The sequence below is a fragment of the Bos mutus genome, unplaced genomic scaffold, assembly GCF_027580195.1.
Source record: "Bos mutus isolate GX-2022 unplaced genomic scaffold, NWIPB_WYAK_1.1 CTG220, whole genome shotgun sequence".
NCBI classification, from domain to species: domain Eukaryota; kingdom Metazoa; phylum Chordata; class Mammalia; order Artiodactyla; family Bovidae; genus Bos; species Bos mutus.
In genome coordinates this window covers 96,261-168,349 of record NW_027219657.1, presented here as the reverse complement: position 1 = coordinate 168,349, position 72,089 = coordinate 96,261, and positions in this window count along the sequence as shown.

Here is a 72,089-nt window from a genome sequence, read left to right as displayed (position 1 = left end):
ACATAGAAATAGGTTGCATGATACTTGGTAAAGGCCTTTCAAATCTATGATTAAACATGGCTTAACTGGTTGCTTCTCTGTGCAGGGCCCAGACACACGAAAATGAGGAAGTCTTGACATCTCTCCTTAAAGGGGTTGAAGAGACAGGCTTGTCTACAGCAAACAACCATCCTGTGGGATTTACTTTGGGATAGAGTTATGAAAAAGTGCCCTGGGGACCCAAAAAAGGGAGAGAAGGATTCTAAGTGGGAAAGGAGGGCCAGGATGTTTCTCTCAGAGATCCTTGAACTGATTCTTCATGGATGAGAACATTTCATTGAGCAGAGAGAACAAATAGGGAGAACAGCCTGAACAGAAATAAAGGGACGGATAAGAGTGTAAAATCTTTGGTGATTGATTAAGAGCCTGGTTTTATCTAAGGGTGACTGGGGAGCTAGGAGTGGCCTCGGTTCTTAAAGGACTTCATTGATAGGCAGAAGAATTTAGATTTCATTCCAGGGTCTTAAGGAACCATTCATGTGTGTGGATTAGGAAATGGTATTTTCAGCTCTGTTTTAGGAAAAATTGCTCCTGTAAAGTCTATGGAAGGTATGTTGGAGGGGAGAGGATGGTAAACAATCTGCCTGCAATGCAGAAGACCCGGGTTGGAACCCTGGGTTGGGAAGATCTCCTGGAGAAGGGAATGGCTACCCACTCCAGTATTCTTGCTGGCAGAATTCTATGGACAGAGGAGCCTGCTGGGCTTCAGCCCATGGAGTCCCAAGGAGTTGGATAAGACTAAGTGACTAACACTTTCACTTTCCACAAGCCTCTATGCAGAGAGGCTCCCCAGGAGGTTCCTGCTATAATTCAGACAGGAGAGGAGTGTCTCGGCTAGAGTGACAGCAGCGGTAACAGCAGAGAAGGGACAGAGTCAGAGCCATTTAGGACTTGGAATTGTGAGGACCTGGTGGCTGGAGTAAGAAGGAAGAATGACTGAGTCTCTGTACTTGGGAGATTAGCTGATGTGATGGGTTCACTGGTAAAAGAACCCTGGGAGAAGAAGTGAAAATCATTTGGATGATCTTGAGTTTGAAGTGCTCCTGGATGATGTTTAGCAGGCAGTTGGAAATGTGGGGCTGAGTGGACTTTTGGATGCCTAAGTGGGGATTAGTGTCTGATGATTGGTACTTCCCTCTGATCAAATAATCATTACTATGATGATACAGTGTAAGTGTTGAATAGGGACTTGCCACTATACCAAAGCTTTCATAGTTATTACCTCATAGGGGAGAGTTCTGGGCTATCTATGTAATTGTGGGAGTCACTGATAATAAAAAACAATCACCGAGTGCTTTTTATAGGAAAGGCCTGGGCTTGATGCTTTTGAGGGCATTATCTTGTTGTGAGGCCTCATCCAAATGTTTGAGGAAGATTCTATTATTACATTCATAATAAAGGAGAAGAAACTGAGGTTTGCAGAAATTAAGACATTTGCCAGAATTAGAAAGGAGGCATTTCAAAGTGAACTCTCTTGATTGTACTGAGACCTGAAATAAGTTTTCCATACTGCCATGCCGGTCCTGGACACACCATATAGGGTAAAATCTCTCTCTCCTTCACGTAGGAGGAGTTTGTGATGGAAGACTCAAAGAATAAAGAAGGTGGTCTTCTTCCCTCCTTTGATTATAAAAATGTCACCCATTAAGTACTTGGTGCAGCACAACACTCATCTGTCAGCTTATGAGTCTCACAAGCGTCCTATTCTTATAAATCACTTCTGATTTATCCCTTTCCCGCCTTTGGCTGAATTCTTTCTGTGCTATTTAGGGAACTGGAGCTCCTCAGAGCTCCCAGATCGCCACCTAGTGGTTTCAACTGGCAACCACATCTGACAGTAGATAAGGAGGTCGATGATGGGTCCTAGTAGGGCCAAGGGACTGCTGCTGCTGCTAAGTCACGTCAGTCGTATCCAACTCTGTGTGACCCCATAGACGGCAGCCCACCAGGCTCCCATCCCTGGGATTCTCCAAGCAAGAACACTGGAGTGGGTTGCCATTTCCTTCTCCGATGCATGAAAGTGAAAAGTGAAAGGGAAGTCGCTCAGTTGTGTCCGACTCTTCGCGACCCCATGGACTGTAGCCTACCAGGCTCCTCCGTCCATGGGATTTTCCAGGCAAGAGTACTGGAGTGGGGTGCCATTCCGGAGTCCAAAAGTTCTGGGAAGGACACTCTACCCTTGCTGCCAGTATTAAGCAGGGCGATCATCCCTGAATGATTTGGGACTCTGGGTACCTAGGTACAGACTATAGAAATGATTACTGGATGTGTAAAGACAGGGAACCAGGGGAACGGTGGCAATCAACGTGGGTTTCCACAGAAAGGTAGTATGGATATTTGGAGATGTAAAAGGGATCTTATGGTTGGCACATGTGACAAGGAGTGTGATATGTTAAAAGGAAGAAATTTTACCTTTTGGGCTGCTTCTGACAGGATTTGGCAATCTATACTCATCTTCCTAATTCTGAGAGTTTTCTTCTACATTTTGTGTGTATCCCTGTTAAAACTCAAGTCTGTAAACTTACATTTTTTAATTAATGCAGACATATTTTTAGCATCATCAACCTTAAGCATAATACTTTATCGTACCTGGGTTTTCTAAAAGTTAGTAAGTTAACTTTATATTTGTTGTAAAATTTGTCAGCAAGAAAATTAACCCCTTATTGTCAGACTTTTGCCAGTCTGATGTCCTTGAAGCATGACTATTGTCTGCTCCTAAATGGGAAAAACTAAGATAGATTTTTAAAAAGCTATAAATTAAACAGTCAGGAATATGGGAAATCCAAGACGACCACTTGGCTTTTCCTGGCTCCCTGGCAAACCCCATTCTTCATTTAATGGGTTAAAGCCTTTTTTTGTCTACAAGACTGGTATCCTCACAGTGAAAAGAGAATGATTAAAAATGTGTTTTTCACTTGAGGTATACTTTTGTATTTTTAGTAACCAAGGTACCTACCTTATTGGAAAAATTATACAGGCCTATGTGATTGGTCTGGCAGTCTTATTTTGTGAACAGATTAATCTTAATTTGGCTATATTTGATAAAAATGAGAGTAATTTTAGAGAAAAAGATTGTTTTAATAGGTATAAAATTTTAGTTTTGCTACTTGAGGTATGTACCTACTGTCTAAAACTTACTTTTCAAATAGTTCTTTGTTACTATGTTATATTATTATAAAGCTTAAATGAGTTACTAAGAAGGTACTCTAAGCTTGTTTCTGAAGCTGGTCACTGATTCTAAGCTTGTTTCTGAAGCTGGTCTTTGGATTGTGACTAGATGCCCATAATCTATTCCCGGGATTATACATACTAGAGGACTATGGCCAACCTAGATGAAAGGCCTCTTATCAGTTTTCTTAAGTATATGATATACAAGGAAACTGATGGGAATCATCTTCCAAGACTTACAGTCCTGCCTGCCTGCTAAGTCGCTTCAGTCATGTCCAAATCTGTGCGATTGTGGGGACCATAGCCCAACAGGCTCCTCTGTCCATGGGGATTCTCCAGGCAAGAATACTGGTGTGGATTGCCATGCCTTCCAGAGGATCTTCCCAACCCAGGGATCGAAACCAGGTCTCCCACATTGCAGGCAGATGCTTTACCAGCTGACCTACCAGGGAAGCTCAAGACTTAAGGTACTTCCTCCTAAGTACTTGAAGTGCCCAGCAGAGGATTTCCCAGTCTTCCCCTCCCTCCAACCCTTATAATTGCTGATCCTTTATTTTCAATTTTCAGCAAGACCAGTGTCTACTCACTGTCAACACCACTGGAACACCTTCTCTACTATTCCTTTGCAGCAATTTCTCAGGCAGTAACACCTGCTTGGGAGACCACTTTGGAAGGAACAACATCTAAAGTTGTAAGTACAAATCTTGATTAAATTACACAGGGGATTTTGACATGGGAAGGAAACTTGGATAGTTAACTACTGCTCGAGTGCACCCTGCTGCTGCAACAGGAGCTATCTTACAGGCGGAGCCCTTGCTCTAGCAGAGGCTATTATCCCAGGGGAAAACACACCCAAGGCTGAGGAACGACCTCCACTATCAGGAGGTCCTAGGTACCCCAAGTTACCCAAGGGACCCAATCCCAGCCTAGCTGGCTGAGAGCATACCAGAGTATGTTACCAACCAAGTGCTCCTATGGTTCTTCCTCTGAGAGGACTTTCTCATAAAAATCAAGAAACAAATGTGTTTTCTTTGATGTCTGATCTAAGTCTGGCAGAGGATAAATTGAGAGGTTTTTCTGAGGACTCTGAAATTTTCACAAAGAAGCTTACCTGGGGGGAATCTCACCTGGGGGTATTTACAGATTTTATCCCACCGCTACCCTCCTAAGAAAGAACAGCACTCAGTACTGGCAGCCAGAGCCCATGCTGACCGAGTAGCAGCCCAAGCCCAAGAAGGCCATGCAGTGCATCAGGTGGAAAACAATGCTTTCCCTGAGGCAGATCCGCATTGGAGTCTCCAGATGAATTGTAATGATAGAAATAAGTAGGACCATAGGAGTAATTATTTATTAGCGGGTATGAAAAATCTTATAGTGAAACCCATCAATTATGAAAAAAGTGAAAGAAGTCCAACAGGAACCAGAGGGAAATCCTGCAGTCTTTCAAGAGAGATTAGTGGAAGCTTTTAAATAGCACCCAAATGTGGATCCCTCCTCTCCTGAGGGACAGATCCTTTTGGCTATACATTTCATAACCCAGTCTGCCCCAGACTTCAGACGCAAAATTCAAAAAGCAACTGCTGGAAGGAGGAGGTCCTCAGACCTTTTGAGTGATTTGTTCCAGTTCTTATTTGGTTTTCAATAATAGGGATATGGCTGAAAAGGCTGAATGCATCCAGAGAAATACACAAAAGGCCCAAATGATGGCGGTGGCCCTGTCCACTCACAGACCATGAAAGGGAGGCCAGACTTCCTGGGTCATTTGACTGTGCAAGACCCATTGGGTATCCAAAATCAGTGTGCCAGGTGTGAACAGAAGGGACACTCGAAGGAAGATTGTGATCAATGAGCTTTTAGAAAACATCCGGGACATTGAAAGAGAGAATGCCCCAGATGCCAGTGAGTGACAGGGGGCCCTTGGCTATTGACAGTTTCATAATCAGAAGACTGAGGTGGCCTGAAGCCAAAGGTGACTTTGCCTAGAGAGGCCATCTACATAACTAATGCCAAACTTCAGGTGGTCATTGATGTGGAAGGCCACTTAGTAGAATTTCTTAGAGATATTGGTGCCAACCTCTTTCTTAACCCAGAAGGTTAGAAATCTTAACAAACATAAGAAATATGTAATGGAAGTTTTCCTGAAACCCCTTTTGTACAACATCAATGGCCAGTTGTTTTTATATTCCTTTCTGTTTGCGCCTAATTGTCCTCTCTTTAATGGAAGGTGGTATGCTGGTTTAATTGCTAAGTTGTGTTTTACTCTTGCAACCCCATGACCCTTGCCAGATTCCTCTGTCCATGGGGTTTCCCAGGCAAGAATACTGGAGTGGGATGCCATTTCCTTCTCCAGGGGATCTTCCCAACCCAGGGATCAAACTCAGGTCTGCATTACAGGCGGATTCCTTAATGTCTGAGCCACCAGGCAAGTCCTATCTCTGTAGTGGAAGGGACTTAACTAAATTAGGGGCCACTCTGTTTCCTGAGGGACAAGGAAGCAACTCTATCACCAATTGATATTCATAGAAAATAAAGAACAGATTAACAGAGATAGAAGACTTAATAAACCCTGAAGTATAAAATATTAAGATAATGGGCCTAATCAAAAACAAACAGATTAAGGACTTAAATGACCCTTTTCCAGATTTAGAAATTTTTTTGGAAAAATGTTTTGGATCGCCAAATCATGGTTATAATCTCTTTTAATGCTAATTTCTTTTCATTTTTGTCTTTTGTAAATCCATCCTCCAAAGCTTAACATCTAAGAGAGCTAAAAGGATGATACTAATTGGTTTATAATTCTTACCGCAGAAAAGAGACAGCCAGCCAGACATTTCACTCCTTTCTCAGGCAGGCCTACATCCCATCTCAGACAGAAGCAGTTAAAGACTCACTGTTACTTCTTACCCACTTTTAAGCATAAAATGGTAAACACTTGGAGTAGGAAATGATAGGGACAAAGTAAAGGGACATGATAGTGATTTAATAGTTAATCCCATGAGGTAATTATATGTAAAGAAAAAAGTAAGAGAGATCCCTATAAGTTGATGATCATCCAAGAACAAAATGGAAAAATCCTGAAACAATGTGGGCTTGCTTGTCTCATAAAGCAGAGCAAGTCACTTAGCATCAAAGCCAGATCTGCTTGCCAAACAACAAATCCAAGCTAACTTGCTTAGCCATAAAACCATTTAACAGAAGCATGAGACATGCCCTCAAACTGTAAAACAATAGTGGAAAATAGGGTCTAAAACCTGCCCAGTGACATGAACAAGGTAATGACCCCTAGGACATGCTCTCTGCACACACACACACACACACACACAAATAATTTATGGAAGGGTACATTTCAAAGTGAATGACCCTCACTGTTCTGAGACCTGAAATAATTTCTCCATAGTTCCATGACAGTCCCAGATGCACCATATAGGGCCAAAAACTCCCCTACCCAACTTGTAGGAGGAGTTAGTGATGGAAGACTCAAAGAAAGACAAAGAAGGTGGTTTTCTCCCCTCCTCTATCCTCCTTTGATGATAAAAATGTAACTCACTGAGTACTTGGGGTAGCACAACACTCACCTGCTGGATCTGATGTCTCACAAGCATTCTATTCTAATAAATCTCTTCTTTATCACTTTGCCTCTGGCTAATCCTTTCTTGGCAGAGAAGGCAATGGCACCCCACGCCAGTACTCCTGCCTGGAAGATCCCATGGACCGAGGATCGTGGTAGGCTGCAGTCCATGGGGTTGCTGAGGGTCGGATACGACTGAGCGACTTCACTTTCACTTTTCACTTTCATGCATTGGAGAAGGAAATGGCAACCCACTCCAGTGTTCTTGCCTGGAGAATCCCAGGGATGGGGGAGCCTGGTGGGCTGCCGTCTATGTGGTCACACAGAGTCGGACACAGCTGAAGTGACTTAGCAGCAGCAGCAGCAATCCTTTCTTGGAGCCCCCAAAACATCACCTAACTCTTTTGATTCTGATACGATATGGTTGGAAGACACACTAACCACTTTGCTTTCTCTTTCCTTCAGGACAACAGCACCATGCATCCTTGGGTAGCCATCCTGGGCTTCCTACTCCTTCTGGCAGGTAAGTGAACAGGTGGGCTGTGCTTTGGAAGCCTGAGGATGGGGAGTGTAGGGGCTGTGTGAGTGATGAGGCAGAGTAGGTGTGCTAGGGCTTTGTCAGAAGGTAATGGGGTCAACAAATGAGCAAAGAACCAGGCTGAAGGCTAAAGCCAAAGAAAGTGCTTAAATGCTAAGAATTACAAAATCTGTGAGTGGGTTACAAGGCATGATGCTGTACAGTGTGGTTTATGCATTGCTTGTATTTAAACAACAACAACAAAATAAATGGAGGGGTGGGTAGGTAGATGGTTGTATATGCATGAACTGCTCATGTGTAGGTAGGAAACAGTAACAGCTGTTATCAGCGTGTAGAAGGGGATGAGAAGAAGAAATGGGTGTGAGTGGGGAAGGAAAGAGTCCTTTACTGTACCATTCTGTGCTTTTTGATTCCTTCAACTGTGGGCAACTATTTCTGTTAAAAAGAAAATATTTTAATTTCCCTGCTTTTCCAGTTGTTAAGACTTTGTGTTTCCAATTCAGGGTTCCATCCCTGAATGGGTAACTAAGGTCCCACAGACCATGCCGTGTGGCCAAAATTTTTTTAATAAATAAAATATTTTAATTAAAAATATTCTATGAGACGGGAAATTTAGGAATATGCATATCCTAAATTTTAAAACAATCTCTAGAATTGGGAATCTGAAGAAAAGTATGTTTTAAAATTATACTTCTAGAACAAATTTTTATAGTGATACTGTATTACCTTTGTAATCCAAAAATGATACTAAGCAAAATTAAATATTACCAGAATTCCAATGAAAAAACTAGACTCTTATTTTATGTATTAATGAGTGTTTTATTCCCAGAGCATTTCCCAGACTTACAGCCCAGCCGCATGATTAGTCACTGAGTCTCAGATTCTTTTACAGACCACTCGGACTGCATTTGACAATGTAGGGATTTTTAAGTCGCTGACTCAGGAGAGAGGTGTTTTTGTTTGTTTGTTTTTTAAGAGGCAACATTTAGTATTTGACTGAATATTCTCCAATTTTTTGGTTTCACCTAGGTAAGTGAACTGTGCTCCATTGTTCATTGCTCAAGAAGGGATCCTAGCTTGAATTTATCTGGTTGATCCTTAAGCCCATGATAAGCCTCAGTTTCTCCTGAATGTATTATAAACTCATTTTCCTAAGAACTGATTTCTAAACAGCTTACAAGGCTTTGGCCTTCTAACCAATGATGCTTTAAGTAAAACTTTAACTCTGCTTTTTTTTAAAAATTTAATTAAGAGCAGGGTTATGAGGTGATTTAATTTGAAAGAGGTATTTAAAAACTTGAAGTAAAGACTTAAAATCAAAACTAAAAATGCAAAAGAGTTTTTAAAAGAGATTTCAACTGAAACAGTGACAATCAGGGGAGAAGAAAAGCTACATGTATGTATTACCTATTTAATAAGCAGATACATGTCAAGAATAGAAAGAAATACACACATATTCATGTATTACTGTAATACCATTTATTTCAAACCTTTTGGAGAGAAATTTGGTCTTATTACCAAGAGATTGAACATATTTCTGCCCTTTATAATGAAACTTCCTCTCAGAAATCTATCCTATTAGGAAGTAATTCTGAATACGGGAAAACATTTATATGATGTTTCATCTAGAAATATATCTAGTAAATGATAATGCTGCTAAAGAATATGTGAATGTAAAAAAATGCTCATACTAAGTTTTAAAAACTCAAGATGTTAGTCAGATGATTTCAAACCAAATAAGCTATATAAAGAAAAAAATGAAAGTAAAGTTAAAATATTGAGACCTCATGCTCTGGTTTCCCTTTATTTACAGATGGTGTAACATCTTACCGAGAAGTGATTGGAGTGGTGGGCCAGTCAGTCACGCTACCCTGCTTCTATGAAGGAAAAGTCACATCCACGTGCTGGGGCCAAGGAAAATGTTCTTGGATAGACTGCAGAAATACCATTATTAGTACTGATGGATACAAAATCACTAAACAGAAGAATGAACGTTATAAGCTCAAGGGAGATATTGGTAAAAGGGATGTTTCTTTGACCATAGAGAATGCAGTCCCTTCTGACAGTGGCTTGTATTGTTGCCATATTCAGAAATGGCTTTTCAATGATAAACAAAGCATCATAAAGTTGACTATAAAGCCAGGTGAGCTTGTCTTCCTACTTACTTTGATCACTTGCTGTGAGTTTCCCTAGATAAAGAGGTTTCTATTTGATATTAACCTCTTTTTCCTTGATTAGGGAAGAAGAGGCTCCTATAATCTTGTTTTCTAATAACTCTTCATAGGATAACTTGTATTTGTGTAGAATGAAGTGTTAACATTAACCTTGATTTAAGACCATAGGCTAGAGGAACTTCCCAGTCAGCAAAATATGACTTCTAAGGCATGCTTTAGGAGTGCTAATTGATTAATGAAAAAGCATTCACTGTTCCACACTGAGATATAGTGAACATTTTTATGGAGCTGAATTTATTCCAATTAAAAAACTTCCCTTTCCTCTGAGATTATTTCTTAGAAGAATTTTTAAATGTCCTTTCCTAACATTTTAGGAGTTATTGAGAATTTCACACGTATAAAATAGGTAATATAACGTCTGGTCAAGTATTTGTATGATTTGGCTTTCAGTTCAGTTCAGTTCAGTCGCTCAGTCGTGTCCGACTCTTTGCGACCCCAGGAATCGCAGCACGCCAGACCTCCCTGTCCATCACCAACTCCCGGACTTCACCCAAACTCATAAGCATCGAGTCGGTGATGCCATCCAGCCATCTCATCCTCAGTCGTCCCCTTCTCCTCCTGCCCCCAATCCCTCCCAGCATCAGGGTCTTTTCCAATGAGTCAACTCTTCTCATCAGGTGGCCAAAGTATTGGAGTTTCAGCCTCAGCATCAGTCCTTCCAATGAACACCCAGGACTGGTCTCCTTTAGGATGGACTGGCTGGATCTCCTTGCAGTCCAAGGGACTTGCAAGAGTCTTCTCCAGCACCACAGTTCAAAAGCATCAATTCTTCAGCGCTCAGCTTTCTTCACCGTCCAACTCTCACATCCATACATGACCACTGGAAAAACCATAGACTTGATTAGATGGACGTTTCTTGGCAAAGTAATATCTCTGCTTTTTATTTTGGCTTTAACAGGGGTCAATTCAATCTTGTTGCATATACATTATATGAACATTTATACTATATAGTTTTATCCCCGCCTTCTGACATGTCTTGGATTTTTTGAAGCACATTTCACACCATATCACTAAATTAGTCAGTTCAGTAGCTCAGTCGTGTCCAACTCTTTGCGACCCTGTGAACCGCAGCACACCAGGCCTCCCTGTCCATCACCAACTCCCGGAGTTCACCCAAACCCATGTCTATTGAGTTGGTGATGCCATCCAACCATCTCATCCTGTGTTGTCCCCTTCTCCTCCTGCCCTCAATCTTTCCGGGCATCAAGGTCTTTTCAATGAGTCAGCTCTTCGCATCAGGTGGCCAAAGTATTGGAGTTTCAACTTCAACATCAGTCCTTCCAATGAACATGCAGGACTGATCTCCTTTAGGATGGACTGGTGGGATCTCCTTGCAGTCCAAGGGACTCTCAAGCGTCTTCTCCAACACCATAGTTCAAAAACATCAATTCTTCAGTGCTCAGCTTTCTTTATAGTCCAACATACACATCCATATATGACTACTGGAAAAATTAAAATGGGCTTATGGCAGTATGAAAACATTTATATCTCCATAAATGTTCACTGGTAGCTTTTAAGAATTTTGTGAAATAAAAAAAATCAGGGAAGTTTACATTTTTCCGTCTTGATGTAGACATCCTACTTATTCTTACCTCTTAATGAAAGGACAAGATTCTTCAGGATTTCCTGGTTTCTGGTCTTCTTTCCTAATGAATGTTTTCCCATGACACAGAACCCAATACCCAGGCCTACATAAGTTATGTCTCTTTTATGCTTTAAATGAACTTGATATTGCTGTCTCCCAACTTTGTACTTTGTATCCTTGATGAAATCAAGTGAAATAAGGTCAATTCGGATGCAGAAAATGCTGGCTATAAGGAAACTGCCTCTAAGAGTCAATTAATGGAAGCCAAGAGAGATTGGCCATAGAGACATGTGGAAAAGAGACAGCTTGTAAAGAGATCATTTTGGAGTTGTGATATTACATAATTGGTCTAGCTGAATATACTTTTAAATGACATTGAAGGAAATTAGGAAATTTTGTAGTGCTCAGAAATCTTTAATACATGAATATTTACAAATTCACTGCCCTGTCCAGAGGGAAACCAGTCCATAACTGAGCCAAAGTGACTCTCTGCCTCCAGTCCAATTCTTTGCTTAAGTTATCTTACACTTTTGACAGGATGAACTTACTTTTCAACCTTCTGTTAAGGCTCATCCTCAGCATCTTCTTCTACCCTTAGCTTCCTAGCTTCTTCCTCAGGAAATATTTACCACCAAGGAAGACAGAACTGAACTGAAAGTAGAAAGCCAAATCATACAAATACTTGACCAGACGTTATATTACCTATTTTATATGTGTGAAATTCTCAATAACTCCTAAAATGTTAGGAAAGTACATTTCAAAATGGTCTTGGCCACGTGTACCTCCAGGACCATATCAGATTATAAAACAGGCTCAACAGTAGTTTTATAAAGTTTTATTGAAACACAGCCTGAGCTATTCTATATATGTATATATATATGTGTGTGTGTGTGTGTATATATATATGCACACACATATATGTGCCTCAGTTTATGTACTGTCTATGGCTGTTTTCACACTGAGAGTTTTGAGTAATTATCACTGAGATCCAGGACCCCCAAAGACTAAAATATTTACTAATACCTTGTACATAAATACTTGTTGAAAAAAATTTTTGTTCTTCTTAAAGGGCAAAATTGGCTAGTTTCCAAATTAAGCTGACTTGAATTCCACAAATGAGTGTTCACAGCAGTTGTCTCATATTAAAGAGACTTGATGTTCTAATTTACATTTTGTAGAGTTGAAAACTGAGAATACTGCTTGTGGGCAAAATAGATGTCCCTTGAGGAAAAAAGTCCCCATTCTTGAGTCTACCCTCTAACTTTGGCTCTTGTGCCAGGCACTGTGTTTGGGCTCACTTCTAATTTCAGTTCTTCCTCTGGGTATCTCTGAGGACTTCAATAAGTGGTTTGGAATCCCACAGGATTTCTGATTCTGGAAAGCGCCAAAGTTATTACCTGTGGTTATTATCTCTCATGTAGAAAGGAACCTTAAAACATCTAGTCCACCTTCTAACCAAGTGCATAATGCATTTGTGTTATCTAGCATATGCTCTTGGTGTGAATTAATCTGCATTTGGGATGCAGGTCTTTTGGAAGGGTACTCATAAGGCTGACTGACTGAATGGCATTTCTTTGGTAAATAGTCTGTTTCTTAGCTAGTTAGTTAGATCAGTCGCTCAGTCGTGTCCAACTCTTTGCGACCCTATGAATCGCAGCATGCCAGGCCTCCCTGTCCATCACCAACTCCAGGAGTTCACTCAGACTCATGCCCAACGAGTCGGTGATGCCAACCAACCATCTCATCCTCTGTGGTCCGCTTTCCCTCCTGTCTCCAATCCCTTCCAGCATCAGAGTCTTTTCCAATGAGTCAACTCTTCACATTACTGGACTTTCAGTGATCATTCCTTCCAAAGAACACCCAGGATTGATCTCCTTCAGAATGGACTGGTTGGATATCCTTGCAGTCCAAGGGATTCTCAAGAGTCTTCTCCAGCACCACAGTTCAAAAGCATCAATTTTTCAGCGCTCAGTCTGTCTCTTAGGAGCAATATCTAGGTCCTAGTCATACACCACTGAAAAGACAAATGCAGCTTCAGGATCTAGACACCTTCCCCTTACTCACAGATGTATATTTAGATACATAAGTATAATATACATGACTAGTTTTTATAAATTGTATGTCCATACCTCCCCAAATTTTGTCCTTTCAATGCAGCTGTTTTCTTGTTGTGACCATGTCTTCACTCACTCCTCAGTCAGAGATTCTAGTTGACCAATGATGTGAAGTCCGGGTTCATGGGAGATAAGTGTTCATTTCTGCCTGAGGACAGTTTCCTTGGTTGTATTGATTCACAGGCTCTTCTTTCCTGCAGTATGATGAACCCTTGCTTTCATGTTGATTTCTAGCTCCACCTATGACAACAGTGAGCTCCCAATATCACTTCTGAAAGCACAAGCACCAGTACTACCAATATTCCAAGGACAACCTACACCACTCCTCCACCAATGAACACCACCATTCCAGAAGGGAACAGCACCACCACAGCAGTCACGGATACTCATCTGACAACGGGGGCCTCTACCTCTGCTCTTCCAAAGCCAACACCCACAGACGACGTCAAGCCAGGTAAACAGTTGTGCTTCTGAGCCCAGAAGCCCTTAAAGGATTGGATATAGACCATCCTGGGCACAGTGTTAAGGCTGAGGTATAGTCTAGAGTAAGGATTCTTAACAGGCTTCCATATCTGACTTTAGACTTTGTGAACTCCTATCCCTGATAGCTCAGTTGGTAAAGAATCTGCCTGCAATGCAGGAGACCCTGGTTCAATTCCTTGGTTGGGAAGATCTGATGGAGAAGGGCTAGGCTTGCCACTCCAGTTTTCTTGGGTTTGCCTTATGGGTCAGCTGTGAAGAATCCGCCTGCATTGCAGGAGACCTGGGTTCGATCTCTGGTTTGGGAAGATGCCCTGGAGAAGGGAAAGGCTACCCACCCCACTATTCTGGCCTGGAGAATTCCATGAACTGTATAGTCCATAGGGTCACTAAAGAGTCAGACACGACTTAGCGACTCTCACTTTCAGTATACCTTGTTACATTCACCTTTTGGAAGTACAAGCATATCAGAATGAAGGGGACTTGTGACTCTTTATCTCATTCTCAAAGGAATTCATTAATACAAAACAAGTCAGAACACTGATCTTGGACATCTAAGGAAAGGCAGACTTGGCTGAGTTGACATGTTGTTATGAGGGAAAAGTACAAACAGCAAAACAAGGTCAGGTAAATGAGAATCTGTCCTTACAATGAGCTGTGAATAGAGATCACTTAATCCATTCTGAGGCCCAATTCAACACTTGAGGAGAAAATTTCAGTGAAGATAATATTTATTCTGTTTCCTGAGTCAGGAACCAACCTAACCACTTCTGAAGTATTAATCCACTGAATTCTTATGATAACCCTATGCACCGTAGGTGTGACTCAGGCCTACTTTATATTTGTGAAGACTGAGACACAGTGTCTAAGTTCATCATTGGGAATCACATGAATAGAAAAAGGTTGAGTCTAGATTGTCCCATTAATTTGAATTTGAGGCCTCTCTGCATTCTATCCTGATCATAGAGCATGTATTTGGATGAGTTTGGCCTGATCTGACATCTTCACTGGAAGCCCCTTTATACAATTGCCCTGTCTTTCCAGGGTGTCAAGGACTTACACAGTTTTGCTTCTAGCACTCTTTAATATATTTATGTAGCAGCAAATGTACTCATACTGTAATAAAGTAAACATCAGATTTAAAGACTGAAGATATTTAAAATGCACACGTTTGTTTTTTCAATTCAGGGTCCAGAGTTTATACTTGAGATTTCTGTTAGATGAAAGTTTAGGTTTAATACAAATGGAGAATAATTTGACTTACGGGTGGGGAAATAGCTTGCTATTCAGAGGACCCATTTATGATCAAATTTTCTATCTTTTGGATTAAAAAGATAGCTTTTACCTTTAGAGATTCCCAAAGCCTCCCCAACTCTTTGACACTTTGAAGTGACTCTGGAATCTGAGAACTAACAGAAATATCACAACCTCTTAGCCAAAAACGTCTGATGGAACACATTGATTTCAATTCACTCACATTGAACCGTGTGTGTATTCGACTAGGAAGGATCTGAAGGACTGGACTTTGATCTGAGTTTGGAAGAGAGGACTTTAGGTTAAAACTGTGGATTTAGAGTCATGAAAGTTTATTAAAAAAAAAAAAAAGTTTTCTTCCAGGCAGCAAACACATTAGAGCATCTGTTGACTTTCTCAATATTGATTTACTTCTTAATAGTTTGTGTCTGCTGAGGTGCATGGATTAGTGCTCCTGGTTTGGGGAACACGTGTAAGTTATGGCCCTTGTTTAAAGCAGAGGTTCAGAAAGAAAGTCTTGGTGTATTTGTCCATAGGACCTCTGTGTGAATAGAACTCACTGAGTATTACATGTATCCTGATAATATCCCTCAAAGTCTGAGATTACAGTTGAGCTTTACAGGGTAGAAAGGAGGAGAACACGGAAGAAGACCCACTGCAGGGGTATTTGTCCTTACATCCATTCCCTCTCTGTGCTCTGTGACCCTGTCCATGCTGGTCACCTAAAATACTCCTGCACTGGTTGGATGTAAAATCATACGAGCCCACCTGCTCCTTCCCCCTGCTGTCTCCACAAATCTCTTCTCTATGTCTGTGTTTCTATTCAGTTCAGTTCAGTTCAGTCGCTCAGTCGTGTCTGACTCTGCGACCCCATGAATCGCAGCACACCACACCTCCCTGTCCATCACCAACTCCTGGAGTTCACCCAGACTCACATCCATCGAGTCAGTGATGCCATCCAGCCATCTCATCCTCTGTCGTTCCCTTCTCCTCCTGCCCCAATCCCTCCCAGCATCAGGGTCTTTTCCAGTGAGTCAACTCTTTGCATGAGGTGGCCAAAGTACTGGAGTTTCAGCTTCAGCATCATTCCTTCCAAAGAAATCCCAGGGCTGATCTCTTTCAGAATGGACTGGTTGGATGTCCTTGCAGTCCAAAGGACTCTCATGAGTCTTCTCCAACACCACAGTTCAAAAGCATCAATGCTTCGGCGCTCAGCCTTCTTCACAGTCCAACTCCCACATCCGTACATGACCACAGGAAGAACCATTGCTGGCCTACAAATAGGTTCATCAGAGCCATTTTTCTACATTATCTTCTGATTAAAAAGAGATGTAGTTTTTAAATAAATGAACAAAAATTAAATCATAGGAGCAGTGGAGAAAAGAAAGATGCCCACAAAGGCCCAAACTAGAGAAAGAAGTTAAGCAAAAAAAGGTCTTTCGCAGATTTAAGTTGAATAAAGACTCTGATCACCTGACTTTCTCTTGCCCTGTTTTAGTTCCTAAAGTGAGCCACATCCTGTTGTAGAGTTGAGCATTGGGGGAAGCAAAACAAACAAAAGAGAAAACCAAAATGCTACTACCAGAAGCAATGAATAAACAAAGAAATAAAAAATTGCACAAAAAACAAAGACTGCTAAGAACAAGAGTAAAGGTGTTGAAATGTGAAGTTCATGGTGAGCAAGTGAAAAGAAGACCAATGAGAGGCAATAAGGAAAGTCCAGGTTTGGGAACTCTTGTTCAAGTAGCACCACTAACTTGCCTGGCAATTCTGCATTGCTCTCACAGGAAGGGATATAACAATCTTAATAAGAGACAAATGGTCAACTTTGCAGATCAGATGAGATGTCTGATAGAAAATAAAGGAGAGATTTCAAGGAAGGAAAAAGGAAACATAGCCCTGAGAAATCCCAGTGAAGTTTTTTGGTGAGAAATGAAAGATGAGTTAATAACACCGGATACCAGTCCTATGAAAGGAATGACTGGAGCACAACTGCAGAAGGAACCAGGGTGCCAGGAACATTGGTTTGTGACTCTTTACCAAGACTCAGACTTTGGACAGTACTTTGCCTTAATGTAACCTCAAGAACTTGGATATTCTTAGTTTATTTTCTGTGCTGGTTAATATGTGCATCTCCCTGGAAGGATGTGTAGATGGATAATTAGGAACTTGAATAAGGTCAGGAAATCCAGATTGAGGTTCTTGTGAAGGTACTGGCTTAATGCCCGCTCCAAGGCCCTGCTCCACAAACTTTTAATAGCACTGGATGAACCCAAGATAACTGGGTGTCCTTCTTAACATGCACGATTGTAGGCTTTAGGGGAATTTTAAGTGTATAGAAAATGAAGTAATTCTGTCTCTTGTTAAGTTCCCTAGATCATCATCTAGAACAGATTTCTCCATGATAATGAAATATCTATATGTCAGGGCAATCACTCATGGCCATCCTTGAATTTTTCTCTAAGAAAGTGTAAAAGGGTAATTCCTGATTTTAGTTCTGTTATTTTTCTTGGTGGTGGAAATTTTCCTCCATAAAATTGAATCTCATTTTCCTGTTCTTGTCATTCCTGTAGCTTCTTCATCTTCTCCCACGCAGACTACAGGAACCCAGTCTACCTGCTCACATAAAACAAATGTAACGCACTCACCATGGTGCTCTTCCACAACAGGTAACTTCAGTTTCTTTTCAGAACAGCTGGGAGCTTTTAAATTTTGATAGATATTAGCACATATTCTGAATTAAGACAAGTCTGAATTGAGTGCCAGTACTGATTACTCCAATTAGCTATGCAACTAGAACAAATATCTTACCATCTTTGAATCTGTGTTTACCCTTTTGGAAAATGGATTGAATGTTACTTACTCTTACAAGGATTAACTGAAATAAAAATCTTAGGGCACAGTTAAAATGTAAGTGATAGAGTGGCAATTATGATTATTACTTAGAATGTCTAGAAGTATGTTTAACTGAGTACATAGGAAACTTGTCTGACCTGAAAATATTCACAGGCATATCCATATTTTTCTAAATTAAATGAACCAGCTTTGTTTTCAACTTATTACTTGGCTCACTTCCCTGGACAGAGCCTTAAAAGTATTAAATCCAAAGTAAGCTGGTCCAGACCAAACTAGTCACCTGTTTATGTTTCCTCCAGAAACTACACAGAGCCATGAGGCTCCTCTGCTGCCTTGTCGAGCTTTCATTCCATGTGGGCCCTTTGAGATGGGTTGAGGACATGGACACCAGCATCACAGAGGCATGCCCCACTGAGATTCTGCTATTCCACCCCTTAAGTATTCCCTATTCTCCCTAATTTGGGCAGGTCTATATTCTTTGGGATGTAAGATTTGTCTGTCTTTCCTGTGATGGAGAAAGGTAATGCTGAGTCCTGTCATCTTTCCCAGCTAACTCTGTTACCCATAGTGGTAAATTTGGGGAGTGCCACATGTGAACCCCTTTGTAATGCAGCATTGGCTTATGTGTCCTTGCACCTGTGAAGCATCCAAGCAAGGTTAGGCTTTGCAAGACTCCTCATGCATATGACTCATCAAGAGTTGCTAATTTGTAGCAGACACCAAGTATGGCCTACCTTTTGCCAATCATTCAAGGAAACTCTTAATTGAAAATGAATATACAGTGGGATTCAGAATGCTGCTGCTGCCGCCAAGTCACTTCAGTCATGTCCAACTCTATGTGACCCCATAGACAGCAACCCACCAGGCTCCACCGTCCCTGGGATTCTACAGGCAAGAACACTGGAGTAGGTTGCCATTTCCTTCTCCAGTGCATGAAAGTGAAAAGAGAAAGTGAAGTTGCTCAGTCGTGTCCAACTCCTAGTGACCCCATGGAGTGCAGCCTTCTAGGCTCCTCCATCCATGGGATTTTCCAGGCAAGAGTACTGGAGTGGGTTGCCATTGCCTTCTCCAGGGACTCAGAATGGGACCAATTTAAATTGGGATTAGCTAATAGTTACATTTGGTTTTGAAAGTGGAATCCTTGGTGTGAACTCAAAATCAAAAAGAAAGCAGATTAAAATACAGGTAAGAGCAGTTGGAGCAATTGCACCCAACACTTTTAGGCTAAGAGGAAGAACAAAGTAAGAAATGGGAAATCATTCTCTAAAATATGGCACTAAAACCTGGTCAAGTAGACTTGGCAGCATGGAACAGACATTGCAGCAGCTGTGTCCCCACGACTTCTGTGACTGCTGCCGTCTTGGCAGCATCTCTGAGGCCCTTCAGCCAAATCCTCACAGTGCCCGAGTCACACTTCAGTGGGTTAAAGCCTCACAAAGCCAAGAATGTTAGTCCAGGAGGAATTTTGGTTTTCACAGGGCCTGCACCTACCTTTGCAGATGCATGTGCCAGCAAATTGTTGTGCATTATCTCATTTAATTCTTTCAGGGCAGGTTTATTTCTTGCCATTGCCAGACTGAGGAGGACATTTAGTTCTACTTTGGACAAACAGCTTCCAATTCAACTGCCCCCCAATGGCAGTTTCAAGCTGCATGCCCATGGGCAAGTTGTTTCATTCCTCACTACATGTTTGTAAGGAATGAAGGATAGGATATTTGGAAAATCCATTGCATGGTGTTCCTTCCCCATTGCTCCTATTGTTACATAGCAACATAATTGTGATACCTGATATTTGTTTAATATGGTGTTAAGCACCTTACATGCATCATCTAATGTGATAACTTTATGAGACGGGTGCTATCAACAGCTTGTAGTTCAAGGTTACCCCAGCTAGAAATATAAATACATACATTTACATGCATATGTATGTAATGTGTATGTAAAGGACATTGATCGAGGTCACATTGGTAAGTGACATGTCAGCACTGAAGTCAAGTTTCATCTGACTCAAGTCCTTTTTTTTTAAAAAAAATCACTCATTCTATAGCTTAAGCATTTAAGGTTATAACATAAGTCATACACAGAGACTAGACTGTAGACACTGTCTTTGTCTCTTGAAGAAGTAGTGTTGGAATGTTTAAATTGTAGATACAGGGATATGTAAACTGTTTTCAAAATTTAGGGGATATTTTTAGTTCATCTCTGAGACCTGCAGTACCATTGAATGAAAATGATGGTTTGAGCTAGCTTTGTCCTTTAGTAGAGTTGAATCTCTGAGATTTGCAGAATTTCATCTTGGATTAAGAAAATGGGTATATTGTTATATTTATGAGCTGAGGCTTTGTCCTTTAGTAGAGTTGAAAACCAACCATTTCAGCACCTCAAAAAATATTTCATTACTAAAAATTTGGTATTGAAATGTAAAATATATCCTTTTATATTGGATATTCAGTAAAGAGAGACTGGCCTTGGGATTTGACCTATAGTTTCTAAAGCACATTTGGATCAGTATCTGGGCACACTGTTCATAATGGAGAGTTGGATGCCACCTGTTTGAAATATCTTAGTGCATTTCACTCAAATTTTGAATGTAAAACCAATGTAATGTCCATTTTGATAGAGTGGTTTGCTCTTTGGTATAAGTATACTGGCCTTGGGACTCATGTGGAAGTTTCTGAGCTGCCAGAAAATTTGATTATTTATCTGTAAATGGTACTTTTTAACCTAGTCTGAGAATGGGCCACACCTGACTTGTTTGAAATTGTCAGTAAATTTTCTGTGAGCATGCATTTTTTTTTCCCAGAAGGGAAAAAAAAAAAGTTCATTTTCCAATGTAAAATGTTCAAAATTTTTTGAACGGAACCTTGGTACTTAAATTTTAAATGTTAATGACTTCTGAGCCTGGTAGGCTGCAGTCCAGCTGCCATGAAAATACACAACTATTTATCTGTAAGTTTTCACTTTTAAACCTATTTCTGAAGAAATGGGTCAACCCACTCCAGTGTTCTTGCCTAAAAATTGTCAGTAAATTTTCTGCCTGATGGGCATGCATTTTTTTTTTCACCATAGAACAAAAAAAAAAGTGTTCATTTTCAAAGGGTCCATGACAAAATGGTTAAGAAACATGACATTACTACTAGGTTAATTAATAAATTTTATTAACTTGGTATAATTCCTGCAATGCCTACAGTATCTGGCCATATGATTATTCAACTTTTCTCATTCATTACCAGATGACAATGTGAATACATTGGTGTTTGCAGGAAAGTTCAATATCTTTTTGTAATTCTTATTAATTTTCTTTCTTGTTGAGCAGATGCAAATGGCACTGTGACCCAGTTTCCAGATCCCCATTGGCATAACAATCAAACTGTAAGCATATTCCTTCCTATTTTATTAGCCTGATTCACTTATATGTCTCTTCTGGAATCAAGTTACATTTAGAGATTATTATTGTCAGACTAGTCCACAGATTGATTCTTTCTAATTTAAAAAAATAAAGGAAGAAACAATTTGACTCTTAAATAGGGATAGTTTAATTAATTTTAAAAGTCTATATAAATACACTACTCCTCTGTTAGAAATAGGCAAGAATACCGGATGAAAAGTTATATTTTTCCTCAATTTTGTATTAGGAGATTAAACCGCATCTTTTCTTCATATACAGCACTGATCCAGAGATAGTTTAATTTTTCACTGACCAAAAATGATATTTTCTCAGATAAGAACAAAGAATTTCTCCTGACCAGAAAATAAGAAAAAAAAAGTGAATTAATTCAGGCATAGTGACTTAACATTACATACCAAGAAAGACTTAGATCATTGTTAGAGAAATAACATGCCTTGAATTGATGTAGTGGAATGGGGGCCATCCCCACCAAAAATATTATGTCAATGAAAGTGTGGTTCCTTAAACATAGGCCCCCTAATATCCTTTTCCAATCTAATTTTCCTCCTATAGAGAAATTTTGAGGCCACTGCTGAGTCTTTCTATATATAATCCTCCCCATATGATGACATATTAAGGTCCTAAGGTCTTCAAAACTTTTTGATTCTGTAATTTGTTCTTGCACTTTCCCACAATTAGCTTGGGAAAAATCCAAGGGACTATAGTCTCATGATGTTCATCAAAGCCTCATCTTTGTGTGTAAGTTAGAAGAATTTATCAGTGAGATTTTTACTTTTGGCTCCCTTGGGTGAAACAACTTTCCTTTCACTATGTGCAAATAACTCTTAGAAGCAAAAAACATGAACAGATTCAGGTATGAGAGTAATCTTGATTGCAAGTGGTGAGAAATTGCAGCATGGACATTATAAGAGAAATTCAAGTTCAAGCAAAGTGGGGTTAATGTGACGTCAAATGGCCTTATGTTGCATAACTTAGTGACAATGAGAACACTACCACGTAGGAATGATATGAAAGATTTTAATCACTCTGATGATATGGGTACTGATTGATCTGATGGATATGGGCTGAATTTGTTGTTCTTGTTAAATAGCAGAACTGCCACCATGTAAATGTCATGTCAGTCAGACTTGTGATAGTTTTAAAAAAAAACAAACACTCTGAATGAGAAGATTGTTTTTGACCTCAGTTACCTGCAGGACAGGTATATTCAGTAGCAATTAATCTCTTCTATATAATGTAAGCAATATAGAAGCAAGTTCACAATAGGTGGTAGCACAATCGTGGGCTTTTTGTGTCTTGACCGTGAAGATATCAAGTGTCTCCCAAGTATCTTGAAACCAAGCAGCATATATTTCCACCCAGTAGGTCAACTTCTTGAGCTGCATCTTAAGAAGAGAATGAACATATACATAAAGATGTATAAAACAAGATATACATTGCTGCTGTTTATAATCATGAAAATGTTATAAACAACCTAAATGTTCAATAATAAGAGATTAATAACTTATCAATTAAGCATGCCCATTTATTGCCACTAAAAATGTTGTCACAGCAGTGTACTTACTGCCATGAGAAGACAGTGTCAATTGTTAAATGAAAAAACTAACTTTTCAGATAGCATTGGGACTTCCCTGACAGTCCAATGATTAAGACTTCATGCCTCCAATGAAGTAAGTAGAGGTTCGATGGCTGATTAGGGAACTAAGATCCCACATGCCATGTAGCATTGCCAAAAATGAAAAAAAAAATATTATATATAGGTTATAGATACAAAATAAAATGATGTATATACTGTAGTATACATTGGATACGGTAACTGTGTCTGTTAAGAAAACTACTAGAAAGATAAAATTCTAAAAGAGTATGTAATGAAAAATGGTAATAGTAACTATTTCTGGATGTTGAAATTATGGTTGATTTTTGTTTTCCTTTCTTTATCCTGAGCTGCACACTCTAAAATGAACTTTCAGTTTTTATGTAACATAATATTTTTTAAAAAGCAAGCAAAGACTGCTTCCTGTAACCCTGTGTTCCATCTAACTGCTTTCCCTCCCACAAGTAAGGTGATAACACAGCTTTTCCCTCCCAAGGCACTGACTGTTTTCCATTTAGGCAAGGACACCTCAGAGGCTAGGTCACCCTCCTCTGTATTCCTCATAGTATTTATCAGGAGGTACCTGAAGTACCTTTCCCAAGAACCCTATTTAATCTGCATTTGACAGAAAAAGAGGTTTGGAGAGGCTAAATAACTTGCTAGGGTCACAGAGCAACTAAATAAAAGTTAATCTGGGATTCTGACTCCAGAGATTAAACTCTTATGCAGGAGGAGACTTGAGACTTAATCTTTTTCTCTGATTTTCACTTCCTTTCTGTTAAAATACCTACCTGGTAGGACATCTTTAGAATTAGAATTAAGCTATGTAAAGGAGGCAAGCATGATGGTCTGGTATATTTTGGGGTTTACTTTAGGAAGTGATGATCTGTCACACTAGGAATTTTTTTCCCAATTGCACAGCATTTTAATTGTTAAGCAGAGCCATGAATCTGAGCAGCTACTTTCATGCCCATTTATAAAGATATAGAATCTTGAATTCTAGTTCAAAAAAGTGTTTTAATTAATGGCCAGTTTCAGTAACTGAACACATTCAAATAGCACCACCATGGCAACTTATATAGGAACAAAATTTGTTTTTTATTAGTATCATAAGAGGATTATTTATGAAAAGAGATTATTTTTTTAAAAATATATATAAATTAAATTAATAAAGCACACTCATTTGAAGCATACAGTTTGAGTTTTAACAAATCTGTACCCTTCTCTAAATACCACTGCAAGTAAGATGTAAACATTTCCACCACCCCCAAATACATTTTGAATTTTGAGTTGTCTTAGAATTTCATCATAAGGCTATAACTTTACATCATTTGGTCTTACCCTCATGATCCAGAACTAGCAAGGGGCCACTAAACAATAATGTGTCTGGGTATATTATTTTCTGAAATGTTTTCTGCCTGTAATTCTAACAAGATTGTTTTATTTTTCTGTTTTGTGTTTGATCTGCTGATGTTTCTGTAGATTGCAGGCTGGCACAAGAAACATGGATGAGCACCAACAAGGGAGTCTACATTGGAATCTCAGTTACTATTTTGGCATTGTTGGTCATGTTTGTGGTATTCTGGATTAGGAGAAGTAAGTCACCTCAGGACTGAAATATTCAGAAATATTCTTGAGCCCACAGGAGTATTCTTGAGCCAACTGCATGTTTCTGTACATTCCATAAGATATCAGTTTCATGTAACTTTTTACCTTCTTCTTTTTTTTTTTTTAATTTATCTTAAATTTATTGTTCCATAAACATGATATTTAAATTCTCCATAGGAGAAATAAATATGGAGAAATAAGCACTGGTTGTGTAAAGTTGAGATTTGGAAGTCAAAAGCCACTGTAATATACAAGATTTGTTCCCTCCCATTTTGTTCTTTTTGCCCATTCCCTCAATAACAATTTTTATCCCTATTGGGAGTAAAACTGTTGATGGTTTTATAACACCCACTTAATAGAAGAAGCACAAGAGACATTAGGAGGGTACATGATTTCAGAGCTAGGAGAAGAACAAAGGGTTTCACATAACAGTCATCCATGCCTCCTGGTCTCCTTCCACCAGTTGTGTGTGTATGTGTGTGTAAAACCTGTCTTCTATGGGAGAAGTGCAATATTCAGGGTTTTTTTCAGTGAAATATAATGGCATTAAAGTAAGCTAGGGCATGTAGGTCAATACACTAAACCTACAAATCACAAGATACTCTATACAAAGGGGCTTACTTGGCTCCTAGAGATTCAAGAGAAGTTACCTGGAGTTATCAGGTTAGGGTCCAGATTGATTTTTTCTCCTTCTTTTTAAAAATATTCTTTCTTCTAAATTAATTTTTTTTTAGACTCTGAGAGCTGTACTGATTTTGCTCATATTAAAGTAATAATCGTAATAATATACTGGTTTGGAAAAAAAAATCTCAAAACTCTTTGGCTTGCATGTTTAATTTTCTCTTCATTTTTCCCCTCAATTTAGGATATTTTTGCCTGGGTAGCAAGGTGGAGCTACTACGGTAAGTTTGAAATGGTTTGTGTTAATAATGCCTTTTGATGTTCTTACTCTAGTAAACATAAGGAAAATTTCTCTGTCCCTCTCCTCTTTTCCTTCCGAGTTCTCCATTTTATACTCTGGATCCTGAAAAATCTAGTATATAGAGCACCTCCATTGCTGTTCAACCTTCCAGTGATGATTTTAGCATCTCCACGCTGCTGCTGCTGCTGCTTCTAAGTTGCTTCAGTCGTGTCCGACTCTGTGCGACCCCATAGATGGCAGCCCACCAGGCTCCTCCTTCCCTGGGATTCTCCAGGCAAGAATACTGGAGTGGGTTGCCATTTCCTTCTCCAAGCACCTCTATATTTCTCTGGAATTGTGTCATAACTGCTAAAGAAACAACACCTCAAACCTTATCTCTTAGAGCAAGAGAACTAAATTGCAAATATTGTTTCAGGGATCATTTGAATGGGTTGTTTAGTTTGTTATTTGATTTCATTCAGTGCTTTGTTTATTGCATGTCTATTGAATTTCTATTATATTCTGAAAAGATGAGCAGAACAGACAGAAAACATATAAATGAATAAGCAGGGCCTTATAGAACTTCCAGAGAAATACCATGGGGAATACTGGAGCAGGGCAGTAGGCTATGTGAGTGAGCCCCAAAGAAGCAGAAGGCAGCTCTGCAAAAATCTGCAGGAAGACACCTCCAGGCTGAAGACCCGCAAAGGCAGTGGGTAGGGACATGCCTCCAGCTCCCCACGGTTCCCACCATCCCCTATTATTCCATACCCAGACTGCTCTGTTCATTTACATTAGTTGTCTGGCCTCACAGGCATTTCAATTTACAGTTTTTGCAAATTTACCCCTTCACCCAATAAAAAATTAAATCTTCTTTGTATGCATCCCTGCAGTCATTTTCCCAAGCATCTGTAAAGGTAGGAAACCACTACCTACTTCCAACAAAATAAACTTCTTCATCTGGTCCAGCTTGGGTTTTAGCAAAGTCTTTCTTTGTTCTGAATTCATCCCTCTTTAACTGCCATCCATTATTCTTAGTTCTCTTTCATTGGATGTTTGTACCCAGTCTTTCCTACATCTGAGTTAATCACATGAGCCAGTCCACAAAATATGCCTTGAATAATCTCCAGCATATTGCAAGTGTTCCATAGATGCTGGATTTTATTATTGCAGACATGCCCTTCACAGCAATAAACCTGTGAGACAGGCAGTAGTATTATTCTCAGTTTACAAATTATAAAACAGGTTTAGAGATGTTAAGTGACATCCAAGGTCACATCATACAGCAGGTCTCTTAGAGTCCAAAACCAGACTTTTAGGAGTTTTTGACTGTCAGCTTCCAAGAGTGGAAAAAAAAAAAGTACTCCCTACAGACAGAAAAGCATGAATGATAACATCCTTTTAGTTCATTTTTGTTCTTTCAATGTTTACTTTTTTAAAGTTTCAGTTTTCAATCACCTAATTAGAAAAGAAAATATTTATTGTAGAAGATGCTGTATAATATAGAAAAGCAAACAAAACAAAAACAAAAAGGTGTATTTCCTCATGATGTTATTTTTGGAGGCAGCTATATCACATTGACTCATTTTGAGCTACTGATACCTAACCTGTTTCCACACATGTATGACTAATCTGTTTAAAGATCAGAGCAGAGTAATGATTCATTGCATTTCATATCATTTCTGGGCAGGCTTAGGTAATAAAAATAGTGTCTATAGACAACTTCTAAAAAAGCATTGATATCAAAACTCCACAAATGACCTTTGTGTACACTTGATGTGTGAGCATTCATGTTATAAAACTCATCTAACCCATGACTTTCTAATTTTGACTGTTAAGGCAGGGTGTGATTTTTGACTCTGTGATCTAGAACACGCTTAGGTGAAGCAATTGTATTTTATTACATCTGATATGCTCTGATATTTTGTATACTTAGATATATATATTCACCTTAAGTACAAGATATAGACGACTAAATAGATTTAATTTAACCCTCACTAGTCTCAGTCCGCAGTTGGAAAAACACCAGCCAAACCAGTTCCTGACCATCTTTGAGAATGTGCATCCTAGTTTAATACTTTAATTTGAGGCCTGATACTAGTCTTCTTAGATTTTTCATTTTTTTATTCTGTTATATGAGTCTCTTGACAGATACCAATTTCAGGGTGTTTTTTTTTTTTTTATTAATTTTAATGACTGCTGACGTTTTCCACCTCATTATTAAGACTTTCCTGCAACTTCATATTCACAACTCTGAAAGCTTTCATTCCATAGGCTGTGGAATTGGCATCTGGGAAATGCAAATACCTAGTCTTGCCTGAACATAAACAACTGTGCAGCTCATGCTTGAGAAGTGGTGCTTTTCTCTTACTTGTGTTATTCTTTCTGCAGTATGATTCCATTGAAAGATTCTCACATTGGAGCTTTGAAAAATGCAGCCATGAAGCCTGTCCGAGCAGAAGACAACATCTACGTTATGGATGAAGCTCTCTAAGTCACGGGTTGAGATCTGGTGGCCTTCTAAGGTCTTATGTCCTTCACTGTAGAAGACAGTGACCAGATATCACCATGTCAGAGTCCTTTCAAGCAGCAGGGCAGTTTTTTGGTCAGTTTCCCATGGCATTCCAAGGAGTCAGGGATATTGGGTAGAGTGAGTCTAGCTCATCTGTGCACAGTCAACCTCTGTCACACAGTCCTAATTTTTTATACTAAAAGTGGCTCAATCTTTCTGGTCATTGGAGATCCCTCTCCAAAACATGAAATGTACTCTTTAGAACTGTACATTCTCTTTAGACCCTATGAATCCTGTTATCCCATCAAGAATTCTCATTGAGAAGACAGATAACACACTTTTACCTTGGTTAATAAACTGTCAAGAAATGAATACAGCTTAAAATCAGCAAACCCAGCTTGGGACTAAAGGACTTAACATGAAAGCATCTCATGATTCTTTTTTCTATTTAAGTGACTCCAAATGTTAGATTCCTGAGGACCTCAAGGGTTTCAAATCATGGGATTGTACTGATTTTTATTTACCCATTGGGAAAATAGAAGTGAGTGTGATTTTGCCATTATAGGTAGATCTTGTTTCTCAGGGATCTGGAAATAGAAGGCATTAAGTGCTTTCCCTGGGACCAGAATGGTATTTTAGCAGTTAGAAGAAGATAAGGAAGTGAGTGGTCCACGGAGACACCAGGGGAAGAAACTCCATTGCCATGTGATTTACGCTGTTTCTGCTACATTGGTACTACAGTTCTAGGTGTTTATGTAGACAACTGGCAGGCTCTGATGGAATCTTAAGAATGTGGCAGGGCAGAAATAAATATAAGGGAAAAGGAGAGGGGCAGAGTAGCAAAAAAGGCTTTCTGCCTTAGAAAAGTGAGTTTGCAAATATAGTAGTGTTGTTTGAGAGTGTTAACCAGTTTCCACCAAAAGGCTAAATTGTCCTCAGACCACTTTTATTCTTAAAATTCTTTTGGAAGGATAAGGGGTCTTTTCTGTATTGAATCAATTCCCATGTTGTATCTTTTTCACATCTCAATTAAATTTTTGTTTTTTCCAGAAAAGTTAGCTGAAGACTAAAAGTATTATAGATAAATTTTAGTCAAATACAAGGAAGCAATTTTCTTTGGGAGGAACAGTTAAGAAGGCTGGAAAAGAAATGGTATCGAGTAGAATAAACCCCAGAGATAAAATCAATGCTTTATGAGTATATTTAGGGGTGTTCAGGTGTTATATTGACACCAAAGTGGATTTTGAGGGCTGGATGGTTGTTTTTGAAGGCAATGGCTTTCACACTTCTGTGGAATTCTCAGAAATTAATATGACTCTGAATAAACATTGTTTGGGCAAAGAAGAAGAAAATGCTAAACATTGTCAAACCACTTTGATTTTTAAAATTTTGGACAGGACTGATTTTCATATTTCAAAAAATTATTTGTTTTTCCAACTAATGATGTTTTGTTTTTTAATTCAAGAGAATATGCATAACCATAGAGATCTGAAACTGAATGTAGGAAATGTAAGGATAATTTTAATAACATTTCTACATGTCAGTTAAAAGCCTGGAGATTAATTTCACAGTGGGTGAACATCCATGCTTGAGTAATTTTGGGGGCATTTAGATGCACAGCATCCCTCCAGGGCTGGATGCTTGTTTTTACAAGCCAATGTTTTTGTTTTTACCCGCTTTGTGTCTTGTGGACCTTTGAATAAAGGTTATATGATTCAAGAAGATTGCTAAACTCCTTTCCTTTCTGGAGTTTTACACAGAATGGCACTGTCCCTGAACTCTAATTCTAAATCTTCTTAGTGTTAGATTAATTAGAGCATTTCCAAAATTTGTTTGTGTCCCTCTGAGCACAGATGAGCTCACCAGGCATACCCAGTGGGATTCTCAAGAAGAAGACTGGGTGGTGGCCATTTCAGGTGGTACTCAGAATTAGAGACAGAACTTGAGTTCTAATCCTAACTCACACCAGTAATATTTGGGTGACATTAGAGTAAATCATTCTTTATGCCTAAATTTTTAATATATTTTTAAATGAAGTATAGTTGATTTACAATGTTGTGCTGATTTTTTTTTACACCTATTAGAAATATTTCCACACACACATTGGTGTAGTAGTAATTCCAGTGACATTTCTTTTTGGGAGAAAAATAGAAGTAAAAAAAAAAAAAAAAAACACTACAGAAATTCAGAGTTTTGTGTGTGTGTGTGTGTAGTTTGTAGTGATAGGAGATCTATCATCAGGGGTCAGTATATAATTTCTGTGGTACTGCATTCAGAGGTCTCTTGCTATATGGTCCCTTATTATTTTTCTGAAAAACATGTATCTGTTTTAGAAAAGTTGATAATGGGTAATTTGGCTATCATAGTGTAGAAAAATTTTTTTTATAACTGAGGGGAAGAATGGGCTTTTCAGGTGGTGTTATTTAGTTAAGAATCTGCCTATTTTCTGTATGAGACTCAATCACACAGGTTTATTCCCTTGGTTTTGATCTTTTGAGATGATGAGCTTACATTTTATACAGTTGATCTTGCCTGGGAAATCCCAGGAAAGAGGATATGGTAATTAAAATCCATGGATTTGAACTTAGAAAATTTTGTGCATCTTTAAAAAGTAGATAAATCAAGCTTTCAGGAAGGAAGGCAAGGTATTTAGTTAATATTAAATTATTTTCTGTGGATATGCCAATAATATAGGATGTATTGACCTTCGTTTTTGTCTTTTGACACACTTTTGTTTTCATTTTGGAAACTGACTTGACATTTTCTTCCTTTTATAATTAAAACTAGGGCTATCCTGATGGCTCAGTAGTAAAAGAATCCATCTGCCAATGGAAGAAATGTGTGTTCAATCCCTGAGTTGGGAAGATCCTCTGGAGAAGGAAATGGCAAACCCACTTTAGTATTCTTGCCTGAGAAATCCCATGGACAGGAGCCTGGGTTACAGTTCCTGGGGTCACAAAAGAGTCAGACACAACTTAGTGAGTAAGCAACAACAACAACATAATTAAAACCATATATTTGGAAGAAATTTTGCACATTTTTAAAAGTAGAGGAACCAATCTTTCACTGATGGCTATAAAGATAATTTTGTGAGTACATGAAAGCATGAAGAACTCCCAATCATGAGTTTCATTTGTATGCACACTCATTAATTGAACACATTTTTGTTTTCACTTTCTAAAGTGACATATTTTCTTATCCTCATCATTTACTTGAGGTCAGTCATCCTCAACTTGCTGTGGGATCTCAGGACAAGGATAAATGGGACCAGATTTGAGAGTCAAGGTGCCTGGCACTCCTCTAGGTGCTGAGGTGAAGTGGAGAACAACCCTGAACTCCAGTTCCTGAGGAACTCTATTCAGTAGGAAAGAAACCCCGACACCATCAGTTCTGGTGCTGATGATGAGAAGCAAAAAACATAATACACTGATAGAGCTAAACTTCTCAAACATGGCATTTGGGTCCAGATAATGCATTGTAGGAGGGGACTGTACTATGCATCATAGGATTGTTTATCAGCATACCTGGCCTCTGTTCACTACAGGGCACTTGTTTCCCCCCTACCCCACACCCAGCCCTAGGTAGTGACAACTGCAAAAGTCTGTAGACATTACCAATGTCTCCCTTAGAGGAAATATCACCCTTGGTTAAAAACTGCTGTGATAGAGGATGCCTGGAGGGCATGGGGATGTGGAGAATTGGTGTAGCTTTAGCTGGATTGGTTAGGAGCTGCCTCTGGGAAAGTGGGGAGTTTGAGTTGAAACCCAAGGAATGTGTAGATGGCAGACATGTGGAAGAAATCCAGCAAGTGCAAAGGTACTGAGGTAGGAAGAGCTTGTATATTAAGAGGGAGAAAGTGAGGTGTGTTCTAGTGTGGCTGAGGCAGAGTGACTGAGGAAGACTGAAAAGAAATGAAGCTGGAGAATGATGTACCATTTCAGATGCTGATGCAAAGGGCTGTATGAATGTATCCGTTTGAGGAGAATCCCATTCTTGGAATAGAAAGCACTTTTGCTATCAAGGGTTAAACCTGCAGAGTATATTTTAACATTTATTAACATGCTTTAGGTGATACTGTCCTACGTTCAGAAGTAAAAATCCAGTTTGATTGGCATGACAGGAGAGGGTACATAGGGAAAGACAGGACAGGGTCCTGGAAGTGTGGGGCTTTCCATAGGACTGTGTGAGGATGCCCAGGCCTAGGAAGGTGGGTCCTGGAATAAGAGGGCCAAAGTTTGACTCCAAAGTTTGAATCACATGGACCTGGAAGCAGCTGACCCAGTCTTCCCAAACTTACAGCTTTGAATCAGTAGAGTGGAGTAGGTGCTGCCTTCAGCTAGTTCACGATGGATTTTTAAAGTAGTTATGTGTTTTAATTGCATTTTTAGAAAACAATGCATTAAAACTATGATTTAATGGATATTATTTAGGATGACTACAATTTTAGTTAGCCTAAAACAACTTGAGTGAATAATGGCAAAAGGACAATGTGAGTTTGGCAAAGGTTATGCCGATGCCTGAAGCCTAGGAGACAATGAGTTAGATTGGGATCCCCAACCTCTGGACCTTGCACTGGCACCAGTAGGAGTCCTGTTAGGAAACTGGCCACCCAGCAGGAGGTGATTGGCAGCAAGTTTCATTTGCTGCTCCCTATTGCTCCCCATGAATTGTATTGCCACCTAAACCATTGCTTTCATTACTGCCTAAACCATCCCCTGCCCCTCCTCCACAGAAAAATTGTCTTCCAGGAAACTGGTCCCTGGTGCCAAAGGTTGGGGATTCTTGAGTTAGATCAACTGGGCACTCATTAGAATACAGATTCCTGGGGTCTGCTCCTGGAGATTCTGATTCAGTAATAAAGGTGGCATCTGGGAATTTATTTCATGTTTGTTTAAATTATAGAAGGTGACTTTAAAGTAAAAATTTGACAGCAAAGGTCTGAAAGAAAAGCTTTCTTTAGCAATGCATCTCCTTTCCCCCTTTTTCTCTTCTTTTCCCAAACTAGAAAATTCTTAACATGCATGGGCCCTGTTGAAAAGAACTTCAGTAGTAGAGTGGGTGTAGAGCTGATGACAGGGAAGGAGCCAGTTCAGTAACCAACCACAATGACAGCGATAAAAATAATCACATTCCTCTCCCAAAGAGTCTTCTCAAATTGAGTCTTCTCAATCCCCAACCTTTTTGGCACCAGGGTCCTGTTTCCTGGAAGACAAATTTTTCAGGGTTGGGGTGGGAAGGATTGTTCATGCACAAACTGTCTTTGTACAGTTGTATGTACTAAACTTATTCCTCTTGAGTTCCCACAAAGAGTAACTCTTCTCAAAGCCTCTTTGCTAGAAAAGCCAATAGAACTGGAAAGTCAGTAGAGGAGATTAATTTACACTTAAAATTATTTTTTCATTTCCACTCTTTCATTTTCTAAAAGGAATGTTTTCAGAGCCCTTAGGTAGAAGGAAATTTAGTTATCATTTAGTACAGTCTCGTCACTTTATGGATGAGAAAGTAGGTGGAGAATATACTGTGTAGGTTTCATTCTAATCTTTGTTTTCTTTTTTGCTCTTGAGTTTAGATTGTTCCTTCTTGTATTATATAACTGTTCTTAAAAGGGTTGTTGCCTTAATAACTCTGACTCACAATGACTTTCCTGGGGTTTTTCTAACAGAAACGTATCTTCTTTCTTAAAGACATGAGGTTCAAACCCATCAGGATTATTTCTATTTGAGAAATGAACTCTTCAACTCCCCTCACTTCATCCACTGCATATTCCTGTAATTTTCCTCTTTTTTGTATCACTCTTCCTGTTATAGAGGAAGAAATAGCCCTACTTCTACAGAGGCAAATTTTTCACTTGTGTTCCTTTCCGCATTTTGCTTCATAAATTTTAAAACATTAATCTATGTTAACTGAGTACAAAAGAGAAAGTACCAAGGATTCCCTGGCAATCAAGTGGTTAGAATTCAGTGCCTTTGGCATGCTGGCCGGGATTCAATCCATGTTGGGAAAAGATGACCCTGTAAGACAATCAGCAAGGCCAAAAAAAAAAAAAATTAGCTAAGATGTGAACAGCAATTGCTAGCAATAATTGTCTAGAAAATATATGATATAAATTACATTAGCTATAGGAAGGTGGTGCTAGAGGTAAAGAATCCACCTGACAATGCAGGAGACTCCAGAAACATGGATTCAATCCGTGAGCCAGAAAATGGCAACACACTCCAGTATCACTGCCTGGAAAATTCTATGCAGAGAGGAGCCTGGTAGGCTACAGTCTGTGGGGCCACAAGAGTCAGACACAAATAAGCATCTGAGCACAGAGGAAGTATAAGGTAGTAATTAACCTAATTAAGGTTAAAATTACTCTCTTAGCAACTTTCAGATATATGATACAATACTGTGAACCTTTGTCACCATGTTGTACATTATATCCTCAGAACTGATTTATCTTACACCTGAAGTTTGGATCATCTGACCGCCTTTACCCATTTTGCACCCCCATCTTAACAGGATCTTTTTAAGTACTCAACAATTGAATCTAGAATTTTCATGAAAGCTTAAAATATAAAATAGTTTTAAACTTTTTAAAAAAAGACCAAAGTAAGTTGGAGAGTTTAGAGTTACGCTTTTTTTTATTAAGTCCTGACCCAAAGCTGTTATAATAAAGAATATATTAAAAAAAACAAAGACGAAGTCCCAGTGATTCAGAGTAAAGAACATAGAACACACACACATCCACACACATTTACTTACCTGTCTAGTAGTCTATATATTATATGATAAATTTTCATCACCAATCATTGAAGAAAGAATAGACTTATATCCGAAATTAGTGATAAAAATTGCTTCAGTTCAGTTCAGTTCAGTCACTCAGTCATGTCCGACTCTTTGCAACCCCATGAATTGCAGCACACCAGGCCTCCCTGTCCATCACCAACTCCCAGAGTTCACCCAGACTCACGTCCATCGAGTCAGTGATGCCATCCAGCCATCTCATCCTCTGTCGTCCCCTTCTCCTCCTGCCCCCAATCCCTCCCAGCATCAGAGTCTTTTCCAATGAGTCAACTCTTCGCATGAGGTGGCCAAAGTACTGGAGTTTCAACTTTAGCATCATTCTTTCCAAAGAAATCCCAGGGCTGATCTCCTTCAGAATGGACTGGTTGGATCTCCTTGCAGTCCAAGGGACTCTCAAGAGTCTTCTCCAACACCACAGTTCAAAAGCATCAATTCTTCGGCACTCAGCCTTCTTCACAGTCCAACTCTCACATCCATACATGACCACAGGAAAAACCATAGCCTTGACTAGACGAAACTTTGTTGGCAAAGTAATGTCTCTGCTTTTGAATATGCTATCTAGGTTGGTCATAACTTTCCTTCCAAGGAGTAAGTGTCTTTTAATTTCATGGCTGCAGTCACCGTCTGCAGTGATTTTGGAGCCCCAAAAAATAAAGTCTGACACTGTTTCCACTGTTTCCCCATCTATTTCCCATGAAGTGATGGGACCGGATGCCATGATCTTAGTTTTCTGAATGTTGAGTTTTAAGCCAACTTTTTCACTCTCCACTTTCACTTTCATCAAGAGGCTTTTTAGTTCCTCTTCACTTTCTGCCATAAGGGTGGTGTCATCTGCATATCTAAGGTTATTGATATTTCTCCCGGCAATCTTGATTCCAGCTTGTGTTTTTTCCAGTCCAGCGTTTCTCATGATGAACTCTGCATATAAGTTAAATAAGCAGGGTGACAATATACAGCCTTGACGTACTCCTTTTCCTATTTGGAACCAGTCTGTTGTTCCATGTCCAGTTCTAACTGTTGCTTCCTGACCTGCATACAGATTTCTCAAGAGGCAGATCAGGTGGTCTGGTATTCCCATCTCTTTCAGAATTTTCCACAGTTTATTGTGAAAATTGCTTACTATATAGAAAAAAGAATGTTGAATCTCTACATCATACCATATGTATGGTAAACTGGACTGGAATTAAAGAACAATTTCAAAAGCAAAACTATAAACTTAATAGAAAAAGTATAGGGAAATACTACAAAGTTTGGAGTAGGAAAAAATACTCTTAAATAAGACCTTCAAGGCAGAAGGCATGAGGATAAAGGTGGATTTTAACACATCATTATTAAGGATTTCAGTTCACTGGGAAAAGCTGGCAGTGTTCAGAGTTGACATTGCTAGTGTTGCTTAGTCGCTTCAGTCATGTCCAATTCTGTGTGACCCTATTGACTGCAGCTTGCTGGGTTTCTCTGTCCATGTGATTCTCTAGGCAAGTGTACTAGACTGGGTCGTCATGCCCTCCTCCTCCAGGGAATCTTCCCACGGGATTGAACCCGGGTCTCCTGCATTGCAGGCAGATTCTTTACCTCTGAGCCACCAGAGAAGCCCAGATTTGACATTATACATACATATATTAGAAAAATGGGCATAGAGGAGAGAAGTCAATTCACTGAAGGGGAAATGCAAGCAGTTACCAGTAAGTGAGGAGATTATTAAAGTCACCAGTAGTCAAAGAATTCCAAAGGGAACACTGTAGCACATTTCATCTATTTGCATGGCAAAAATTCTAGAGGGATCATGTTGTTAGCAAGGCTGTGGGGAAACAGAACTCTCATGCTCAACTGGTAGGAGTAAAACTGTGCTGTTATTCTGCAGAGAAATGTGTCAATATGTGTTGAAATTAAGTGCTTGACTAGGCTATAATTTAACAATCCCTTTTCTGGATATAAATCCCTATGAAACTACTTCTCAAGTTCATGTCAGGACATGTGTGAGGTTTTCCATTCAAACATTTTTTTGTATTAGCAGAGAGTTGGAGGCAAACTAAATATTAATCCTTAAGAGAACAGATGACTATGTAGAGGGTATGCCTACAATTGCATATCATGCAGCAGTTAGAAACTCTAAGATAACTGTATATATGGTAATCTAGCTATAGCTCTGGAGAAGGCAATGGCACCCCACTCCAGTACTCTTGCCTGGAAAATCCCATGGATGGATGAGTGTGGTAGGCCGCAGTCCAAAGGGTCGTGAAGAGTTGGACACAATTGAAGTAACTTAGCAGTAGCAGCAGCTATAGCTCAAGAACATCTGGTTGAGTAACAAGGAAGCAGAGTGAGATCTATACATATCAAAATATTTTATGAATTTGAAAAATTGTATACAAAGCAATACTATGCATTTTTCAAGGAAAGTTACATATTCAATGACATTTCAGTTCAGTTCAGTTTAGTCACTCAGTCATTTCCGACTCTTTGCGACCCCATGAATCGCAGCACGCCAGGCCTCCCTGTCCATCACCAACTCCCGGAGTTCACTCAAACTTACGTCCATCAAGTTGGTGATGCCATCCAGCCATCTTATTCTCTGTCGTCCCCTTCTCCTCCTGCCCCAAACCCCTCCCAGCATCAGAGTCTTTTCCAATGAGTCAACTCTTTGCATGAGGTGGCCAAAGTACTGGAGTTTCAGCATTAGCATCATTCTTTCCAAAGAAATCCCAGGGCTGATCTCCTTCAGAATGGACTGGTTGGATCTCCTTGCAGTCCAAGGGACTCTCAAGAGTCTTCTCCAACACCACAGTTCAAAAGCATCAGTTCTTCGGCACTCAGCCTTCTTCACAGTCCAACTCTCACATTCATACATGGCTACTGGAAAAACCATAGCCTTGACTAGACGGACCTTTGTTGGAGAAAGTAATGTCTCTGTTTTTCAATATGCTACCTAGGTTGGTCATAACTTTCCTTCCAAGGAGTAAGCGTCTTTTAATTTCATGGCTGCAGTCACCATCTGCAGTGATTCTAGAGCCCAAAAAATAAAGTCTGACACTGTTTCCACTGTTTCCCCATCTATTTCCCATGAAGTGATGGGACCAGATGCCATGATCTCAGTTTTCTGAATGTTGAGCTTTAAGCCAACTTTTTCACTCTCCTCTTTCTCTTTCATCAAGAGGCTTTTTAGTTCCTGTTCACTTTCTGCCATAAGGGTGGTGTCATCTGCATATCTGAGGTGATTGATATTTCTCCCGGCAATCTTGATTCCAGCTTGTGCTTCTTCCAGCCCAGCGTTTCTCTTGATGTACTCTGCATATAAATTAAATAAGCAGGGTGACAATATACAGCCTTGACGTACTCCTTTTCCTATTTGGAACCCGTCTGTTGTTCCATGTCCAGTTCTAACTGTTGCTTTCTGACCTGCATACAGGTTTCTCAAGAGGCAGGTCAGGTGGTCTGGTATTCCCATCTCTTTCAGAATTTTCCACAGTTTGTTGTGATCCACACAGTCAAAGGCTTTGGCATAGTCAATAAAGCAGAAAAAGATGTTTTTCTGAAACTCTCTTGCTTTTTCCATGATCCAGTGGATGTTGGCAATTTGATATCTGGTTCCTCTGCCTTTTCTAAAAGCATCTTGAACATCTGGAAGTTCATGGTTCACATACTGCTGAAGCCTGGCTTGGAGAATTTTGAGCATTACTTTACTAGCATGTGAGATGAGTGCAATTGTGCAGTAGTTTGAGCTTTCTTTGACATTGCCTTTCTTTGGGATCAGAATGAACATTGACCTTTTCTAGTCCTGTGGCCACTGCTGAGTTTTCCAAATTTGCTGGCATATTGAGTGCAGCACTTTCACAGCATCATCTTTCAGGATTTGAACGAGCTGTACTGGAATTCCATCACCTCTACTAGCTTTGTTCATAGTGATGCTTTCTAAGGCCCACTTGACTTCACATTTCAGGATGTCTGGCTCTAGGTGGGTGATCACACCTTCATGATTATCTGGATCATTAACATGATACATTAAAGAAACATTGGGGTAAGTGTGGAGATATAAAGGAAAATCTGAGAAGGCTTAAGATAATATTGTGCCTTAAACTGCGAAATGAACTCGACTCTGCACCTGTGAAAATACACACATTCACACACAGAAAGAACATGTATTCATTCAACAAATACTCATTGAGCACTTGCATGAAGACAAAAAAAAAAAAATCACCACATAGAAAGAACCATTTTTGACATTTTGTATACCTATGCTGTTTTCTCTACCTCCTTCTCATATTTCTGAATCTTTAACTAACAAAATTTTACTTTTCTGCCAAAACACATTTTCCCTTTTGAATAATACCATTCCTAGTGCTATAAAACTGGCTTTTTCCCATCCTAAAAATGACCCATTCTCTTCATCATCATTTGCCTTGTATTTCTTATGTCAAGTCATCATCTTCAAATAATTTACTTTCACATTCACCTCTAAACTTAGAATGGTCATAATTTCTTCCAAGCTTCCATTTATTTTCTCAGAGGTCACCATCGGTTACTTAATTTTAATCAACAGTTGTTTTCTCTGTTTAAAAAATCAGCATTTATTGTGTGTATACCTTGATATGTAGCATGATGCCAAGATCTAGGTGCTGAGAATACAAGAAGATTTTAGTACAGTCCTTGTGTTCTGGGAGATCACACTCTGGTTGGAAAGTAGATGTGGAAATGGAAAATCTTACGTGATGTTCTAATTACAGAGATCAGATGTGACCAGATTGCTACTGGAGCTCACGTGGGAACTTTGGGTGCAGGGAACATTTTGGAGAAGATTCAGTCTGAGTGTTGAGGGGTGAAGCAGCTAAATAACATTAAGGAATTCTAGACAAGTAGCTCTCAAACATAGCTGCACATTTGACTTGAAAAGTGCTAATGCGTAGGCTCCACCCCAGATCAATGAAATCACAATGTCTGGGGTAGAAGCTGGGCATGTATTTGAGGTTCCTCTTGTGATGTGAAGGTGTAGCCAGATCTGAGAACCACAGATCTAGGCTGATAGAGGAACACGAGCAAGGCTAAAGGACACAGAGTGGCAGGACATGTGGACAGTAAGTGTCAGAGCCTCTAATCCTGGACTGTCTTACTTCAGAAAATGTTTTAACCCCTCCTATTGCTGCTTCCACATGACCGCAGTGATGTTAGGACATGTGACATTATGCTGCAGTGAAACAGTTTAGTGGTTTAGGATAATACAGTTGTGTTTGTATTGCTGTTTGCTTCCATGGAGGATCATAGTGGAGGGGTTCCTGCTTGACCTCATTCTTGTCCTGGGGCCCAAGCTTGTGAAGCTTTCACAGTTTCTAACCAGTTTCTCTGTCAGGGGAGGGAGAATAGTGAGTTGTACACCAGTTTTTACAGACTTCTATTATCTATTGTGAATACTGGGGTAGCTTCAAGGGGTGCACACGCATGGTCTCTTGTCTTTGAGGAGTGCTCTACTAAACAAGGTGTTATTTGTTACTCAACTAACATCTTTTTTTTTCTCCTATTAGAACTCTAATACTTATTCAGAAAGCTAGCATATTCCATCCCTTGATCAGAGACCCTAAGTTCCTACCCCAGTTTCAGGGGATGTCCCTGCTTGGTCTAAACCTGTCATAGACATTTCATAGGTTGGATTAGAGAATGGACTGGTAAACTTGTTCTAGATAAGAAGTGACAGAGGAAATCTGCTTAGAAGGTCTTCCTTTCCCCAATGGAAGTCACAAAACAATGATGTGAAACTGCTCTGACTCTCCTTTCCCCTTCCAAACGATGAACTTGATATCCAGAAGTACCTCAGCCCTGTTGTAACAATATGGTAGCAAATCAATAGAGTGGAACATAAGGAAAAGAGCCTGGGTCCTTGGTATTTTTTAACCTATAGGTTGCCTGTATCCAGATCTCTTGTTGTGAGAGGAAAACCCCTGTGTGTTTAGGCTTCTGTGAATTGGATTCTCTGTTGCTCACATTTGAATGGATCCTTAAGTGACTTGACTGACTATTTTGGTGACAGACATAAATAAATTCATATTTGTGGTAGAGTTCTTAGTCATTGCTGGTTCACCTCAACCACTTCTGAAGAACTATACCCCATTCATAGCCCTCATTGCTCAAACTACAAATGGAATGATTGTATTCTACCCAGTGGGGTCTTTCTTCTCATGGTCATGAATGACCCTGAGGTTCTAACCACAGACCTGCCAATGAACTATAACCTGAGGTCTGCCATGGGAAATAAGTACTGGAGAGACTGGGGTCCTTGTTCAGGGCTATGACATTTGTAATTGAGAGAATGGGTCACTGAGCTCAGATTGCTGAGGTGAGGGTCTCAGAGAGGACTTGGGGGCTGGGATGTGTGATGTGGACCAGGAGCAAGCTGAGATTATGAGAAAACTGATGATGAGGAGTGGTTCAGAGAGGAGAAGGAAGAAAAGAGCAGAGCAAATGATGCCTTGAAGATTCCTGATGGGGTAGTGATTCCTGACAATGAGGGCCCTCGTCAGGAGTCACCTTTTTCCTGGGACAGTATGAGTGACCCACTGTCCTTGTCCTCAAGTAAGCTGTAACTAATACACTAGAGAGCAAAAGCTATTTGTGAGTTAAACTTTTAACTTATCCAATCCCTCTTTCTTTGCATACATAGTATAAAAAGTAATAATACTTCTTACAGGTTTGTAGTTGGGATTATTTGTGAACAACACAGTACTTGGCACATAGTGGCAGCTGGGTGAATATTACTTCCTTTCCATTTCCCTAATAATTATGGCTGTATGGAGCTAGAAAGGACCACTTGGAAGAAAGACACAAGCAGAGGCTTGACCACATGTATCAGGTTTTGGATGGATGGTAAATTAGTGATCTTTCCCTTGACTTTCATTTCCAAGATTCATGATTCTCCATGCCTCTGAACTAGCCTCTCCTAGTCAACCAGTGTATTTTCTTTACCGTATACTAGTCTCTACAAAAGAATGTTTGTAAAGTTAAAAAATAAAATAAAATTTAAAAAAAAGAAAAAAAAGAATGGATTAAATTATTGATTGTACTCAGATGCTGGACTGGATAATTCCATAAAGGAAAGGCTGTTGAGCCCGCAGTGACAAGATACACACTGCAACAGGTCACTCTGTTTTCTGTGCTCTTCCAACATTATTGGAATAGCAGCTACTTGAATAATAATTACCACTTGTGAGGTGTTCACTATTTGCCTGGTAATCTGTCAAATGCTTTTCAAGGACCTTGTCATTTAGTACGCATAGCAATCCAAGATGTAGCTACTGTTATCTGCATTTTGTGGGGGGTTATTGTGCACAGAGAGGTTAAGTAATTTGCTCATATCCACACAGCTCATGTGTGGTCAAGATGGAATCCAGGCAGACTGATTTTTCACCCCATAGGAAATCACAGAAAGTACAGAAGCGATGCAAGGGTCACAGATAAAAGGAAGCTTGCCGAGGGGATCCTCATAGTTGATGATAAGCAGGAGAGAATACTCTTCTCCTCTTATTAAAAGAACCCATAAAAACAGGCTCCTTCTCAGGTTAAAGTCATTTCCTGATCTCAAGAGTCATAGACTGTATAAGTTGGAAGATATTTAGAGATCTTACAACTAGTCAGTTATTAAAAATTCTCCATAATGTGAGATTCTCTTTTTTTTTTAAATAAGATATACTCTCAGGTTCAATTATAATATTCAAAATATAGAAATCAATAATACTTCAATTAAAGGAAAAAATGATGAGTTCCTCTATGCTCCCCCGACACTGTCCATACCACTTCATAGGGCTTTTCAGGCCTTGGTGTCCTGACCCTAGCCTGTGTTCCAGTCTCCTCACTTGGCACTTCCACTTCTTCTGATTTCAAGTCCAACCATAGTGACAAACGCACACCCATCACTTGTAATACTTGGACCGCTACATGATCTCATTATTGGCCTACCTGTATCTCTGTTTTATATTTTTAGCTCTTTTTTTTTGAAGAAAACATTTAAGTTCTACTTTTATTTTTAAATAGTATAGTACAGGTATTGAATGGTTTAAATAATATTACAAACACCTGAAAATCTGAAATTCTTTAGTTAGTCTGAGGTGCCTTGCAGCTATTACCACTGATAAGCTCCTCCTTCTACCTGAATTTTTTTCTACCCCACCCAAGTCCTCTCCAATGTCCTTTTGGTCTAGACTTAGGAAGTGTTCTTGACTCTCTCCTTCACCTTTAAGACTAGGTTAGGATTCTTTCCTACCACCCCCAGTGTTCTGTCCTTTCCCCGTCTCATCTTATCACAATGTGCTCTGTTGTTAACTTGCTTGTCTCCCACTAGGAAGCACTAGTCTGTGAGCTTATTGAAGACAGGAATGGCTAGGGTAACTCTGCAGCCTGGCACAAAGCAGGAACTCAATATATGGTTCAGAGGTTGAGAATTCTTTACTGTTGAGACAAGATAGTAAATATTTTCGGCTGTGCAGGCCATGTTTTATCTGTTGAATTTACTCAACTGTGTGCACAGGCTTAGATGCATCACGACATGTGGGATCTTCCCGGCCTAGGGATCAAACCTGTCTCCTGCATTGGCAGGTGGATTGTTTACCACTCAGTCACCAAGGGAAACCCTGGACCTTCTTCATCTTTGATGACCTTGAATGTTTTCAGAAACATTTATCAGATGCTTTGTAGAACACCCCTCAATATGGTGGTGTCTGATGGTGTGTTCTAGGGAGAGACTGCAGAAATAAAGCTCCATTTACCTCACATCTCTCAAATGTCAACATGACTTACCTCTGTTGACATTGATCTTGACCATCTGCCTCTGGCAGTGTTTGCCAGGTTTCTCCACTTAAAAGTTAGTGTGTTTTTCTCCCTCTTCTTGAAGCACTTTTTGGGAAGAAAATCACTGTACCCAGCCCACATTTGAGGAGGAGGGGAGTTTTGCTTCACGTCTTTGAGGAGGGAGTCTTTACATCAATTATTTGGTACTCTTCTGTGTAGAAGATTTGTCTCTTCTCCCCCACATATGCATTGATTCAATTATTTATCAATATGGACTCATAGTACACATTGCCTACTTTGGGTTATAATGCAGTACTACTTTATTTTGTTGTTCAGATTAGTCCAGTTCTGGTCACTGGGAACTCTTCCTGTTGTCTCCTTTGTCCCTTTAATAATCCTATTGTTAAATTATGGATTTTTTTTTTTTTAACATTTCCTACTTCCTAGTGCTGCAAGATGCTCTGGAAACTTTTAATATTTTTTTTCCTTATCTCTGAAATTCTTACATTTCATGATAACATACTATTCTTGTGCAGTTCTTTTTATTCATCCAGGCTTCCCTCATAGCTCAGTTGGTAAAAATCCACCTGCAATGCAGGAGACCCTGGTTTAATTTCTGGGTTGGGAAGACCCACTGGAGAAGGGATAGGCTACCCACTCCAGTATTCTGGCCTGGAGAATTCCATGGACTATACAGTCCATGGGGTCGCAAAGAGTCAGACTTGACTGAGTGACTTTCACTTTCACCTTTTATTCATGAAATTTAGCATTTGGTTGGCCATCCCAGTCTATAGGCTCATGTCTTTTGGGTATTAGAATTAGGAAAAATATTTCTTTAACAATTTCCTCTTCTGTATTTTCTATTTTAATATTTGGAACACCCCTAGCCATTTGGCTTTATAGATGGGTTATATTTTCTAGAAAATTTCCTTTATTTTTCAAACGTTCCATAAAATTTGGGGATAGGTATAAACTTTTTAATTTCTAAGAGTTCTTTCTTTTTCTAAGTTAATTTTTTCTTTTTAAAATTTACTTTTAATTGGATGACAACTGCTTTATAATGTTGTGTTGGCCTCTGCCATATACCAGTGTTAATCAGTCACATACACACATGCTCCTCCCTCTTGAGCCTCTTCCCCACTTGCCATCCCACCCTTTTAGGTTGTCACTGAAGACAGGTTTGACTTCCCTGTGTTATACATCGTTTTCCCACTAGCAATCTATTTTACATATGGTGTTGAACATGTCTACTCTCTCAATTTATCCCACTCTCTCTTTCTCTTGAAGTGTTCACAAGACTGTTCTTTATATCTGGATCTCTATTCCTGCCCCTCAGATAGGTTCCTCAGTACCATTTTTCTAGGTTCTGTGCATTTGCATTAATATACGCTATTTGTTTTTCTTTTTCTGACTTAATTTCACTCTGTATAACTGGCTCTAGTTTACAGTCTCTCTGCTCCTTCTCTTTTTCTCTTGGATGAAACTAGTTTTGGGTTGTTTCTTTGTCTGCTTGGTTTCTTCTACTCCCTCTGTTATTTTTTTATCTTTTCCATACTGAGTATTTTCCTGAAAAGTCTGGAGACCCTTGGTTGTCTGTTCGTATCTTAAAGTGACAAACACTAATTAGGATGGATGCATGCATGGCTGAGATTCGTGCTCTGATGACTTTATTGAAGTGAAATTGGATGATATTGTTGGGGGACACAGAAATCTCAGTATCTTTGAGTGTTTTATTCAAACCATTCAGTTTATTCAGAGAATACATTCCACAGGTTCCTGGAAATGGGGTGGGAAAGGATACCACAGTTTAGTGAGCATTCAGCGGAAAGGTTTTCTCGGAATCACTCTATTATCATCCTTTCCTCCCTGTTCTGGCTTCTCTGAGTCTAAACTTCACCCAAGATTTATATTTTCACTAATCTTTCGGTGTGAGAAATTTCAAGAGTTAAGGTTCATTTGTTTGGTTACAATCAAAAGAGATTTTTTTTTAAAAACCCTGGAACTTTTGTGCATTTTTATCCAATAACAAAGAAAAGCAATGTGAAAGAATGCTCAAACTACCATACAATTGTAGTCATTTCGTGTGCTAGCAAAGTAATACTGAAAATCCTTCAAGTTATGCTTCAACAGTACATGACCGAGAACTTCCAGATGTCCAAGCTGGATTTCAAAAAAGCAGAGGAACTAGAAATGAAATTGACAACATCCGTTGGATCATAGAAAAAACAAGGGAAATTGAGAAAACCATATACTTCTGCTTCATTGACTGCACTAAAGCCTATGACTGTCTGGATCACAAACTGGAAAAATTTCTTAAAGAGATGGGAATACCAGATCACCTTACCTGCTTTCTGAGAAACCTGTATGCAGGTCAAGAAGCAACAATTAGAACCATACATGGAACAACAGACTGGATCAAAATTGGGAAAGGAATACATCAAGGCTGTATATTGTCACCCTGCTTATTTAACTTACATGCAGAGTACATCATGTGAAATGTTGGGCTGGATTAAGCACAAGCTGCAATCAACATTGCCAGGAGAAATATCAACAACCACATATATGCAGATGTTACCACTCTAATGGCAGAAAGTGAAGAGGAACAAAAGAGCCTCCGTTCAAATCAGTTCAGTTCAGTCACTCAGTCGTGTCTGACTCTTTGCAACCCCATGAAAGGCAGCACGCCAGGCCTCCCTGTCCATCACCAACACCCGGAGTTCACCCAAACTCATGTGCATTGAGTCGGTGATGCCATCCAGCCATCTCATCCTCTGTCGTTCCCTTCTCCTCCTGCCCTCAATCCCTCCCCGCATCAGGGTCTTTTCAAATGAGTCAGCTCTTTGCATCAGGTGGCCAAAGTATTGGAGTTTCAGCTTCAACATCAGTCCTTCCAATGAACACCCAGGACTGATCTCCTTTAGAATGGACTGATTGGATCTTCTTCCAGTCCAAGGGACTCTCAAGAGTCTTCTCCAACACCATAGTTCCAAAGCATCAATTCTTCGGCACTCAGCTTTCTTTATAGTCCAACTCTCACATCCATATACGACTACTGGAAAAACCATAGACTTAACTAGATGGACCTTTGTTGGCAAAGTAATGTCTCTGCTTTTTAATATGCTGTCTAGCTTGGTCAAAACTTTCCTTCCGAGGAAAGAGCCTCTTGATGAGCGTGAAAGAGGAGAGTGAAAAACTTGGCTTAAAACTCAACATTCAAAATATGAAGATCATGGCATCCCGTCCCATCACTTCATGGCAAATAAATGGGGGAAAAGTGGTAGATTTTCTTTTGGGGGGCTCCAAAAACCACTGCAGATGGTGACTGCAGCCATGAATATAAAGACACTAGCTCCTTGGAAGAAGCTATGACAAAAGTAGCCAGTGTATTAAAAAGCAGAGACATAATTTTGCCAACAAAGATTCATATAGTCAAAGCTATGGTTTTTCTAGTAGTTATGTACAGATGTAAGAGTTGGACCATAAAGAAGCCTGAGCACCGAAGAATGGATGCTTTCAAATTCTGGTGCTGGAGAAGACTGGTTTGCTGTTGCTAGACAGAAAAGATATCAAACCTGTCAATCCTAGAGGAAATCAACCTTGAAAATTTATTAGAAGGACTAACACTGAAGCTGAATCTCCAATACTTTGGCTACCTGATGTAAGAGCTGACTCATTAGAAAAGACCCTGATGCCAGGAAAGACTGAGGGCAGGAGGAGAAGGGAATGACAAAGGATGAGCTAGTTGATTGGTATTACTAATTCAATGGACATGAGTTTGAGCAAACTCTGGGTGATAGTGAAGGACAGGAAAGCCTGGCATGCTGCAGTCCATGGGATCACAAAGAGTCTGACATGACTTAGCAGCTGAACAAATTCCTTCTCTATAGCTAGATAGGAGCTGCCACTGATACACTTGGTCTCATGGTGCATTGCCCTAAGGGTCACAGATCAAAGGAATGTATAGTGATTAAAATAAGGAGTTTTGGGATCAGAAAGTCTTGGCTTGAGCTCTGTTTCTGAAATTTTTGCTGTGAATGCCAATTACTTGGATCTCTTAAGCATTAGCTTCTGCATCTATTAAATGAGAAAACAGTATTATATCTTTCTTAGGGTTGTGAGAATTAAATAATACTTCTATATCGTGTACTAGAGTGCTAGGCATGTAATTAAGCATTCAATAACTAATGATGATGAGATAAATATGCTTTAGAAAACACATCTGTTTGGTGAGCATTGATTTGATTCTTCATCTAACTGATGCTGTGGTCCTGGATATATTGTTGAATCCATAGAATCCAGAGGGTTAGAAATATCATGAGATTTAAGCCCTGAAATCTGGTTCATGAATTATATTGTGTGCTCTTCCCCATCAAGCTGTTTCACTAAGAAATGGTGGAAATGGGCCTAGACCTTGGGCTTATTTGTTACCTGAGGCTTCCTGGTAGCTATCACCACATGCTTCGTCTATTGAACCTCTTTCCTTGCTCAAAAAACTCTTATGGTGTTTTTGGCTTATGGGATGGTTGATGGCAGCTGTGCTTTTATTTCTCTATTAGCAGGTCAAAGGGCCCAAGGGCCTGGGTAAGGGAGAACTCAGGATGATAGCAGACCCAAATTCCCATCTAGCTTCCTTTTGGTTGTCATGAGGAGTCTGTGTGTGAACTCCTGCCAGTGGGGAGAGTTAATTGCATTCGAGTGTGAATTGCATAGTAGCCAGGAAGACCATGGCTGATGCAGTTTACAAGTGTGCACATACACAGCTCAGATTCTCATGTACATGTGGAAACCCACTACATGAGCAGACAAGTGCATGTCCACACCACCACTCCACGTGTCTGTTACACATAATAATAATCAGAAGAAAATTGCTTAGCACATTTCATCATATATCCCAGATTGAGGAAGGCCATTCAGGATGGGGAAAGGGAAGATAATGAGGCAAAAAGAGAAATGAAACTTCAAGGACCTGCCCTGTCAGCATTAACAGGGGTGTAAGAAATGGAATTTGGACAGACAGACAGACTCCTGGGGCCTGCCAACAGCCAAAATGTTCAAAAGGCCTCGAATTCTCTGGCTAGTAATTGAACTCAGGCAGCTTTGTCTGAGTAAGAGTTCTCAGTCCTCCCATCAGGAGTCCCTGGAGGTTTGGCTCCCTGTGATGAATTTCCATGGATGATCTGTACAGCAGAAGCTCAGTGCACTCCTGCATCCACTCACTTTCTGTACTTTGGAGCCACTCCCTCTCTTTGTGACACAGGGTTTTTCCTGAGAAATTTTCTGGAAATTTTCAGTTCAGTTCAGTTAAGTCACTCAGTCATGTCTGACTCTTTGCCAACCCCATGGACTACAGCATTCCAGGCCTCCCTGTCCACCACCAACTACAGGAGTTTAATCAGACTCATGTCCATTAAGTCAGTGATGCCATCCACCATCTCATCCTTTGTTGTCCCCTTCTCCTCACACCTTCAATCTTCCCCAGCATCAAGATCTTTTCCAACGAGTCAGCTCTTCACACCAGGCGGCCAAAGTATTGGAGTGTGAGCTTCAGCATCAGTCCTTCCAATGAATATTCAAGACTGACTTCCTTTAGGATGGACTGGCTGGATCTCCTTGCGGTCCAAGGGACTCTCAAGAGTCTTCTCCAACACCACAGTTCAAAAGCATCAATTCTTCATTGCTCAGCTTTCTTTATAGTCCAACTCTCACATCCATACATGACCACAGGAAAAACCATAGCTTTGACTAGATGGACCTTTGTTGGCAAAGTGATGTCTCTGCTTTTTAATATGCTTTCTTGGTTGGTCATAAATTTTCTTCCAAGGAGCAAGCATCTTTAAATTTCATGGTTGCAGTCACCATCTGCAGTGATTTTGGAGCCCCCCAAAATAAAGTCTGTCACTGCTTCCACTTTTTCTCCATCTATTTACCATGAAGTGATGGGATCAGATGCCATGATCTTAGTTTTCTGACTGTTGAGTTTTAAGCCAACTTTTTCACTCTCCTCTTTCACTTTCATCAAGAGGCTTTTAGTTCTTCTTCACTTTGTGCCATAAAGTTGGTGTTATCTGCATATCTGAGGTTATTAATATTTCCCCCCGGCAATCTTGATTCCAGCTTGTGCTTCATCCAGCCCAGCGTTTCTCATGATGTACTATGCATATAAGTTAAATAAGCAGGGTGACAACATACAGCCTTGACGTACTCCTTTTCCTTTTGGAACCAGTCTGTTGTTCCATGTCCAGTTCTAACTGTTGCTTCCTGACCTGCATACAGAATTCTCAGGAGGCAGGTCAGGTGGTCTGGAATTCCCATCTCATTAAGAATTTTCTACAGTTTGTTGTGATCCACGGAGTCAAAGGATTTAGCATAGTCAATAAAGCAGAAGTAGATGTTTTTCTGAAACTCTCTTGCTTTTTTGATGATCCAGCGGATGTTGGCAATTTGGTCTCTGGTTCCTCTGTCTTTTCTAAATCCAGCTTGAACATCTGGAAGTTCATGCTTCGTGTACTGTTGAAACCTGGCTTGGAGAATTTTGAGAATTACTTTGCTAGCATGTGAGATCAGTGCAACTGTGTGGCAGTTTGAGCATTCTTTGGCATTGCCTTTCTTGGGATTGGAATGAAAACTGACCTTACAGTTCTGTGGCCACTGTTGAGTTTTCCAAATTTGCTGGCATATTGAGTGCAGCACTTTCACAGCTTCATCTTTTAGGATTTGAATGAGCTCTACTGGAATTCCATCACCTCCACTAGCTTTGTTTGTAATGATGCTTCCTAAGGCCCACTTGACTTCACATTCCAGGATGTCTGGCTCTAGGTGAGTGATCACACCATCACAATTATCTGGGTTATGCCCAGATAAATTTATCTGGGAATTTTAGGGTGGTGATATTTATGTTCATATCAGAAATGGTCATTTAAGACACAGGGATAAGGGGTCAGATAACATGGAGAAAAGACATGTCTTTTGCAGGTATTACTAGCAGAGTGTTCTAGCAGAGGAATTTGTTCTGCTAAGAGCTCTTACTATAATCTTTATTTTCTCTTTATTTATAGGAATTTTTGTTTGCTTCTTGGTTTGTTTTATTTTCCCAGAGGTCAGGATTCAAGTTGAGCTTTATGTTTTCTTTCGGACAACACAAATGTACACACTCAGTGTGGACCAGTACAGACCCTCACATCCTGATGCTATAGGGCAGGATACTCTGAGCTGAGCTGAAGTCACATCTTGGTTATTAGCTGAAGTCACATCTTGGTTATTATCCTTTGATGACTATGGCCCTTCCAGGTAAGAAAGGAGGGACCTGGATAGGACCAGTTTTAACAATCCATGATCCTAGGACTAGACAGTATCTAATGTCTCTTGCAGTTTAAGCAGTTCATAGTTTCTGCATATGAATCTTTCAGATGTGCTGTGTGAGAAAACACCTGTATTCCAAGAAAAATTAGCCTTTGTCCTACTGTTCTCTCTGCCTTTCTTTCCTCTATAACTCTATGCATCCTGAGGTTTCCACCTAAGTCAGGCTTTTCCTGACCACCCATAGTCTCCAGACTGGTTTAAATGTTTCTGCTGTAAGTTTCTGTCCTCCCTGGAGTACCCCACTTTAGAGAACTTGTTGCCCCATAGTAATTACTCCTTTAACTACCTCTCTTCCAAGACACCCTATGGGAGTTAATAGAATGAAAGCAGTTCTTGTCACTTTCTTTACCATTGTTTTTCCTGGTCTATATACTGTTCTTGAGCTGGAGGCGTGAAGGATTTGGTGATGCAGATAGTTGCTATGGCCGCCTTTCCCGCTATTGGCCGGATACTGATTAAATGGGCATCTCCAACCCTACCTGAAGAAGGCAGCACCTAGTTGATGACTGTTTTTATTTGGTGCCTTTTCTAAAAGATGGGTTTTGACAGTGACTACTCGGACTCATCAAGCATCAGAGGTGAGAGTGCTCTTTAATGATGTCAAGTTAGCCAGCACCAGGGACTGAGGATCCTTGGTCTCTCTCCCTAATGGGACTGGCATCTCAGGAGGCAAGGTCTTGCTAGCCATATGTGTAATAAGCTTCTCAGGTGAGTCTCATACACTCTAAAATTTAAGAAGAACTGATGTGAATGCTTTCAGTAAGAGAACTTTCATAAGCATTAGTGTACTTTTCCCTCAAAGCAACTTTGTGAGATAGAAGGTATTATTTGGATTCGATGAAGATAAATGATGCCAATCCAAGTCTTTGCTTTTCATGCCTGATATAACCAGCTACTAATATTATTTTATAAAATATTGGTTGACTTCAATACTCTATGACATCTTCAATACTCTGTGAGTTCTAAGCTCAGTTGAAACTAATGATAAGTTTCTGGTCCATTAGAGTTAATGGAGATTTGGCATATTTAAGAAAGAGTGGTATATGTAGTGATGCTAATTCAGATGTTTAGGGGGTGAGTGGTTTTGACATGAATCAATCTTTAATATCTGAAACATACTACATTTTCACCGTATATTATATAGTCTTTGAGCTTGCTTTTTTTAGATTTTGATTTTTATTGTTGAAAGAACACCAAGAATAAGTTCAACTGTCTTCACACGTTATCAACTATAAAATAAACTATGGTAACTATGGGTACAATATGTGCAGCAAATTACTAGAGCTTATTCATCTTGTTTAACTTAAATATTATGTTTAGACTCACTTTGGAGAAGGCAATGGCACCCCACTCCAGTACTCTTGCCTGGAGAACCCCATGGATGGAGTAGCCTGGTAGGCTGCAGTCCATGGGGTTGTTAAGAGTCAGACAGGACTGAGCGACTTCACTTTCACTTTTCACTTTCATGCATTGGAGAAGGAAATGGCAACCTACTCCAGTGTTCTTGCCTGGAGAATCCCAGGGCTGGCAGAGCATGGTGGGCTGCTGTCTATAGGGTCGTACAGAGTCAGACACTACTGAAGTGACTTAGCAGCAGCAGCAGACTCACTTTTAATGGGCTTGCTCATTTACTCATTAATGTTGTGTTTAATACTTACTATCTACAGGACACTGTGGTAGGTATTAAATTAGTAGCAGAGAACAACATAAATTCCAGCTTTTTGCTCATGGAGCTTACAGTGTAGTTCGAGAAACAGACATTACATAATAACTTGTCACTTTCAAAGATTACTCTGGCCACTCTGTGAAGAATCAGTTGGATAGGCCAAGACTAGAATTAAGAAACCCAGTTTGCATGAACATTTAAAGGTCCAAGTTGTGGACCAGATGAGGCAGCTAAAACACAGAGAAATGGATGGTTGCCAGCTATATCTGTGGTGTTTCCCTCTTCCTCCATTTCCACTTGGTACTGGACATATTACAGCCCCTACAATCACTCACACAACAACCACCCACTGCCCAACCGCCACTACCACCACTGCTGAGATGATGCCCACAGCTGTGTTTCCAACAACAGACATGACTACACCTGACCTCACAACCACAAAACCACTTCAGATGAGAGCTGCACTGGCAGCCATGGCCTCCACATGCTTTCTGACAAGCTCCCTTCCTGAGGAAGACATGACACTGCTGACCCTTGAGCCTTCCACCGAAGGGCCCATTCTCCCCGGAGGTACCCGGCTCACCTGGCCATTTGTTTCCTTCTGCTGTTCAGAGGTACCTTGAATCCCTTGGAAGAAGTTTCTCCTACTGAATGGGGCAGCTCAGCAACTTGCTCTAGGCTCTATGCGTGTACGTATATGTGTACGGGTTTGCCAGGGCTGTCATAACAAACACCACAGGCTGGGCAGCTTAAACAACAAAAGTTTACTTCCCACAATTCTGGAAGCAGGAAGTCTGAAACCAAGGGGTCAGCAGGGTTGGTTTCTTCAGAGGCCTTTCTCCTTGATGTCTGCCTTCTCCCTGTGTCTTCACGTAATCTTTCTCCTTTGTGTGTCTTTGTTCTAATTTCCTTTTTGTGAGAACATCAGTCATATTCAAGTAGAGCCCACCCATATAACATCATTTTTACCTTAATTATCCCTTTTAATGTGCAGTCTCCAAATATAGTCACATCCAAGGTCCTAGGTGTCAGGGCTTGAACAAATGAATTTGTGGATGGCGGCCACACAATTCATCCTGCAACTCTGTGTGTCTGTATGTGCGTAATTTAAATTAAATTGTTGTCATTAAATTGTTCTTTTACATTACTCTATGGTTTCCTTTTGTTTGTTGCTATTTATTTTTAACCTTTGTACTTTTGAAAAGTCAGCATTTTGGGTTCTCCAATTGACCTCCCTCCAGGACACTTGGAGACACTTAGTAAAGAACCAGGAAATGTTACCCTGGGTCAGAAGAGTTCCATCCTGCCAGGGCTCAACTGTTTACTTAGGCATTAGAGGAAAGACCTCTAGATGCCTTAAAATATCCCTTGATGAACTGATTCTACTTGTCTTTTTTCTTCCTTCTTTTCTTTCTCTCCCTCCCCTTCTCTCCCTCTGTCTCTCTCTATTCTTCCTCTGTCCCTCCCTTCCTCCTGAAACCTTCTTAATACTGTATCTTGGAACTCTCACTGAGTCACTAGCTCCATTAATCATAGGGACTTATCAGAGTTCCCACCATCTTTCAACCTCTGATTCTGAGGTAAGATTTTCCAAAAAGAATCATGAGACAGCTTGAAGCCTTAGGCATTTTGGCTGCCTCAATAAGGCCTGGATTAATTTAAACAACTTTATAGTATTGAATTGGCTAATTCCATTATACTATGAGTAGTGACCTAAGGTCCATGAACCCTAAGCCAATTTTTATATGTAAATTTTATTCCTTTGGTCTTTAAAAGCATCATCTTAGAATACAACATTTATAGTTTTTCACCTAGATTCTAAAAATTACTTAAAATCATTGGGAAAAAAAAAGTAAACATAGAAGAGTAAAAAGACAACAATAAAAATAGTTCCAAATCCTACCACTCAGCACAAATACTTCTTTTTAACTGCCTAGCCATGAAATTAAAAGATGCTTACTCCTTGGAAGGAAAGTTATGACCAACCTCGACAGCATATTCAAAAGCAGAGACATTACTTTGCCAACAAAGGTTCGTCTAGTCAAGGCTATGGTTTTTCCTATGGTCATGTATGGATGTGAGAGTTGGACTGTGAAGAAGGCTGAGCACCGAATAATTGATGCTTTTGAACTGTGGTGTTGGAGAAGACTCTTGAGAGTCCCTTGGACTGTAAGGAGATCCAACCAGTCCATTCTGAAGGAGATCAGCCCTGGGATTTCTTTGGAAGGAATGATGCTGAAGCTGAAACTCCAGTACTTTGGCCACCTCATGCGAAGAGTTCACTCATTGGAAAAGACTGTGATGCTGGGAGGGATTGGAGGCAGGAGGAGAAGGGGACGACAGAGGATGAGATGGCTGGATGGCATCACTGACTCGATGGACATGAGTCTGGGTGAACTCCAGGAGTTGGTGATGGACAGGGAGGCCTGGCGTGCTGCGATTCATGGGGTCGCAAAGAGTAGGACGTGACTGAGCGACTGATCTGATCAAACTTTTCTCTCATCCAGAATCAGAAAGTGTCCTCCCCAGGACCTCTCAGAGAAGCACAGAGGCGATTTCAGGAGACACTGCTCACATCCAAGGTACGGGTATGTGGTTCTCTTTCTTTCCTCTCCCCTTAGATTGAGGGGGAAACACTGAACAGAGTGTCATCGAATCAGATGACTAGAGATGACTGTTGGGTCCTGTGAGGTGAAGCCCACCTGGGACACACCGGTGTCAAGACTGTGTTTGCGGTTTATTCCTCCCTGTGGATTTTAGAGGGTAAGAGAGACCATTGACCTTGATTTCTTTGTGCAGTTCTCCATGGTAGATCATCTTTAGAATACTTGCCTGTCCACTCTAGGCTGGATGGAGCTCGGCTATCTCATCCCATTTCCAGATACGCTGGTCTTCTTCCTTGAAGCCCCAGAGGGTGACCTCACTAGGCCCCTTGACTCCGTACAGTGGAGGGAGTGTTCTTTCATTCATTTGTCCTCTCCTCTCTCTACCAGACTTCTTTAGGTGTATACTAGGGCCCAGGGGCAGAGAATATCCAAATACTTTACATCCCTGGAGGTGCTAGAGGGCTGCCTGGGTTTGATTATCAGCTGCTACTGCTTTTCCCTCGGGGTCTCTGGCCTTTGTTGCATAACCTCAAGCACGTAAAATTTAGATGAGTGCCTGGCTAGCTAGTAGACACACAAAAGGTAATTGCTACCTTAGTGAAGTTTATAATTAAGAAGAGGAAAACAGACTTCTATGAGGTAAATAAATCAATGCTTGTGAGAGTAGAATGTAGGGGACAGTAAAATAGAATGGTTCATGCGTGTGTTCCAGTGTCCACTTCATGATGCCTCGTCTCTGCTGTGTGATTTTGGCAAAGTTCCTTAATCTCTCTGGGCCTTGGGTTCCTCACTGGTCAAACGGGAATAATGAAACCCCAATCCTTATCTCTTTCTGGGGATTAAATGAGACAGTGCATGTAGATGACATAGAACAGTGTCCGCCATGTACTAAATAAAAGGTTTACTCAGTAAACCTTTGCTCTTCTTCTTCTTCTTCTTTTTTTTAATGACAGAAATCAGTTTAGGGCAATTGTGGGGCCCCCCCAGATAGGAATACAGGCATTTACCTAAGTTTGTTTTTTCCTTTTCTTTTTTTCCCCCCAGTGTCTAAAGTTTGGGTTCTTCAGTTGAAATCCCAGACTTTGATGCAGTGATTTTTGAGTCAGGAGATAGGGGGACTGTGCTGCTGTGAGGGATTTGCCTTTGGCCATGGGAACAGTCTGTCATCTGCCTGCTTGTCTAGAATTCTGCTCTTTGGGGAGCACTGTGGTCACGGCCTACATCCTCCTGCAAGCTGGGATGAGATTGAAACAGGCTAAAAGCATCAGTGCTGGCTCCTTCCCGTCTCTGCTCATTTCTGAAACCAGTCTTGGGATCTAAAGCTAGGACTGCTAGTAGGAAAAACCCACATTCATCTTTCAAAATGTTAGTAATTTATTTTAAATTATACAGACAGTTCAAAAATGTATTTTTGTTAGAGATAAAGTTTTTTTAATGTAGAAATAGTGTGCTATTTGATTCCCTTCTTTAATCTCAGTTCCTCCCCAGATTAATGATTGATATTAGTTGAAGGTGATCACTGTTCAGATCTTTTCCTAGTCCCTTATGTATGGAGTTATAGAAATATACAGCATTATGTATAAAGTTTTGAAATATACTGTCAGCCTTCTGCATGTTTGTTCACCTAACATTATACACTGGATCACTTTCTTTACTGGCCCATGTAGATCTTCATCACTATGTTAAATTGTTGTGTAGTCTTTTGTGCTTCCCTGGTGGCTCAGCAATAAGGAATCCACCTGCAATGCAGGAAACACAGGAGACACAGTTTCGATCCCTGGGTCAGGAAGATCCCCTGGAGGAGAAAATGGGTTGCCATTTCCAGTATTCTTGCTGGGAAAAATCCCATGGATAGAGGAGCCTGGCGGGCTACAGTCCAAGGGGTCGCAAAGAGTCAGACAGGACTGAGCAACTGGGCAGGCATGCTGCCTCACCCAAGCCATATTTTTTTTTTTTTTTACTATGAATACTTATAGTATCCCATTGCCCACTGAGGGGCGCTTAGTTGTTCCAAAGCTTCATTCTTAAACAATCTGCACTGAGCATCCTTGTAGGTATCTCTTTAAGTGATTAAGCAAGTGTCTCTCTAGCTAGGGCAATGACAAAGAAGGAGAAATGCTAGGTTCAAAGAAATGTGTGCTTTTAAATTTAGTATCTTTTATAAAATTTTTCTCCTGATAATTTCATTTCACTTGATAAACCCTGGGAGAGAAAACACTTGTGACCATACCCATAGGTGGCACTGTTGAAGAGGAGGTGTCTTGGTCCCTTTGTGACATCTACTCAACCAGGGTTTACTGAGCACAGATCATGTGCTGGTGTGGGGTCAACTGTTCTTAGGGGCCATGCCATTCAATCCCTCTTAGCAATGCTTCTATCTCTCTTTGACATCTTTCTCAAGGTTGCATAGCTCTTGGTTGCCAGACCCAGGAAGTCTTGCTCTGATTCCATACTTTTAGATATTATTTTATTTTCCCTTATCTTCCAGTCTGAAATAAAACATCATGTTTTTGTCATTGACCTTCCTTTTCCCCTATGGTATTTGTAATGAAACATTTATAATCCATACTGAGGATTTAGGTAGATGTTAGAATGGCACCCTGCTCCAGTACCCTTGCCTGGAAAATCCCATGGATGGAGGAGCCTGGAAGGCTGCAGTCCATGGGGTCACTGAGAGTCGGACACGACTGAGCAACTTCACTTTCACTTTTCACTTTCATGCATTGGAGAAGGAAATGGCAACCCACTCCAGTATTCTTGCCTGGAGAATCCCAGGGACGGGGGAGCCTGGTGGGCTGCCGTCTATGGGGTCACACAGAGTCGGACACGACTGAAGTGACTTAGCAGCAGTAGCAGTAGCTGTTGTATAAGGGTTTTAACATGTATTCTCTTATTTACATCTCACAAAGACCTTCTCATTTCAGTTCAGTTCAGTCACTCAGTCGTGTCTGACAGGCCTCCCTGTCCATCACCAGCTCCCGGAGTTCACTCAAACTCACGTCCATCGTCATGCCATCCAGCCATCTCATTCTCTGTCGTCCCCTTTTCCTCCTGCCCCCAATCCCTCCCAGCATCAGTCTTTTCCAGTGAGTCAACTCTTCGCATGAAGTAGCCAAAGTACTGGAGTTTCAGCTTTAGCATCATTCCTTCCAAACAACACCCAGGGCTGATCTCCTTTAGAATGGACTGGTTGGATCTTCTTGCAGTCCAAGGGACTCTCAAGACCTTCTAGCCAGGTACAAATATTATTCCCACTTTACAAGTAAAGATATGGAGGATCAAAGAGTTTATTAGAGAAGCTAATACACACTGAAGTCTGTCTTTGTTTCAACATTATACATTTTATGTGTATTAGCTCATTTGGTTTTTCACAAAATATTATGAGATATATATCATTATCACTTACATTTTAGAATCTATGAGGGTTATACAACTTGTCTGGTAGATAACAGACCTTGATTTAACTCTGTCTGCTCAATTCTGGTGCCATTCTGACATCATGCCACAGGGCCCCTGCCCCATCTACCTGCTGGAACCACTTATTGAATAAAACTTCTTCATTTGCATAAAAATGCTTTCAACCTATTCAGAGAACCTGCATGCCTCTGTGGGATTTTTCTTACCTTGGCTAAATATTCCCAATTCCTTCCTAGTTTCTTCCTTTAGTTTTTGGGTGGCAAGTGGATGGTTGAAGGCCACTTTAAACATAAACACACACACACACACACACACACATATAATTGTGTAAGTATAAAAGTCTAGAACTCTTATTAGATTCTCCAAGAATTCTGCAAAGCCCCAAATGATTAGGAACTGAGTTCAAACACAAACAGCAGTAACAACAACACAATTAACATTCTCATAGGTTTCCTAGACCCAGGTAAATGCAGTCTGTTAGGGGAATATGAACTGTTACACCTCAGTTAGATGGGAACTCAGATCATTCCATTGAGCCTGAGGATTAATTTCATTTCTCATTTGGCCGCAGGAATGTGTGAAATGGTCCCAAATTGTTTCCTACAGACCCAACATCTCTACTGAGTCAGGAGCCTGAAGCCAGCATGAGGAGACGCACACGACTAAGTCATTTCCTAAACAAAATCCAGTGGCCTGAGATTAAATTCCCTGTGTTTATGCCTCAGGCTCACTTTTACTACCTCAATAACATCCCCAATCCTTTTTTTCTAGTCCTTTTCCCTCCCAGTCTTCTGGTAACACTGCTGCTGCTGCTGCTAAGTCACTTCAGTCGTGTCCGACTCTGTGTGACCCCAGACGGCAGCCCACCAGGCTCCCCCGTCCCTGGGATTCTCCAGGCAAGAACACTGGAGTGGGTTGCCATTTCCTTCCCCAATGCATGAAAGTGAAAAGTGAAAGTGAAGTCGCTCAATCGTGTCCGACTCCTAGCGACCCCATGGACTGCAGCCTACCAGGCTCCTCAGTCCGTGGGATTTTCCAGGCAGGAGTACTGGAGTGGGGTGCCATTGCTTTCTCTGTCTGGTAGCACTAGGCAGAGGTTAAAATACCTTTGCTGGGAAATATAAGTCTCAGCTCCACCATTGTATGCCTTATTTTTTCTTTTAAAATCTCAAGTTCTTGTTCTAAGCTTTTCTAAATCTCTTTCCTCAAAATGTACCATGGAGATGACAGTACATGTTTCACAGGGCTGTTGACTTAAGAAACGCATGAGGACGGTCCTGGTCCATAATTCCTGGTGGTGAATCAGAGCCCTCAGGCGGGACTCCCATCCCCTCTCCTCACTGCATCTCTGCTGCTCTTCCTACGCACACACCTTCATTCTCAGGCCAGGCTGGCTGGGGAGCAAGAGGCCACATCTACCAGCTCCCAGCTGACTTGGTTCCTTCCAAGTACAGAGACATTTTTTGGTTTTATGATTTTTTTTTCACTGTTCATCACACCAGGGGAACAGCTGATGAGTGGCAAAATTACAAACTTGGAAAAGTGACAAAAATTAAAAACAAAAAAATCTCATGGTAGTCTTACTTGACTCACTATTAGAATAAGTCTGAGATTATGAAAGCTCCACTGACTCCTTTTTACATGGCTCTACAGAACTCTCAGTTTCGTTTCTTTCTAGGTTTTGTTCCTCCGGATGGACATCTTTAATATTCTGATGCCTGTCAGTTGTTTTTTTCCTGCTCATATCACTCAGTAGAGAGGCTCCATTCTATGATTTAGGCTCAAAAGTTGTGTGTGTGTGTGTGTGTGTGTTTTAAAGAGCTGTGGTCACGTATGCCGTGCAAGGGCTTCCTGACTTGTATTATTTATTTTATAAGACATCTCCAAGTATGGATCTCCTGCTGCAGGGCCCTCCTCTACTCTGAATGTGTTTGGTCTGCAGACACCATCTGAAGAAACTCTACCTAGGTAGGCAAATCCTTACCTCCACTCTGTGGCTGCCTAGAAAGGGAGCTCAGAGACATGGTGTGACTTCCCCAAGATCACACAGCAAAGCAGAGGGAGAGCTGAGACTCGTTCCTCGGTTTCAGATGCTTTAAATTTGGGCCCATAGACCCCTGAGGGTGATGTTTTCAGTAAAAAACTGATATTAAATTGAGGCCCAGAAAAGGCCAGTGGGGTGAGAGAGGGCTTGCAGCGAGTCAGGGAGATTGCTGAGCCCAGAGGCCAGTGCTTCTGATCCCATGTGCAGTTACTGTTGTCCCATGACTGGCAGCAACTATCTCTCAGGAGAGCTCCCGGAGGGCAGGTTTTCCTATTTGATCCTCAAGTATCAGGATTCACTTCTTCTCAGCCCTGAATTGGATAATAATGCTCACCAACAATATGAAGTCCAAGCAGTTTTTAATGTACCCCAAATGTGCATGAGGACTTGGCTGTCAACCCAGGAACACTGAAAATAAAGTGAACACGGAAATGAAGTGAACATTGTTCTGAAAATAATCACATTTTTCTTTCCTTGAGGTTCTTCAGTTCAGTTTAGTTAAGTCGCTCAGTCATGTCCGATTCTTTGCCACCCCATGAACTGCAGCACACCAGGCCTTCCTGTCCATCACCAACTCCCCGAGTTCACCCAAACTCATGTCCATTGAATCATTGATGCCATCCAACCATCTCATCCTCTGTTGTCCCCTTCTCCTCCTCTCCTCAATCTTTCCCAGCATCAGAGTCTTTTCAAATGAGTCAGCTCTTCGCATCAGGTGGCCAAAGTAATGGGGTTTCAGCTTCAACATCAGTCCTACCAATGAACACCTAGGACTGATCTGCTTTAGAATGGACTGGTTGGATCTCCTAGAATTCCAAGGGACTCTCAAGAGTCTTGTCCAACACCACAGTTCAAAAGCAACAATTCTCCAGCACTCAGCTTTCTTTATAGTCCAACTCTCACATCCATACATGACCACTGGAATAACCATAGCCTTGACTAGGTGGACCTTTCTTGACAAAGTAACGTCTCTGCTTTTTAATATGCAATCTAGGTTGGTCATAACTTTCCTTTCAAGGAGTAAGCGTCTTTTAATTTCATGGCTGCAGTCACCATCTGCAGTGATTTTGGAGCCCAGAAAAATATAGTCAGCCACTGTTTTCACTGTTTCCCCATCTATTTGCCATAAAGTGATGGGACCGGATGCCATGATCTTAGTTTTCTGAATGTTGAGCTTTAAGCCAACTTTTTCACTCTCCTCTTTCACTTTCATCAAGACATTCTTTAATTCTTCTTCACTTTCTGCCATAAGGTTGGTGTCATCTGTATATCTGAGGTTATTGATATTTCTCCCGGAAATCTTGATTCCAACTTATGGTTCCTCCAGCCCAGCATTTCTCATGATGTACTCTGCATATAAGTTAAATAAGCAGGGTGACAATATACAGCCTTGATGTACTCCTTTTCCTATTTGGAATCAGTCTGTTGTTCCATGTCCAGTTCTAATTGTTGCTTCCTGACCTGCATACAGGTTTCTCAAGAGGCAGGTCAGGTGGTCTGGTATTCCCATCTCATTAAGAATTTTCCACAGTTTGTTGTGATCCACATAGTCAAAGGCTGTGGCATAGTCAATAAAGCAGAAATAGATGTTTTTCTGGAACTTCTTGCTTTTTCGATGATCCAGCGGATGTTGGCAATTTGATCTCTTGTTCCTCTGCCTTTTCTAAAACCAGCTTGAACATCTGAAAGTCCACAATTCATGTGTTGCTAAAGCCTGGCTTGGAGAATTTTGAGCATTACTTTCTAGTGTGTGAGATGAGTGCAATTGTGCAGTAATTTGAGCATTCTTTGGCATTGTCTTTCTTTGGGATTGGAGTGAAAACTGACCTTTTCCAATCCTGTGGCCACTGTTGAGTTTTCCAAATTTGCTGGCATACTGAGTGCAATACTTTCAAAGCATCATCTTCCAGGATTTGAAATAGCTCACCTGGAATTCCATCACCTCCACTAGCTTTGTTCGTAGTGATGCTTTCTAAGGCCCACTTGACTTCACATTCCAGGATGTCTGGCTCTAGGTCAGTGATCACACCATCGTGATTATCTGGGTCATGAAGATCTTTTTGTACAGTTCTTCTGTGTATTCTTGCCACCTCTTCTTAATATCTTCTGCTTCTGTAAGGTCCATACCATTTCTGTCCTTTATCGAGCCCATCTTTGCATGAAATGTTCCCTTGGTATCTCTGATTATCTTGAAGTGATCTCTAGTCTTTTCCATTCTATTGTTTGCTTCTGTTTCTTTGCATTGATCGCTGAGGAAGGCTTTCTTATCTCTCCTTGCTATTCACTGGAACTCTGCATTCAAATGGGTATATCTTTCCTTTTCTCCTTTCCTTTTCGCTTCCCTTCTTTTCACAGCTATTTGTAAGGCCTCCTCAGGTACCCATTTTGCTTTTTTGCATTTCTTTTTCTTGGGGATGGTCTTGATTCCTGTCTCCTGTACAATGTCACAAACCTCCATCCATAGTTCATCAGGCACTCTGTTACAATAGGTTTTTCTTGGTCTCAGGGTTGGATGGTGGAAAAGTGGGCATGGGGAACTTTTAGGAACATTTGTTCTCTTACCATATCTCTCTGTTTTACAAAACCAGATGAAGCTCCATGGTCTGAGAAAGCTGGCCTTTCCCTCAAATCAAGGGATTCTTAGAGGGAAAAGTGGTTGGAGATGAGATTTTATATCTTTTTCTTGGGACTTCATTTGGATACATAGAAATATGTAACATGATACTTGGTAAATGCCTTCTGAATCTATGATTCATTAAGCATGGCTTACCTGGTTGCTTCTCTATGCAGGGACCACAACATATCAAAATGAGGAAATCTTGACCTCTGTCCATAAAGGTGTGGGATACACAGGCTTAGGTTGAGCAAATAACCACTCAGTGGGCTTTGTTTTGGGGTAGAAGTGTGAAGAAGTGCCCTGGGGACCCAAAGGAAGGAGAGAAGGATTCTAACTGGGAAAGGAGGGCCAGGATGATTTATCTCAAAGATCCTTGAATTGGCTCTTCATGGATGAGAGCATTTCATTGAGCAGAGTGAACAGGCAGGGATAAGAGTCTAAGCAGGGATATGGTGACTTATAGGAGCATGGAATCTCTGTGATTGTTTAAGAGTCTAGTTTAATCTAATGGAGATAGGAAGCTAGAAGTAGCCTAGGTTCTTAAAGGCTTTGATTGATGGAATGAGGAATTTAGATTTGACCCCAGGGTCCTAAGAAACTGTTCATGTGTTTGGAGAAGGGAATGGCACTTTCATCTCTGTTTTTTGGAAATATTGTGCTGGCAAGACTGTGGAAGCTGTATTGGAGGGGAGTACACCTGGAGGCAGAGAGGCTCCCCAGGAGGCTCCTGCTGTTGTTATTCAGACAGGAGAGGAGTGTGTCAGCTAGAATGATGGCAGCAGTAACAGTGAGAAGGGACAGAGTCAGAGCCATTTAGGACTTGGAATTGAGAGGAGCTGGTGACTGGAGTAAGAAGGAAGGATGACTGATTCTCTGTACTTGGGATTGTAGGTGATGTGATGGGTTCACTGGTAAAGGAACCCCAGAAGGAAGAATGAAAATTATCTGGGTGATCTTGAGTTTGAAGTAAGTGCCCCTGGATGATGTCTAACAGGAAGTTGGAAATGTGGGGCTGGGTGGACCTACAGATGCTTCGGTGGGGATTGGTGTCTGATCACTGGCACCTCCCTCTGATTAAAATAATCATTACTGTGATGATACAGTGTAAGTGCTGAATAAGGACTTGCCACTATACCAAAGCTTTCATATGTATCATCTCATAGGGGAGCATTTTGGGCTATTGATATTATTCTTGGAGTCATTGATAATAAACAATAGTTACTGACTGTTTATTATAGGAAAGGGCTTGGTTTGATGCTTTCAGAGCATTATCTTATTGTGAACCCTTGTCCAAATGTTTGGGGTGATTCTATTATTACGTTCATTATAAAGGAGAAGAAACTGATATTTGTGAGATTAAAACATTTGCCGGAGTTGGATATGTGACATTTCAGACTGAATAACCCTCATTGTCCTGAGACCTGGACTAATTTTCCGGAGTGCCATGACAGTGCCGGATGCACCACACAGGATCAAATATCCTCCCATCCAAGAAGACTAACAGTGAAAAAGAAGGTGGTCTTCTCCCCTCTCCTTCTTCTTTTGATTATACAAATGTAACCCACTAAGTACTTGAGGCAGCACAATGCTCACCTGTCTCCTTTTTTTTTTTTTATTTTATTTAATTTTTAAACTTTACATAATTGTATTAGTTTTGTCAAATATCTAAATGAATCCACCATAGGTATACATGTGTTCCCCATCCTGAATCACCTGTCTCCTTGTAAGTCTTATAAGCATCCTATTTTAATGGATCACTTCTCATCTATCACTCCTCAGGCTCTGGCTCAATTTTTTCTGCGCTGAGGCATAAGGAACCTGAGCTATTTGGAACCCCTGGAAAGCCATCTAGTGGTGTCCAACCTGATACCATCTGCCTGGGAGCATACAAACCAGTCAACCTTCACTTTCCTTCAGGCCAGTAGCATCATGCACTCTTGGGTAGCCATCCTGGGCCTCCTACTCCTTCTGACAGGTAGGTGCACAGGTGGGCTGTGCTTTGGAAGCCCTGAGGATGGGGGAATATAGGGGGTATGTAGGTATTGTTGAGCAGGGTAGATTTCTAGGGCATTGTTTAAAAATAATGGGGTCAAGTAGTGAGCAAAGAACAAGGCTGAAACCTTAAGCCAAAGAAATTGCTTAAACACTAAGAATTATAAAATCAATGGCTAGAGGAACAAGGCATGACACAGCACACATGCATCTGCTGCCATTTGTGTTGTTCATGTGTACGCGTGAACTTCTCACGTGTATGTAGTAAACAGCAACCATTGTTATCATGGCATGGAAGGGAACGGGAAGAAGGAATGGGGACGGATGGGAAGGAGAATGACCTTCCCTCTTTCCAGTGGCTTTAGACTCCATACTTCCAATGTAGTGGGTGTGGGTTCCATCCTCTTTGGGGGAACGAAGATTCCCCATCTGTGCTGTATGGGAAATTTTTTTCTTAATAGATAAAATATTTTAATTCAAAACATTCTATGAGAGAGGGGAGAAAATTAGTGATAGATATATCCTAAAATTTAAAAACAATCTTTACAGGTGGAACATGAGTAAAAGTACAATTTAAAATTATACTTCTACAACAAATTTTTAAAATTAATATGTATTAGCTTTGTGATCCCAAAATGATATTAAGCAAAATTAAATATTATCAGAATTCCAGTGAAGAAAATACTCTTATACTATGTAACAATGAGTGTCTTATTCCCAAAGTACTTCCCAGACTCATAGCCCAGTTCTAACTATGAAAAGTGAAAGTGAAAGTGAAGTTGCTCAGTGGTGTCAGACTCTTTGCGACTCCATGGACTGTAGCCTACCAGGATCCTCCATCCGTCCATGGGATTTTCCAGGCAAGAGTACTGGAGTGGGTTGCCACTTCCTTCTCCAGGAGATCTTCCTGACTCAGGGATCGAACCCATGTCCCCCGCATTGTAGGCAGACTCTTTTTACCATCTGAGCCACCAGGGAAGTCCTGACTATGATTAGCTGTTAAGTCTCATATTTCTTTTAGGAACTTTTTGCCAATGCACGGTTTTTAAGCCAGTGCCACAGGTGAGAGTTTTCCTGCCTGTTTGTTCCTAAGAGGCAAAATTTAGTATTTTACTGAATATTCTCTAATTTTTTGGTTTTGTCTGGGTAAGTGGACTGTGATTAATTGCACATAGCTCTAGAAAGGATCCTTGCTTGAATTTTTTGGAATGACCCTAAAGCCCATAAGACTCGAATTCTCCTAAAAGTATTATAAACTCATTTTCCTAAAAACTGACTTCTAAAGAGTTTACAAGACTTCCCCCTTCTAGTCAATGATGTTTAATAAAATATTAGACCTGTTTTTTAAATTTTAAATAAGAAAGGGTATTATGAAATGACTATGTTCAATGACCACTGGAAAATTCAAATAAAAATTGAAAATCAAAACTTTGAATGCAATAGAGTTTTTAAACCAGATTTCAGTTAAGGCAGTGATTGAATCTAGGAGAAAGGAAAAGACACCAGTGTGTTTTATATATTTAATAAAAGGATACCTGTCAAATACAGGATGAATATCCACATACTCATGCATTACTAGATGTCATTTGTTTCAATCAAATCTTTTGGAGAAAAGTTTGATCATATTCACCAAAAAAGCTGAACATAGATCTGACCTTTGTCCTGATATTTTCTCTAGAAAATCTGTCCTATTGGGAAGCATAGGACATTTTCATCAATCGAGAAAAATGTTTATATGATCTTTCATCTTCAATCATATCTAATAAATAGTGATGCTGCTGAAGAACATGTTAACATGGAAATTTGCTTATACTAAATTCTAAAAACTCAAGATACAGTCACATAGTTTCAAACCAAATAAGCTATATGAAAAAAATTAAAATTATTAAAATGAGAATATTGAGACCTCATATTCTCACGCTCTGGTTTCTCTTTATTTACAGATGGTGTAACCTCTTACCATCAAGTGACTGGAGTAGCGGGTCAGTCTGTCAGGCTACCCTGCTCATATACTGGAGAAATCACAACTGCATGCTGGGGCCGAGGGGCATGTTCTTTGCTGAGCTGCGGAAGTAACATTATCTGGACTGATGGATACAAAGTCATAGTTCAGACAGACAGACGTTATCAGCTAAAAGGAAATATTGGTGAAAGGGATTTGTCTTTGACCATAGAGAATACTGTCCCATCTGACAGTGGCTTGTATTGCTGCCGTATTGAGAAAAGAGGGTGGTTCAATGATATAAAAATCATTCAGGAGTTAAATATAAGGCCAGGTGAGTTTGTCTTCCTACATTTTTTGATCACTTACTCTAGGTTCCCAGAGATAAGAGTTTCTGTTTGGTATTAACTTCCTCTTCCTTTAATAGGGAAACAGGAGGTTCTTATAGTTTTGTTTTCTAATAACTCTTCAGTAGAATAACTTGTATTTGTGTAGAGTAGAATATTAAAACTAATTTTGATTCAGGGTCATAGGCTAGAGGATCTTTCCAGTCAGCATCTCCTAAAGCAGTGCTTCAGGAGTTCTAGTTGCTTAATGAAAATGCACTCTGAGGTATAGTGAACATTGCTATGGAGCTAAATTTATTCCACTTGAAGAATTGCTCTTTTCTCTAGATCATATCTTAAAAGAATTTTTAAATGGTCTTTCTTAACCTTTTAAGACTTATAAAGAATTTCACATATATAAAATAGATACTTTGACAACAGTCAACACAGTCCTGTTGCGTATACATTGTTCAGTTCAATTCAGTAGCTCAGTCATGTCCAACTCTTTGCCACCCCATGGACTGCAACACACCAGGCCTCCCTGTCTATCACCAACTCCAGGAGTTTATGCAAACTCATTTTCATTGAGTCGGTGATGCCATCCAACCATCTCATCCTCTGTTGTCCCCTTTTCCTCCCACCTTCAATACTTCCCAGCATCAGGGTCTTTTCAAATGAGTTAACTTTTCACATCAGGTGGCCAAAGTATTGGAGTTTCAGCTTCAGCATCAGTCCTTCCGATGAATATTCAGGATTGATTTCCTTTAGGATGGACTGGTTGGATCCCCTTGAAGTCCAAGAGATTCTCAAGAGTCTTTTCCAACACCACAGTTCAAAAGCATCAGTTCTTCAGTGCTCAGCTTTCTTTACAGTCCAACTCACATCCATACATGACTACTGGAAAAACCATAGCTTTGACTAGATGGACCTTTGCTGGCAAAGTAATGTCTCTGCTCTTTAATATGCTGTCTCAATTGGTCATACATTTTCTTCCAAAGAGCAAGTGTCTTATAATTTCATGCATGACTGCAGTCACCATCTGCAGTGATTTTGGAGCCCAAAAAAATAAAGTCTGTCACTGTTTCCACTATTTCCGCATCTATTTGCCATAAAGTGATGGGACCAGATGCCTTGATCTTAGTTTTCTGAATGTTGAGTTTTAAGACAACTTTTTCACTCTCCTCTTTTACTTTCATCAAGAGGCTCTTTAGTTCTTCTTGGCTTTCTGCCGTAAGGGTGGTGTCATCTGCATTTCTGAGGTTATTGATATTTCTCCTGGCAATCTTGATTCTAGCTTGTGCTTCCTCCAGTCCAGCATTTCTGATGATGTATTCTGCATATAAGTTAAATAAGCAGGGTAACAATATATAGCCTTGATGTACTCCTTTTCCTATTTGGAACCAGTCTGTTGTTCCATGTCCAGTTCTAACTGTTGCTTCCTGATCTGCATACAGATTTCTCAGGAGGCAGGTCAGGTGGTCTGGTATTCCCAACTCTTGAAGAATTTTCCACAGTTTGTTGTGATCCACACAGTCGAAGGCTTTGGCATAGTAGATGTTCTGTTAAAGCAGTAGATGTTTTTCTGGAACTTTTTTGCTTTTTTTGATGATGTAAAGGATGTTGGCAATTTGATTTCTGGTTCCTCTGCCTTTTCTAAATCCAGCTTCATCATCTGGAAGTTCACAGTTCATGTACTGTTGAAGCCTGGCTTGGAGAATTTTGAACATTACTTTACTAGCGTGTGAAATGAGTGCAATTGTGCATTGAGTTTAAGCATTCTTTGGCATTGCCTTTCTTTAGGATTGAAATGAAAACTGACCTTTTCCAGTCCTGTGGCCACTGCTGAGTTTTCCAAATTTGCTGGCATATGGAGTGCAGCACTTTCACAGCATCATCTTTTAGGATTCAAAATAGCTCAACTGGAATTCCATCACCTCCACTAGCTTTGTTTGCAGTGATGCTTCCTAGGGCTCACTTGACTTCACATTCCAGGATGTCTAGCTCTAGGTGAGTGATCATACCATCCTGATTATCTGAGTCGTGAATATCTTTTTCATATAGTTCTGTGTTTTCTTGCCACCTCTTCTTAATATCTTCTGCTTCTGTTAGGTCCATACCATTTCTGTCCTTTATTATGCTCATCTTTGCATGAAATGTTCCCTTGGTATCTCTACTTTTCTTGAAGGGATCTCTAGTCTTTCACATTCTATTGTTTGCCTCTATTTCTTTGCATTGATCGCTGAGGAAGGCTTTCTTATCTCTCCTTGCTATTCTTTGGAATTCTGCATCCAAGTGGGTATATCTTTCCATTACTCCTTTGCTTTTTGCTTCTCTTCTTTTCTCAGCTATTTGTAAGGTCTCCTCAGACAACCATTTTGCCTTTTTGATTTTTTTTTTCCCTTGGGGATGTCTTGATCCCTGCCTCCTGTATAATGTTACAAACTTCCATCCATAGTTCTTCAGGCACTCTGTCTATCAGATCTAATCCCTTGAATCTATTTCTCACTGCCACTGTATAATCATAAGGGATTTGGTTTAGGTCATACCTGAATGGTCTAGTGGTTTTCCTTACTTTCTTCAATTTAAGTCTGAATTTGGCACTAAGGAGTTCATGATCTGAGCTACAGTCAGCTCCCAGTCTTGTTTTTGCTGACTGTATAGAGCTTCTCCATTTTTGGCTGCAAAGAATATAATCAATCTGATTTCAGTATTGACCGTCTGGTGATGTCCATGTGTAGAGTGTTGTTGGAAGAGGGTGTTTGCTATGATCAGTGTGTTCTCTTCGCAAAACTCAATTAGCCTTTGCCCTGCTTTATTCTGTACTCCAAGGCCAAATTTGCCTGTTACTCCAGGTATTTCTTGACTTCCTACTTTTGCATTCCAATCCCCTATAATGAAAAGGACATCTTTTGGGGGTGTTAGTTCTAGAAGGTCTTGTCAGTATTCATAGAACCGTTCAGCTTCAGCTTCTTCAGCATTACTGGTCAGGGCATAGACTTGGATTACCGTGGTATTGAATGGTTTGCCTTGGAAATTAACAGAGATCATTCTGTTGTTTTTGAGATTGCATCCAAGTACTGCATTTTGGACTCTGTTGTTGACTATGATGGGTACTCCATTTCTTCTAAGGGATTCCTGCCCGCAGTAGTAGATATAATGGTCATCTGAGTTAAATTCACCCATTCCAGTCCATTTCAGTTTGCTGATTCCTAAAGTGTTGATGTTCACTTGTGCCATCTCCTGTTTGACCACTTCCAATTTGCCCTCATTCATGGACCTATCATTCCAGGTTCCTATGCAATATTGCTCTTTACAGAATCATACTTTACTTCCATCACCAGTCACATCCACATCTGGATGTTGTTTTTGCTTTGGCTCCATCTCTTCATTCTTTCTGGAGTTATTTCTCCACTTTCTCCAGTAGCATACTGGGCACCTACTGACCTCGGGAGTTCTTCTTTCAGTGTCCTATCTTTTTGCCTTTTCATTTTGTTCATGGGGTTCTCATGGTAAGAATATTGAAGTGGTTTGCCATCCCCTTCTCCACTGGACCACGTTTTGTCAGAACTCTCCACCATGACCTGTCCGTCTTGGGTGGCCCTACATGGCATGGCTCATAGTTTCATTGAATTAGACAAGGTTGTGGTTCATGTGATCAGATTGGTTAGTTTTCTGTGATTGTGGTTTCCAGTTTGTCTGCCCTCTGATGGAGAAGGATAAGAGGCTTATGGAAGCTTCCTGATGGGAAAGACTGACTGAGGCAAAACTGGGTCTTGTTCTGATGGGTGGGGCCATGTTCAGTAAATCTTTAATCCAATTTTCTGTTGATGTTGTTGGCTGTGTTCCATCTCTGTTAATTACCTGGGGCAAACTACGGTGGAGGTAATGAAGATAAGGGTGACCTCCTTCAAAAGGTCCCTTGCATACACTGCTATACTCAGTGCCCCCAGCCCTGCAGCAGGCCACCACCAACCCACGCCTCTCCTGGAGACTCCTGGATACTCACTGGCAAGTCTGGGTCAGTCTCTTGTGGGTCACTGCTCCTTTCTCCTGGGTCCTGGTGTGCACAAGGTTCTGTTTGAGCCCTCAAAACAAGAGTCTATTTCCCAGTCCTGTGTAAGTCTGGCAGCTCTATGGTGGGGTTAATGGCGACCTCCTCCAAGACGGCTTATGCCAAACCCAGGTCTGCTGCCCCCAGAGTCCCTGCCCCTGCGGCAGCCCACTGCTGACCCATACCTCTACAGGAGATACTCAAACACAGTTTTGTCTCTGTCTCTGTGGGGTCTCTGGGTCCTGGTGCACACAAGGTTTGTTTGAGCCCTCTGAGTGTCCCTGGTGGGTATGGGGTTTGATTCTAAAAGAGATTTCACCCCTCCTACCATCTTGCTCAGGCTTATCCTTTGCCCTTGAACATGGGGTATCTCCTCAAAGTCACTCCAGTGCCGCGCAGCCGCTGCTCCAGCACCTACCATCTTGATGGACTTCTCTGCCCTTGGAAGTGGGGTATCTCCTCAAAGTTGCTCCAGCACCACACAGCCTCCACTCTACTTGAGTGGGTAGACTTTCCCTTCTCCAGGGGATCTTCCCAACCAAGGGATCAAACCCAGGTTTCCCATATTGCAGGTGGATTCTTTACCAGCTGAGCCACAATATATGAGCCTATATAGTTTCACCCCTTCCCTCTGCTCTGTCTTGGATTTTTTGA